Below are 72,089 nucleotides of genomic sequence, written 5' to 3' on the forward strand. Positions count from 1 at the left end.
TGAACTTCAACTCTACCTCTCCAGTACCAGCAATATCAGTTGAGTGCGAATCACCCAACAAGACCTTCCTTCCCTCAGCCACAGAATAGGTTTTGAAAAAGGAACGATCGTAGTAAACATAGCGAGAAGTGCCATTGTCCACCCACCATCCCTCGGATTCATCAACTACGTTGATTTCTGATATCATTGCAATCAGTTGCTCTTCAAAAAGATTTACCTGAGAAGCAGAGTTTTCCTTATAACGCATGGTAGATTGAATACATCTTAAAATTGTTGAGAACTGAAATAGAAAGGAACGAAGTTACCCGAAAAATGTAGAAGCCTTGATTGGTGAATGATTCTTGGGATAAGTCGTGGACTAAGTCGCTCTCTTTAAGACATTTCGCGGCTCTGCCCAAAATGTGCAAGCAGTTCACAAACACCATGTTGTCCCCAAGATAAAACAGCTCAGAATCTTCTTCTTCTGATAAGATTCTTCCTTGCACACCGGAAGAACCTTCGAACTCACACCTTTTCGAAATGTTGCTTTTAAAATCAATATATGTAAAACTTTTTTTTTCTTCTTTTACCCCTCTACTGTCGCATCACTTATATGTTTATATATATATATATATATATATTATATAAATAAAGAGACGTTGAGGGGGTAATTGGGGTTGCAAAACCGTAGCAAATCAAAACGGACAAATCATAAAAGCCACAACGGGAAAGAATCAAAACATAAGTAAATACAAATTGAAAAAGAAAAAATGCGGTTCGATTGCATGTTTCATATTTAGGGGAGATAACTCCTTAGGCCAAAATTAATTGACTTTTAATGTTGGTAATAAAACAAAACATAAATATATTTAAATAAAAACATAACTGCTCTAACATTGGCGTAGTTAAGCGTCTGGAAGAGGGAGTGAATCTGACTCGGGGAGTTGGCGTCGTTGAGAGTGCAAAAATGGCCAACATCATCATGATGTTAGATCCAACTCAGGCACAAGGTCAGGCAAGGATTGCCTGAAAAAGTAAAGTTTTGTGAAGTAGATGAATGAAAATGTGGTTTTCATATATCCCTCTTCACTTGTAATTAAAATGTCTTAAATTTGAATCATGTGGATGACGAATTCAATGTTAATTTATTTTCTCACTCGTTAACGTATCAAAAATGAAAAATTATTAAACACCCCAATAAGATGAAAGCATTGCTAAACGTTCTGAACTTCATAAACGTTTTTTTTTTTTTTTTAATTCAATGTCTTTCTTCTATGTCCAACCTTTTGTGTTTTGTTCTTTAATTTTTTTTCCCCACAACTGTAAATGCATGACAAGTAGTGAGGGATGGTTGCTGGAGTTAGAGCCGAAACGACACTATTTGGACGGTTTGGGTATGGGGCCTGTGGGCTGTGTTAGTGGGGCAACAAAATTTATATACTAGGAGCAATTCCACTGGAGGCTATAGCCCGGTGGACAGGCAACCCAAAAAACCCAATAGCCTCATTCCCTTGCTCCAGGCCGTGCGGATGATTGGGCTTGGGGGAGGCTCGGTGGACAGGCCAGGCGGGAACCCACAGCCTGAGGGCCAACTGATGCAAGGCTGACGTCAACCACGTTATAAAATTAATAAATAATAATAATAATAATAATAATAATAATAATAATAATAAATGTAAAAAATTAATAAAAAAAATTAATAAAAATTAATAAAAAATCAGAAAAAATTAAAAATTTTAAAAAAAGATTTAATTTTTCTATAAATATGTTATCATTATCTTCCAACTTACACCACAATTTTATATTTTCTCAAATACTTTGAGTTGTAATTTCTTATTTAATGACACATGGTACAACGAGACCGATTAAAAATTTTATCCAAAATTACAAATAAAATTATTTTTTATTATTTTATAAAATAAAAATACTAATATTTTATTGCTTATTGTCATGACTATTCAGTTTAGGGATGGAGATGCAAAAGGCAGTTACTGTTCACTGAGGGGATTCAATAGTAAGTTGCCCTAGGGGGCCTTTGATATGCTGGAGTTGCTCTAAGACCATGCAAAGTTGTCAAGCCATGCTAAAGTAGAATCTCCGTCTTCGGAATCTCTACCTCAGTATAGGCTTCTTGCATATCAAGTTTATTATAATTGTGATTATAAACACAAATTTCCTATGACAAATGAGACAAGAACATGTGTACAAAATAGATTTGTATTAATGAATTTGTAAGGTTACAATCTCCTTATAACTTGATCCTCTGATTCGATATCTGAAATGTGTAGATGCGTAGTGTTGTTGATCCAAGAGTCACAATGATTTGATCTTAGATGAACGAATGCCACAAGGTTTTGACTCTTGGCAATGGAGGAACCGGCACGTGTAAGGGTGTTTCGTAGTTCTTCATGGGATTTGATGAAGAACACGAAGGGTTTTCCGAGTCTTCTCAAGTGTTTGAGTGTTTAGGTGCTTGAGAGCTTCAAAGTTTCAAAGATTTAGTGTCTAGGCGTGAAATGATTTATTGACCTCTTTCTTTGTCTTAGAGCCTCATATTTATAGACTTTCCAAGCCTTGACTATGGATGGATTTGGCCTTGATTGTGAGCTTGATTACTTGATGAAAGAACTAAGCCTTGACTCCATCAATTAACATTTGATATAATTAAATTAAAATCAAATAATTCCTTTCCGCCAAGTGTTAACACGTGTCCTTCTTGATGACTCGTCCGATTTTGTTGAGTCACACGCCATGTGTACAATTTGGGTGACACATGGCGCATGCCACGTATGCCCTGGCCTGTCTAAAATTTAATGCATTGGTGAACATTTATTTCATCGAAATTTCAATGTCTACAGTGATTAATATAGAATTCATGCCCATAATAAATAAATAAACCAAATTTTACCCCATCTTGATCTGAGATTTAGAGCTTATTAAACTTTAAAACCTTAGAGTGGCTGGCAAGGAGTCCAACAGTAGAGCTACACCAACATTCAACAAAAAAAGACAATGTTTGGAGATCAATCTTCGTCATTCCCCTTTGGAGCGCCCTTATCGACCCCGGCCTTCAGTAAGCCATCTTCAACACCAACCTTAAGGATCCGTCTTCAACCCCAATCTTTGGGACCCCGTCGTCGACCCCTGCCTTCGAGCCGCCATCGTCAAACCCAGCCTTCAAACTGCCGTCTTGGAAAGCAGGCTTCAGGCCGCCGTCTTAGAACACAGGCTTCATGTCGCTGTCATAGAACCCAACCTTCAGCTTGCTATCTTGGAACTTAGCATTCGGGACACCATATTAGAACCTGGCCTTTGGAAATTGTTACTCAATCAACTTTCCAGCATCAACAACACCAGACGCTGTAGTTTCACTTTCAGCAGCCTCAATCTACTGACACCTTTGAATTTCAGAGTCTGTTTTGTATGCCTTTGGGTTAAGGAGTCTCTCCCCATCAAACCTTCTTTCAAAGAGGCTGTGGACACTGCGGATGTTAGTTTCCATAACCCTCAACAACTGAGACGTCAAGTGAATTTATAAGCCGAAAAAAGTGAGGAAATGCCTTATCACTGAGGCTCTTCCTCCTAAGTCAGTTAACAAGAAAACCATGGTTATATTTTCAAATGCTTTATACTTCAAAGGCCTTTAGAGCAACAAGTTCGATACATGGAAAACAAAAAGACGACTACTCTCACATTCTTAACAGTATTTCTATTAAAGTGCCGTTTATGGGAAGCTCTGAGAACCAATTTGTAGAAGCCTTTGATGGCTTCAAAGTCTTGAAGCTTCGTTATGCACAAGGTCAAGACAAGAAGCGACATTTTTCGATGAACTTGTTGCTTGCAAATGCAAGATATGGGCTACCAACTTTGGTCGAAAGAGTTTGTTCCGAGCCTGGATTCTTAGATCACCACCATCCGTTGAGGCGAGTGGAAGTTGGCGACTTCAAAATCCCAAGGTTTAAGTTTAGCTTTGTGTTTAAAGCATCCGACATCCTCAAGGATTTAGGACTGGTGTTGCTTTTCAATGCTGAATGTGATTTAACAGAAATGCTGGATCCATCTCCAATTAGTGCCAAAATTTATCATAAATCCTTGATTAAAGTTGATGAACAAGGCACAAAGGCTGCTGCAGCTCCAAGGATTAAAGAAAGCCAAAGTTAATAGCCAAGTGGTCATGCGGGCTCGTCTACCTTTGTAAGTAAGGCGTCCAGCTGACGATCCTATGGCTAACAACTTTGCAAAAGTTCTACACAAAAACCTACAACTATATAGGCTACGTGGGTTTGTTTACTTATAGAAAAGTAGCACACCTGCAACTGGTTTAAAAGTCAAAGGTTAGGTGTAAACAAAAGAAGCGAAGATAAAGAAAAACAGAGGAAGCAAGTTTATTAAATTTTCTAGCAAAATTGATAAACAAAAAGCAAAGGCCGATGGAGTTCAAGCAAAGCAAAAGAAATAAGGAAAAGAAAGAAAATCCTAAAGGCTACCTAGAAGACTACTCTTCAGCAGCTTGGACATCCCACGACTACTCGACCACCACACCTTCAACAATCACCACATTCTTAACAACAACATCATGCAGCGCTTCATTCTTGGTTGCCCCAGCCTAGGCACCAACTTCTTTGACTACTTCACCAATGAAAGCCTCAAAAGTTAAGGCAATCAAGTCTCCAGAGAAATAGAGGTCTTGAAGTCTTTCCTAGCAAACTCAAAGTCAGACAGCCTACCAAAGAGATGATCTACATAACCCAGCTTGTAGAAATCAGCCTAACACTGGACAAGTGAAGCCTCAACTCCAACCTTCTCACCCTTCAGCTGTTTGTTCTCCTTGAGAAGACCAACATGGACGCGCTGTAGCTCATCCATTTTCTTCTTCAGATTTTCGTTGGTCTTCAACACACCTTGGAGTTCCAACATTTGGCGTTCAAGACTACTAATGATCTTCTAGAAGTGGATCATTGGATTATAAGCAGCAATCAACTCTTCATCCTTTGCATAAACAATAAAACGAAGCTTAGAAACAACACACTCAAGATCTTGAATCTGAGGTATGTAACGACCAATCTCCTTCTACACTTTCATACTTAACTTGGATCGCGTTAAGCCTAGCCTTTAAGTCAACGATCTTCTGCCTATCAGTCTCAAGCAGCAGAGAAATGGGGGGCAAGGATATTGGACTTTTTCAAAGCAACGAGCTCAGACTCCAACTTTTTTATCTTCTCAGCAGAAGAATAAGCCTCAGCTGCCATAATCGTTGCCATCTCTTTGGTAGACTTGGTCAAGGATCATAGATTCAGTCGTCAGAATCGTCATTTTTTGCATCATGGCAAGTAGAGAAATCTTCCTATATTGGATTGTATGCTTCGCAAATGAACTTGGGCAAACAACCCCTCTAACACCATCAACAAGTTTGGCACAATCGTCTATGTCTTCAAGAAGATATGGCTTCAAAAACGCGCAGATCTCGACAGACTCTCCAGAAACAGGCTTGGTGGATTCTCATAACTGCCCACACAAGCAATCTTCTCTTTCTCAACAGGCGAACCAGTCTCAGCAGCAAGAGGAATAGGCCTTAGCACTACTTTAGTAATAGAGTCCACCATATCGCTTTTCATAGGTGCAAGACTTTTCAAGGGTGAACCAGACTTAGCTCCTAACGGACTTCTTGGTACAGACTTTGGCACTAGGGGCACGATAGAACCTCTACGCTGAGCAATCCTATCAGCAATCGTACTAGATATCTTGGGCATGGTAGGCGTCACAGACTCAGATTTAAAAGCCTCATCTTTCTTCCCTTTAGAAGAAGTCAAGTTAATCATACACCTTTCAACAGCGGGTGGACCCTCACGAGCAGTAGAAGAAGTCTTTAGTTTTATTCTCAACTGTTGTCTCTTGAGCAAGCGGGGAAGATCTTTTTGTTTTTTCACCATTCACAAAAGGCTCCATGACAGTGATCGGATGAGCCAATGCATCCACCTTGATCCGTTTTATCTCTTCTCTAGAGGCAGCCCACCTTTCTTCTGGCCAAGAGGACTAAACAGCCAACGCCATTCATGGTACTCAGTAAGGATACCTAAAACAATATGCATTTTCTTCATATATGGAAAAATCTTGGGAGTTGAGCCAAATTTTGAATCTATATAGACAAAGGAAAACAATCAGTACATTAGAGAGTAGCTCAGCAAAGTGGCCTAAAGACCAACCAGTCTACTTACTAGTGATGAAAATTGTCAGAACATGCAGCTAAAAGGAAGAACAAGGCTGGCACTCTCCACTTATCTCCAAAGTCTCATTGGCCTAATCATGATCTCCCTTGCTTGAATGATCGAAGAGCCTATGGAGGGATCCCAGTTGCCCAACTCCATCATTGTGGCCTATGTCAAAGAAGTACCAAAATTTGTTGACAGTTAGATCCAAGTCAAAAAATTGGCTCAGATTGAGGAATCCCACCATCACATAAACTGAATTTGGAGAACATTGAGTAGGGACACACTTCATGGAGCAAATCACTTCTTGGAAGAAACGTAGCATGGGAAAAATAAATCTCAGTGCGAAGTCATAGGGGTGAAACTTGATAGCTCTTGGAGCCCCACTACATAGCTCACAACAACTCCCCTCCTTGACACAATTCACACACACCCCAGACGGGATGACTTGGATTTCACCATTTTTTCCATCGAATCATCACCATCCATCACCTACAACCTCCTCCACAACTTCCCATCTACCATCTTCACCCAAATTCGAAGGGTTTAAGGTCCATTTCCATGTAAAACTCCATTGAAGCACCTGAGGTGCTCGACGGTGATTCCTTCGATCCGACGAGTTTCACCACCCACCACCACCCTTAATCAACTTCCCTTGGACCCAGAAACAAGACCCAACCAGTTGTAGGGGCGTCGGAGAACCGAGGAAGAAGAATCGAAGCTCGCCCATTCTAGGGTTTCCAACGGGCTTGAGTGAAATTGGAGCCTTTCCCCACCAAATTGGACTTGGCCACAGGTATAAAGTTTGCTCTACTCATTGAGATCTTCATTCTTGTAAAATTTGAGAATTTTTGGAAATAGTTGAATTTTCCGACAAGTCAGGGCGGCCGGCAACCACCGTGTGCAGCGGCGCATGGGCCGAGACTCTCCGAACCATCCTAGGCTAATTTTGATACCTCGATTCCATATTTGACATCTATTTAGTGAAATTTTGATGTTATAATATAGTTTCGTAGTTGATCACCTAGTTGGCCACTATGGGGTTATTATATGAATTGACGATCCAACCGTTGTATCGGCACCAAACTTCCCAAAATGGATTTTTTAAGTTTGGAAAACTAATTGTTGACCGCCACTTGAATTTGAGAATAGCGAAGATCCAATCGTCAAATCACAATGAACTTTTAGTATGTTATTCTAGAAGCATAATGTGGACCCTAGGATGTTACGGGTCCAAAATATGATGTAAGGTTCTTCCGGAATAAATTACTAGGGTGTGGACCCCACTATTGACTGAGAGTTGACTTTTGGTCAATAGTTCTTGAACCATTTGAATTACTAAAATTAGTATTACTAGAGACTCAGTGAGGTTTGCAGACTTGTCTCGGTGAGTGACTTTAATATATGTGATATGGTTATTACCCTATTTTTCTTATATTAGTATCCTTTGTGGATATGACTTGGTTTTATAAAAGTGTTTTTTGTAAAAATGTGATTTTATAGTTGTCCATCGATCTATTTTTATTAAATTTGATTTAATTCATTGACTGGAAATATTTGTGAAAAGGTGATTTGAAGTGCCTATTGAAATGTTTGTTAAACTGAGGGCTAGTAGGGGACCATTACCCTAGTGTCACGGGGTTAGGTAACACCGAGTCTGCACCATGTAGCAGTGGTACATGGATGGTCCTGCTTGGTTAATCCGCGATAGGGGACCATATTATTTATGGATCGCACTTTGTTAATCCGCGATGGGCAATAACTGCCTAACAGTTTTGTAGGTGTGACTCTACTTGATTAATTCGCGATGGGGGGTCACTACTTACTTGATTATCTTGACCTTGCTTGGTTAATTCACGATGGAGGACCATATTATTTATGGATCGTGCTTGGTTAATCCACAATGGGCGATCCTTATGGCCATATATACTTAGGGGTGATCATGCTTGGTTAATCCGTGATGAGTGATCACTGCCTAGCAAATTCGTAGAAGTGACTCTGCTTGGTTAATCCGCAATGGAGGGTCACTACCTACATGGTTACTCAGGGGTGGCTTTGCTTGGTTAATCCACTATGGGGGGCCACTTCTTATTTGGTTACTTATGTAGGCTTCTGTCGAACTGTGTCCCTCTAGCCCTAGATTTTAGTGTATTTATGAACGATCATTTTTGAGAATCTTTAGGGCTTGAGTTGGAAAAGCCATTGGATGTCTGGATGACTCTTTCAGAGTTTTTAGAGACTTTACTATGTTTTCATAATTACAAACTTATATTTGAGGTTTATGAATTGTGATCAATGGTCTTTCTTTTTATTAATTATCACGTACTTGTATTATTGTCATTCACCCGAGCTTCTCAACTTATCCAAGTTCTGGTTTGCTAGTGCACCATTCCCATGATGTAGACACTGATTTTACATGCGATAGATCTGGGTAGATTACGAGAAACCGCTTGATATTTTGGTTCCTTTGAGTGGTTCAGAACCCGATGTGGTCGAATTCCGTTGAGTGGTCCGGAATCCTTACTCTTGTACATTTCCAAAGGTTAGTCTAGAACCCTAGTTTCGAGTGAATGAGAATTATCCACAATAGACCTTGTGAAAATAAATTAGATTTACCATGTTGTTACTCATAATCAAAGTAGGAAATTATATAGAGTTCTTTAATTAAATTCGTGAAATGATATGTTATCACATTGGTTGATTAACGTAGTTAAATGCTAAAATCATGCATCTTTGAATCATGAATGGATTAATTGACGGGATTGTGGAATAATGTTGGATATGATTGTTATTATTATGATTATCTTAGTTTATCAATGTGGCTTAAGAATAATATTGTGCTTCGTTGGTTATTTGATATGATACATGCTGTGGTTGGAGATATCACATTGAAAACATAGTGATTTATATGATGGATGGAATGGAAACCTTGAATATCATGTGGGTTTGTTATGTAGCCCTAAACCTAGTAATTTCATGCTTGTTAAGTTCTAATAATTGATTGAGGAATGCTTTGCTTTTCGTTTTGAACGTACTGTGATAAACGTTGAAGTGTAATGAATGGTGAACTACGAATGGCCTGATCCCTATTGAGGGTACACAGGTAGTCTAATAAGGAGATTAGATGCAACCATAAAGTGTACGAAAAATTAATAAACAGTTAGATTGTGAGTTGTGCTTTGCTCATATCTCAGAGTCAAGGTATGTTAGATGTATATGTAATTGATGACGTCAAGTGTCAATCCTAGACGTATGTCAGGATCGGGCGTGACAACCTAATACCGCAAAAAACCAAACGCCATACTAGGCCTCATAATCTGGTTCCTTTCTTCTTAGCCCAATAAGCCTCTGGGCCCAGTTCATATGGAAGAGGGGCACACGCCCTCACGCCTTCCTCAATCTTTCTCTTGCACAGGCCAACCTAGTGGCCTCGAGGCCAAAGGCCTCTCATGCCTTTTTCTCTCCCAGCATCTTGGATCGAGCCCAGCTTAACGAGGCCATCACCCATGCGCCAAGTCACAGCCCATGCCATCAAGACCTCGGCCCGAGCTGAACCACACCTAGCCCAGCCAGCTGCTGCCACACTGAGCTAATAGCAGCAGCCCCACGGAAACAGCCATGCCATGGCTTTCCAGCCACCTCCTTGACCTCAATCGAGCCAAATTTCAAGCCCTGATGCTCCAAAAATTAAGAAGACAAGGACAATTAATTTTTTCTTACCTTGGCACGGCGTTATGATGAAGAAAGCAACGAAAGATGGTCATTTGCACAGGCAAGTGAAGAAGATTGCTAGGGCCAGAGGAACAAATATCCTCTAGCATTCCCTTTCTTGTAGGGTTGAATAAATTGCTCTTTGAAGTTAATTTAATCATCTACTTAAGGTAGACTTAAATAAACTTTGGAAGTGATTTATTTCCATTTCCTAGAAGGATCTAATTTTCAAATTAAATGGGAATCTACATCAAAATAGGAAACAATCTTTTGTTTCCAAAAGCAAGGGAAGATCTTTACACCTGTTTCCCTTTCCTGCGAGTAGCCTAACAAGTGTGGGGGCATTTGTGGAGTCAATTATAATCAAGAAAATTATGGAGGTGACATGTGAATTTTTGGGTAAAAAGAACAAAACTACCCTCTAGGCACACTAGGATTCCCACACGCATACAACGGACAATAACGGCTCAATCAAGGAAGAGTCAAAGGTGATCAAAATGGTATTTAACTTATCATTCCTCATCAAATCCTTATTCAAAAGGTAGCTCCAAAATTTCCTTTTTGATTTAGGATTAATTGTCATGTTAATTGCAATTATTCACCCAATTACACCATATATGGCTGGCCACTATTCTCCAAATAGGGTCAGCCACTCCACTATAAATAGCCCTATTATCCCACTAAAAAGCTAAGCCATTTGCAACCCACAAACCCCTCAACACATTCTTTTATGAATTTGAACTTTCGCATCGGAGATTCTTATGCCAAAGCCCCCCCCCCCAATTCATCGTGGGTGTGATGCAGTGTATTAAGGAGGTTGATTCAGTAGGAATCTTGATATTCGGGATGGTCCTTTAAGTCCCTGGTAATCAAATATTTAGAATATTGTGTTTTTTAGTTATGTGGTTTGGTTGGAACTTGGTGATTATTATTTCTTATGTTGTAGTGGACTAGGAAGTTGTGCTAGTGTTTAATTAGGTTGTTGCTAGGCCTATTAAAAGGCTAGAATTGTTAAGGAAGGGGCATTATGTATTTTGAATGATTTTATGTAAACAGATATTAGTTCTCTATATGTTCCTTGGGTCTAGTTGTGCTTGAGATTTCAATAATCCTCTCTTTATTTTCCTCCCTGCATTAGGGTGTGTAAGGCTTTTGGCCTTCATCTTAGGTGTTATTATTTTGCAGGACCATTTTCGTTAAAAGAGAAGGTGGCGGAAATTTGCATCCACACAAAATGATCACACTTTTACAAAGTGTAGCATATGCATAACAACTTAAACCAAAAGGTCAATATGAGTCGATCAAGAGTCTTTCATAAGCCTACTTCAACGTTGTTTTTAAAGAATTTTGGGCAATACGCAATGGCGAAGTTTTCATCTTTCTCAACTTAGACTCGGAAAAAATAAAGAAGACACATATGATTGTTACCAGGAAGATCGCGATCATACGATTAGCCATATAGCGGACAATAGTTCCGTAAATGCTTGAAATGGGACGAGCAACATAAGTTTCAAGAAAAGTAAGCATTAGACAACAATATGCAGTATAGTTGTAATAACCGAACGTACTGCACGAGTAAAGGCCGAACAAATGTAAAACTGATCTCTATTACTTACGATGTTTCATGAAGTTTTTTAAATATGCGTGGTAGTTGTTTTATTACGATTGTTCATTCGCCAATCATTTAGAAAATGCTTTACAACTCAAAGCAACAAAGTGAAGTCGTAATAAGGCATCAAACTAAACACATCGAAATTTTATTCTAACTCATGGAACATCCCACAAATTTGTTAGGCCTAGAGAAGTTCAATTCTCTATTTAAGATAGTGAAGAAGGAGATGGGATGGAAGTTGCAATTATACAACGATTAAATAATCGGTCAACCCTATCTTTAATGGCAGTTATGTTCCCAGTGTGTTCATAAGTAAAGGTGTTGTTCACAAAAACATTATGGCACGGTCTTCTCAACGCCACAAGGGTCCAACAACTAAAATCACCAATTTTCTTCCCTTTGAAAATATAGTTGTACACATCAAATGCATACTTTATGCAGAAATATTTTTTGCACTCAACCACCGCCGAGTCATCCAAATGCGCCAACTTTAGAAGTGCGCAACTCGCCAAAGGAAAAATGACCACAATAACCTAGCCATAATGATCCCTTAGATCCAGTTGAACTTTGACTCAAGGAGTTCTATACTTAGAACGGATGAGGCAAAGGTGCGAGTTATTCATAAAATGAAAAACGCATTTTTCTTTCAAACAACTTTAGCAACATATTTATTGATGTGATGTATCAAATACAAGAGTTTCTAATTTGGTATTTATTTTGGTACCATAAACGCAACCTACAAGCTCCCATAAATTGTTTTATTAATCTCAGCAATCACATAGCTATTTATTATTTCGCACAAAAAGTATTTGCTTGCAAATTAATACACTGACTAGTTTATTACAATAGAATTGCAAAAATCGTGAACTGAACTTGCATGTCATGTTAGTGACTATCGTTACATGAAAAAAAGACGGCAAGCAAGAAAAAGAACGCGACTAACCTTAATTGTTCTGCAGTAAATGGACAAATGTATTTCTTGGCATTATTATTCCTACTATATCAAAATCAAAATGGGACATAATAGATTAAATTTGTTAAGAAGTGAAGAACTGTTGAAGTACAATAGATTAAGTAAATGAGCACCCCTTTATTGGCAAACTCATTTTAGCACAAATATTATATCACACCCTATTGCGCATGGTACAGTACTCATGCCCTACATGCCCGAATATAACGTTAACGAGCTACTGTTGCATCAATGATAAGTTTCAAATCATTCAACAAGTATTCTAGTTTTGGTTATTCAGACCAAAGGCAAAAAGATTTAAAAAAAAAAAAAAAAGATACAGAGGTATGCAAAATGAACACACTTTTACAAAGTGTAGCATGTGCGAAACAACTAGAACCAAAAGGCCAATAGGAGTCGATCAAGAGTCTTTCATAAGCCTATCTCAAGGTCATTGTGTAAGAATTTTTGGCAATACGCCATGGCGAAGTTTTCATCTTTCTCAACTTGGACCCGGAAACAATGAAGAAGACACGTATGACTATTACCAGTAAGATCGCAATCATAGGAGTAGCCATATGGCGGACAATAGTTTCGTACAAGCTTGAAATGGGATGAGCAAAATATGTTTCTAGAAAAATAAGCATTACACATCCATATGCTATATAGCTGCAACAACCAAACGTAATGCACGGGTAAAGGCCAAACAAATGTAAAACTGATCTCTATTACTTACGATGTTTCACGAAGTTTTTAAATTGGTGGGGTAGTTGTTTTATTAGTATTGTTTATTCCCGAATCATTTAGAAAATGCTTTACAACTCAAACCAACAAAGTAAAGTCTTAACAAGGAATTAAAGCAAATACATCGAAATTTTATTCTAACTCATGGAACATCCCACAAATTTGTTAGCCCTAGAGAAGTTCAATTCTCTATTTAAGATAGTGAAGAAGGAGGTGGCACAGAATTTGCAATTATACAATGATTAAATACTCGGTCAGCCCTGGCTTGAATGACAGTTTTGTTCCCAGTGTGTTCGTAAGTAAAGGTGTTGTTCACAAAAACATTATGGCACGGTCTTCCCAACATCACAAGGGCCCGACAACTAAAGTCATCAATTTTCTTCCCTTTGAAAATATAGTTGTACACGTCGAATGCATACTTTATGCTGAAATGTTTTTTGCACTCAACCACGGCTGGCGAGTCATCTAAATGCGCCAACGTTCGAAGTGCGCAACTCGCCAAAAGTAAAATGACCACAATTGGAAACATGTTTAGTCCGCCCATATTGGTGGAAAGAATTAGTAACTTTTGATTTTCTTAGAAAATGATCCCTTAGATGCAGTTGAACTTTGATGCAAGGAGTTGTATACTTATAAGGGACGAGGCAAATGTGCTAGTCATTCGTATAATGAAAAACGCATTTTCCTTTAATACTACTTTAGCAACGTATTTACCAATGTGAGGTATCAAATACGAGAGTTTCTAATTTGGTTTTTATTTTGGTACCATAAGCGCAACTTACAAGTTCCCATAAATTGTTTAATTAATCTCAACAATCACGTAGCTATTTATTATTTCGCACAAATATAACTTTTTTGCAAATTAATACACTGAATAGTTTATTACAATAGAGTTGCGAAAACCACTGACCTAAACTTGCATATCATGTTAGTGACTGTCGTTGCATGAAAAAGAGTCAACAAGTAGGAAAAAGAACACGACTAGCCTCAATTGTTCTGCAGTAAATGGACAAACAAATTTCTCAAGCATTATTATTCATAATATATCAAAATGAAAATGTGATATAAGAGATTAAATTTATAAAGAAGCAAAGAATTGTTGAAGTACAATAGATTAAGTAAATGAGCACCCATTTCTTGATAAACTCATTTTAGCACAAATATTATATCACGCCCTATTGCGTATGGTACAATACTCATGCCTGACACACTCGAATATAATGTTAACAAGCTACAGTTGCGTCAATGATAAGTTTCAAATCATTCAACAAATATTTTAGTTTTTGTTATTCAAACCTAAGACAAGAAGATTTAAAAAAAAAAAAAAAAGATATGGAGGTGTGCAAAATGAACACACTTTTACAAAGTGTAGCATGTGCATACCAACATGAACCAAAAGGCCAACAGGAGTCGATCAAGAGTCTTTCATAAGCTTATTTGAACATTGTTTTGTAAGAATTTTGGGCGATATGCCATGGCGAAGTTTTCATCTTTCTTAACTTTGACCCGGAAACAATGAAGAAGACACGTATGACTGTTACAAGGATTTATTGTGGATATTAAGTGGATATTATTTATTTATGTTTGCCAAGTTCACTTGGTCCTATGTTTAATATGCCAGCTAAGATGACACGTGGTACTTGAGTGGGGTGATAGGTTGAGGTGGCAGAATATAGGGGTAAGGTGGCATAAATATTACATGCAGATAGGAGCTGTGGTTGATTCAGTGGTTAGATAATGGCTTGAGCAGTTGATTTGTCGGAGACAAATATCTAAAACTTAGAGATAAGGCTACCAGGTCGAACTAGCGACGCTAATCATCCAATCAGAGGCATTTAGTTACCGTCCTTTTTAACTATAAATAGGAGCCTCGCTCCATTGTTTTTGGAAAAGAGGCGGTATGCAGCATGCGAGCTCTCGTTGGAGAGAGAGATGGAGATAGCATGCAATGCATGCATTACGTAGAGATTGGTGTGTGTGTGTGTGTGTGTCTATATATATACATATATATATATGTAGTGCGTGTATATATGAAAGATATGGTGTATAGAGCAATCAAGAAGCTTCCTTAAATACGTGGAACTTAGCTATTTCGGTAGTGATATGGATAAGTTTGTGAAGCTTAACTATTCCAGTAGTGACGTGGATCTTCATTTTAGCTTTGGAATCCAAGTAGGGGAAATAAGGCTTACGGAAATTGATCTTATTAAATTTTGTGAAGTATTATAATATTCTTCATCTTTTTTGGTTGATTAATGTGGTTCGATATTAATTGGCTAATTGCTTCAGTTAAGTGTTTACTTGTTATTAGTTATAGACTTATTGTTGGAACGCAATTCATTGAGAAGATATTGTGATACATGCAAAAGATGAAATGACATTATTTGTGCATCACTCATGTTGTGGGTGATGTGGTTGGAACTTCAGTGTTGAGATTTAATTTGGGAAATGAAGATAGTTGGAAAGGATCTTTTGTGTAGTTGAATCTATTCATTGTGAAACCAGTTCCAGGCAAGCCCGGCGTGCACATTAGAATAGGATATCAACAGGAATTATCAGTGTGGGTGATTTGGGCTAGACATCAATGAATTAGATAAGATGACTAGCAAAAGGGGTTTATGAATTTAGGATATCGTGTGGGGGTTAGTTTCTATAATAGAACATCTAAACCACCACTGCAATGGTAAAATGTATGGTATGGAACGTGCAAGTCCGCGTGTTTTATTATAGAAATCAACGGGTGCAGCTGAAGAGGTTGGATTGCATACATGCATTATTATCAATAATGATTTGATATTTGGCTATATGATTTCATGACACTTAATTTAATATTGTCAATTTACTGTGATAAGGTTATGCCCCTACTGAGCTGTTGAAGCTCATCCCTCTTCTATTATGCAGGTTTACAAATTAAACATTTAAAAGGGTAGGTAGGATGATATCAGATTAGATTGGAGTAAAGAAAGTTTATTTATCTATTTACTGTAGGTTGTAAAGAATTCTTGATTTATTTAAGAATCATGAATTATTTTTATAAAAAGAATTTATTTTCCAACCCGTGCCAATTTCCTTTTATTTATTGAGCTTTTAACTCATGTTTCGGATTCAGGTGTGAGTTTTTATTACCGACCCCGGGTTCGGGCATGACACTCTATTACTTACGATGCATCACGAAGTTTTTTAAATTGGCATGGTAGTTGTTTTATTACTATTGTTCATTCCTCAATCATTTAGAAAATGCTTTACAACTCAAAGCAACAAAGTGAAGTCATAACAACACATCAAAGCAAATACATCGAAATTTTATTCTAACTCATGAAACATCCCACAAATTTGTTCGCTCTAGAGAAGTTCAATTCTCTATTTAAGATAGTGAAGAAGGAGGTGGGACGGAAGTTGCAATTATACAATGATTAAATACTCGGTCAGCCCTAGCTTGAATGGTAGTTCTATTCCCAGTGTGTTCATAAGTAAAGGTGTTGTTCACGAAAATATTATGGCACAGTCTTCCCAATGCCACAAGGGCCCGGCAACTAAAGTCACCAATTTTCTTCCCTTTGAAAATATAGTTGTACACGTCAAATGCATACTTTATGCTGAAATGTTTTTTGCACTCAACCACGGCCGGTGAGTCATCCAAATGCGCCAATGTTGGAAGTGCGCAATTCGCCAAAAGAAAAATGACCACAATTGGAAACATTTTTAGCCCGTGCATAATGGTGGAAAGAATGAGTAACTTTTGATTTTCTTAGAAAACTGATCCCTTAGATGTAGTTGAACTTCGACGCAAGGAGTTCTACACTTATAAGGGATGAGGCAAAGGTACGAGTCATTCGTAAAATGAAAAACGCATTTCCTTTAAAACTACTTCAGCAACGTATTTATTGATGTTGTCATTTTTCCGAGAGTTTCTAATTTGGTATTTATACTTCAGTAACGTATTTATTGATGTGAGGTATTAAATATGAGAGTTTCTATTTGGTATTATATTGGTACCATAAACACAACTTACAAGTTCCCATAAATTGTTTAATTAATCTCAACAATCACATATCTATTTATTATTTCGCACAAATATTACTTGTTTGCAAATTAATTCACTGACTAGGTTTATTACAATAGAATTGTGAAAACCGTGAACTGAACTTGCATGTCGTGTTAGTGACTATCATTGCGTGAAAAAGATATGACAAGCAGGAAAAAGAACGCGACTAGCTTTAATTGTTCTGCAGTACATGGACAAACGTATTTCTCAAGCATTATTATTCCTACTATATCAAAATAAAAATGTGACGTAAGAGATTAAATTTGTTAAGAAGCGAAGAATTTTTGGAGTACAATAGATTAAGTAAATGAGCACCCCTTTCTTGGTAAACTCATTTTAGCACAAATATTATATCACACCCTCTTAGTAAACTCATTTTAGTAAATACGTTAATGGCGAAGTTTTCAGCTTTCTCAACTTTAGCAACGTATTTACTAATATGAGGTATTAAATATGAGATTTTCTAAATTTGGTGTTTATTGGGTATGATAAAAGCAACTTACAAATTGCCATAAATTGTTTAAACCTCAACAAGCACCTAACTTTTTATTATTTCGCACAAATATTACTTCTTTGCAAATTATTTGATTGACTAGTTTATTACAATAGAGCTGCAAAAACCATGAACTAATCGTGTTTGTGACTATCATAGATGTCCAAATATCATTGTGTGAAAAAAAAGCGACAAGCGGAAAAAAATCGCGATTGGCCTTAATCGTTCTGCAGTAAATAGACAAACATATTTATCAAGCATTATTATTCTTATTATAACAAAATGAAAATGAAAATATCGTATTGTCTAATAATCGGAGTATAAAGTTTTGAAGTGTTTGAGAGAGAGTAGATTTGTTGCTCAATCTAAAAGAACGTCACTGTTTGAATAATTTCTACTGTACAAGGTACATCAACCATGTACTGAGATTATAAGATATTTGGATCAACATCTATTTGACTATATGCTGCTAATTTCTTCAACCCCATCTGTCTCATTTTATCACGAACCTTATTAGCCTCATCCCACCGTTCGTGAGTAGCGTATGTATTCGATACAAGAGCATAAGTTTCGATGCTTACTCCTCTACTCTTGAGGAGACCATTTCTGATCCTCTCAAACATCTTCTCATTCCCATGAATTTTGCATGCGTTAAGCAACGCTCCCCAAACAGTGCCGTCTGCTTCTGTTGCCATTTCCTTCATGAAACTCTCTGCTTCCTCCAAGAACCCCGCTTGACCATACATATCAACAAGGCAGGCGTAAAGCTGTGTTTGAGGGGCAATCCGATAAACATTTTTCATAGCATTGAAAAACATCAACCCTTGATCGACTAGACCTGCGTGACTGCATGCTGATAACAAGCCAAGGAAGGTTACTTCATCAGGAAGAATCCCATGGACTAGGATGAGCGAAAAGAGCTGCAACGCGTGTATACCATAACCATTCATGGCCATGCCGCTTATGATGGTACTCCATGAAATGTTATCCTTACAAACCAGGGTTTTAAAAACTGAAACTGCCATACCTACTCCACCACACTTTACATACATGTTTATTAATGCATTTCCCACAATGCCATTCAACAAGAGATGTGGCCGCGCACTTCTGTACGAATTCACCCGCTGGCCTAAACTCAATGCCCCAATCGAAGAACACGCTGACCAGACATTTACAATGGTAGCCTCATTAGGCTCAACTTCCTCTCCCTGAACCATCTCCTGAAAAAGCCTCACTGCCTCACTACAAAATCCTCTTTGTGCATAACCACCCACCATGCTAGTCCAAGAAAACACATCTCTCTTGGGCATATTTACAAACAGGTACCGTGCACTCACCAAAGACCCACATCTCATGTAAAAATCCAACACTGCATTCTCCAAAATAACATTCCTTACAGATAACTTCCTCATACAATATCCATGAACAGATTTACCAAACTTTAAAGCTCCTAAACTCGAACAAGAGGACATAACAATGACAAGAGTAGTAGAATTAGGCTGCACATCCATGGACATAAACTTAACAATTGCTTCCTCTACAAATACACACTCGTTAAGACCCGAAATCATCGAAGTCCACGAAACAACATCAGGGTTTGGTATGGAATCGAAAACCCGGGTAGCAGATACAATGTCAGCTAGAGTTACGTAGAAGTGGCAACGAGTTTTGGATGAAGGTATCGGAAAAGTGCCCGGTTTTTACGACGCGGGCGTGGGCTTCCCGGCCCTTGTTGTCATCATGGAGGAAGCAACATGCCTTGAGAGCGTAAGTGAAGGTGTAGTGGTTGTGGGAGGTTGGGTAGTGGAGCATTTGGTTGTAGAGGAAAAGGGCAGTTTGTGGGGCGGGGGAGTTTGTGAGATGTCCCAGTAGAGGGTTTAAGAGTTGGCGTTTAGGGTTTTTGATGATTTGGGCAAGGATGATTTGCTTTAATTGTCGTTTCATTGTACTTTTTGACGAGTTGGTGATATAGGGATTAAGAGTTGAGAATGAATGTACACGTGCTTTAACTAAAAGTGAGGAAGATTTGAAAATAGTAGTGTAATTATTGTTATGCGATGTTTTCAAAAAGACAATCATTTCACTTTTTGGTTTGTCACGAATGTGGCTCAATATAAAGTAATAACCCACACAATATGTACACCAAAAGAAACCAGCTCCGTGGGTTAACTACGACATGTATAATCAAAAAATATCCCTTGTATATTACGGTAACTCTGTAAAAGCTAAGAAAACCCATCCATGTTGTAGTTAAAGAAGCACCATAATCTAATGCAACCTACATCTTGCAAACTTCAAAACCCTTACTCCAGAGATTAGAAACCAGACTCTACTTACGCATGTGGAATTGGTTGAAATAGTTGCTCGTCATCAATCAAAATCCTTACACCCAAAAATTCCATATAAAACATCAGGCGAGACTAGTCTTTGTAAATGCAAGCATAGGTCCAAATAGAAGTGACTAGCACATTCTTCTTCCTACAAATAAACATGAATACCTAATTTTCGTACAAATTGAACGTCATTTCCATAAGTACCTGTGCGGAACTTCTATCTTCTGCTTCCGAAAAGAGAAAGCGCGAGGCTATGTTTTTGGTGGTAAGAAATGAAGAGGAGGGGGTGGCAGATGGAGGGGAAGAAGGGTGAGGAGGATGGATGGTTTGGTTGGGGTGGGCCCCACTCACTTTTTATTTAATTTTTATGGCATACAAATTTTTACTTTTAAATTGCTTTATTTATTTTTTAATTACGTGGCTTTCACGTGAAATGAACAAGAAAAATAAAAAATAAAAAATATTGATACTGCATTTGTCACGTTTTGTAATGTTTAAAGCATGAGATATAAGATCACAGTGCGATCCATAATTGAAGTAGTTTTGTATAATTTACCTAATAATCACTCTCTTTGCAGCATAATCACGACCAACCGGTAAGGCAATGGCTTTTGGACCATCACACAAGGCAAGAATTGGACTTGTTAACCCACTGAGTACCAGACTAGCAGTAGCAACATTGTAATGGATACACAAAGGCTCATCATACAATGAAGACCATGGTGGTGGAATTCGCACAATTAAGATTTAACAGCCAACACTTAATCAAGAAATATTCATCTGAACGAAATAATTAAATTCACAACACTGGAAATTTCATACACGGAAATAATGAGGAGCCAATAGACTCCCAAGTAGAAGCAGCATGGCATGGCAAACGAAGATATCAAATTTAGTTGATAGGAATGTCAGCTTACAAACACAGTATACAGAGAATACAATTGTGATTCAAAGTACCTATGAATCAATATCCAAGGTCGTTGGGATCACCAGTAAACTCGGCAATCTGCTCAAGACCCACATTGAGCAAGGCATGGGTATCAGAATCCTTGACAACACCGGTCTCTCTGTCAGAATCCTTCTCCACAAGACTACCATAGACCCCCTTATGCTTCCAGATAACACAAGAACCGGTCCGCCGCACCTTGGCAGGGCTGTCTCAAGAAAATCCTGAGAAACCCCCTGCACAAGCTCCCTACTTCCATCCATAGATATATCGCAAGTGTAGGGTCCAACAACATCCATCACCTCCCCTTTTCTCGAATACAATTTCCCACCTTTCAGGGCCTTGCTAATAACCCTGACCCGAATGTTCCTCGCAAGCCACGTCGAATGAGCCCTTCGCTCTTCTCGTCTCCGCCTGCTATCACTACCTACTTTCCTTTGTGTCTCATTCAATCTCCTCAAGCACTTGTCCTCTTCTTTTGAACCCAATTCCGCAACTTCATCCGCATTCACTTTTACAACCTCTTCATCTTGCTGTTTGCTCTTACTCAACAGCTTCAAAACCAGTTTCCCATTGCCCAATTTCTCCACAATCCTACCTCTCAAACCTACATAGTCTCGACCTGAAACGATCCTCACTTCCTTCCCCACATCCCCATCTTTCCTCTTCTCTTTCTCTTGTTCTTTTGAATTCTTTCTATCCTTCTCTTTCGAATTCGCAAGAAACCCTAACCCGTGCCTATCAGTACTCCTAGTATACTCCACAATCTTCACATCTTCCTTCGCATTCTTCCCAATTCCTCTACCCGGGTACCACCCGTACCCGGTTAGCAACGCCTCGCCGTAACCCTCCACCGGCATCTCTTCAAACTCCTCCAATCCCCTATGATCCGACAAGCGCTCCAAATCGTCTTTAAACTTCTGCAGCAGAGTATCCTCAACGCCTCTCAATCTCGGCCGCTCACCATTCCCCAACCCCTCCCGATTCTCCAATTCCGATTTCTCCCGGAGATTGAGACCGTACGAAATCTTGGCGTCGGGGTCGTCGGTGACGGAGAGCGTCTCGACCTCGAACTGGAGCTCGTGGCCGCCGGACTCGGTGATGGGGAGCTCGATGTTCTTCATCTTCTTGTGGGGCCGCCATTCGTTGGGGATCGGAGCGATCACGCGGGCTTTAGGATCGGCGGAGAGAGGCTTCGAGGCGTCGAATTCGCTAACGAAGTGTTTGGAAACGGCGTCGTTAGGGTGGTTGCCGGTGCCGTCGTTGAAGGTGGCGGTGGCGGTGGCGGAGGAGGGGTTGCGTTTAGGGTTTGATTTGGAGGAGGATTTGGGAGGGAGGGAGAAGGAGAGTTTCATGGTTTGGTTTTGGATTTTGCTGAGGGGAAGAATTTTCGGAAGGCCGCTGCTACCGGCCACGTTTAAGTTTGCGTGGGTTTTTAGTGTGGGCTTTATTTTGACCCGAGGGCCTTAATTTAACCCATTCCAATTAGGATTGGGCAAAATTCCCACCCCTAATGCCCATTCCGAGGTTGTCCCCCCTTCCCATGGCTTACATGCGGATGCGTTGCGCATCAACGTATTTGATCAAATGTCGGCCGTTCATTTTCATTTAAAAAAAAATAGAGTGTTGAGATTTAATTAAATATGCGGATGGGTTGCGCATCAACATATTTGATCAAGAGAGGGGATTTTTGGCGGAGAATGCTTCAATCACATTCGTTCATCGTATATTGTACGATCAGTTTTCATCCGATAATGTTTATATTTAATTTTAAATAAAAAAATTTACAATGATTTCTAATCTGATAATTTCTTGCACGATCTGTTAACCTGCACGAAAATAACAGTTTTCGAATGAATGGAATATACCCTACACTAAAGGGTGGGGAATAAATTATTTTCGAATTCGGCATTTACAAGATTCGAATCTTAGATATCTCGCTTACAAATAAAGAAGAATTTCTCTAGATCACAGTACTAAGTGACTAAAAACATTAGACCAGTATTAAAATTCCCCATACTGTTTCCAATATGCACAATGACAGGTTTATGGTAGGCATTAAGATCACAAAGAAGAATCATGAAAGGCATAAACGAATAATCATAGTCATAGTTCATGTAGATTTACATCAAAGTAACAAAACGTGCACATCAACTTAAATCTCTCTTTTGACAGATTAGTAAGAACATAACCAACAAGAAGAGCAAAAACTAACCAGCTCAGGACTATTTAAAATAGAGCTGAACAAGCTTCTTCAGAGTGTCGAATACGCTCGTAAAGGGGTCAAATTGAACAGATTTCTTCAGTTCGAGATCAGGAAATTCATTTGTTAAGGCCTGTTGCATCCCGGGCATTGACATCATTGCAGATAACCGCGTGTCCGTCATTTGCTCACAGTCTTGTGGTGTGTCCGTGATTTTGCTTGGGTTGTATCCGAAGTTGGCCAAGTAAGATTTGTACTTCTCTATGAACTCAGGACCGGGATTAGGCGTTCTCGAGTAAATCTGTAATATTAATGCCACAGATCGATTCCCACGTAATATTATGCGTCCTCAAATTGTAGGGATGCGAGTAAAAACTCGCGCAACGTCAAACAAGAGTATAAAATGTTCAAAGTAGTAAACACGAATACTTCTATCTAACATTCCTATGAATTAAAAGGCAGTTTATGAGTGAGTACCTGTATAAAACCAGTGTCCTTCGCTCCCGAAACTAGAGCGTAATTGTCATAATCAGTTGCAATCACATCATATGGCAGCTTAGGGATGAATGGCAATGATGGAAAACGGAGGAAACACTTCTCTTTGATCATCTCCTGCTTTTCTAGATCTGTTTCTTTTTTCTCCAAATCTTGGTCCGAAAGGCATTGAACATTTCCCCGTATTCCAGTGATATATCCATCAGGGCTCCCGTGAACACAGAAGGTATCAACCTGGATGGCCCGTTTCGCCAAGTCAAATGTATACACACCCTGCAATTTAATAAGGTGATATATGGTTTTGCAGTCAGAAAATAGGTGGTGAACAGTGTGACAGAAAGAGCCTGTTATCCATAAGCAATGAGAAGCAAATCATCACAAGAAAGCTGATCTTGCTTTCAGGATGATTTCGACCACCTGCTACTTGGAAGGGCTATTGATAAACAACTAGGTAGCTAAACAACGATTGATGAGTAGGTTCAACAGTTCAGATCTGCACTCTTGTCAAATACAACAGAAAGGGGAGAATATATTTTCCTCTCAAATCTACACTATTTCCCGAACCAAGAGTCAAACTAAACGTCGCAGTTTTTTACAACTACACGTACCCTTTGTGTTTACCTGGGTGCAGTGGCAGTCTTCCTGACCTTGCCCAGCAAATCCACGTTTAAGCGAAGCAACTTCAAACCACCTTCCAGAATATCTAACAGGGTCAAAGTTATTTGCTGTCATGCCTCTCATCATCATTAGCCTCTCATCTCCTTCATCGGATCCCTTATCAAGCGGAAGAGTAACTGTCTCCTCCGTAGCATTTGCAGACTCATATATATTTCTTTGATGGGAAACATCTGATGCAACCGCCTGCCCAAAAGCAGTAAAGGGCATCATGTATCCTCTACCTGCTGCAATAACATAAGAGTACCTAAATCTTTTTTTGTTATTACAACCACAAGGCAACCTAGTTTCGGACTAAATTCCCTATTAAACTTTCAAACACATAAAAGTCCGGCTAAGTCTATTCGAAATCCTAATCTTATTTAAACCGGTTATATAGAGTGAAGCACTAAAGGAAGTGAAACTGAAAACTCAGTGTTTAACGAGGTCTCATATACAACATCAAGAACACCAAGCTCAAACATCTCAGCCAGAAATGCTCTGACAATCCCGATATATGAAAGAACTCGAACAAATATTGATCTAAAGGGTTTAACTTCTGTCCATTAGCTTAGACAACGTCGAGCAAGGAAATGATTGGTCCAAAATCTATGTTCTTTTATGTAATCTGATGAGTCAGTTTAGCAACTAGCAATATAAATCTTCTGCTAGTATTCAATTCCAGCATCCTATAACAATACAAAAGACTAAATCTGCTAACCTGATTTATTTGAGAGATAAACACTAATGTTGCGGCAAACCCGGATAAAACATGACGGGACAGTTGCTTGCTGCCGCTGATCGATTGCTCCAAACAGCAATTCATCATGATTTTACCAGGCATTCCCCTGTAAATCAGGAGAACAAAAATGTCACTCTTTGCATCCAGCAAAGACCAGAAAAACAACAACACTAGCTTGGAAAATGTGGTTGAAATTGAAAATAAAAAACCGTATGTAATTGGTATAGTTTCTTATGAAATCCAAGAACATAGAGGCATATATGCATTTGCAATTACTCAATTTTACATTACTTTCCACTGCATTTTGAGCACAACAATTAGAAACACAAAAAATCCAAGAAAACCAAACCATCTTTTTTTATTTTATTACAAGCGATATTTCTACTCTAACAGGAGGATGGAGAGGGTTTGAACCAGGATGCAGTGGAAGGCCCTAACCTCAGGGCAATCCACCACATGCAAAAACAAACCATTTATGAGTAATTACAGCAAGATTATGAGCAAAAATACAAAACAAATGGGAAAATGTAAGCAAATAAAGCAAAAAAAGGCCCCATAATAATAAGATGATAGACTGGGAAGCGGAAGTGAGTGAGATTTTTGTACCTGCAGGGAGAGACATTTCGAGGAGGAGGAGGAGGAGGAAGAAGAAGAAGAGAGCATTGAAGCACAAGTACCATTTCTATGCTTTTACTCTCAAAGGCTTCAAGAGTACTCCACTAGTAAAATCTCCCCTCCCTCCTATAATCCCATCTAAACGTCACCGTCTTGATGTCTTGAGTGAAACCGTTAGGCCCCCCAAATAATCCAAAACAAACCTCAACCAAGACCTTGTCATGCAAGTCTCGTCCTTTTAAGGAAACTGAGCACAATATGTACTGCATTTGTTTATAAAAATCAAAATCAAAAGAGAAAGAAGAAAAAGAAATTTAGAAAATTAAATGAAAAATGGCTTTTATAATGATTCTACAATATCTGAGTGCTGGACTAACTAATCTAAAAAAAAGTTATAAACTTATAAGAGTGATATAATAAGTCTATAAGAGCGTCTGATCAATTTGAATGTTAAAATTTCTAATCATTTTACTTGTGATGAGGCGTTCTTATATATGTTGAGCAGGTCAGTTTGATTTAACGAGTAAGATCAAAGTCACCATGTGCTTGGGAGTTGGGAGTAAAATATAGAGTACTGACAGTTGGATTCAAAGTTGCTCGCATTATTGTACTCGCTTCGACCAAAAATTAGCTAACGTGGATATGATTGGATTTTATTTGTTGAATGAAGTGGAGCCATTGAAGTGAAGAAAGAAAAATATCGACTTTGGGCACAATGTGTGGATGAGAAAGCCCTGCAACTATTCAAGACTTCCACATGACCAAAGTCCTTAGCATTTTTGTTCAATTTTGTCGGCTATATAAAACAAAAATCAGATTTCAGTGAACCACGTTTAACACATTTTCCAATTGTCCAACTTTTTACTCCGACTTAAAAGAGTCAAGACATCATAATTGTCAGTAAGTACCTTGTATTCAGTTAGTTAAGAACATTTATTTTTGTATTTGATATCCCGTTTTCGACATCTCCTCTCCGTAGATTAATGTAGATACTCTATCCTTTGTTAAATAAATAAAAAACACCACGGTTGTCTTACGTACCCATAGACACAAAGGAAAATGTCGAGAGAGAGACCCTTGTTAAAGACGTACGACAATATTATTGGGGCAAAGAGGAGATAAAATGACCGTGTTGCATTGTAAACCTAATAGAATAGGTTCTTAATAATTCTGTTTAATTAGGGTAATCATGATTTCACTCATGATCTATGAGACTACTCTCTACATTTCCACTAGAAAGCAAACTGAATGATGTATCTTCCTTGGTATTGCTATTGATGTCAGTTTATTTAGAAGGGATTTCAGTTGTATTCGACTGTGAAGGTGTTTTGACTTGTATAAATGCCACTTTAACCGGTCCAGACTTCAGTTTTGATGCATCGGAACTGAAGACGAGCTCGTGCCTGTTTGCAAGCAACCTTCTTCGGAAAACTTCATGCTCGGAGTCTCTCCAACGGTTGAACCATCTTCGCAATGCTCAACCAGCTGCCTGTTATCACCGTCATTGGACAGACCTGACATCAAATTGATCTTATCCTCCTTGACCTCGACTGGACCTTTTTCAGCGCTGCGGTTTGCATCTGCCGTTTCGCGAATAGATTCATCATCTGGCACAAACCAAAGTTTAAGAAGACTCAACAAGTAAATTGTATTTCCATAATCACATTAAACTACAGGAAACCAAGGTCTAAACGAAGAACAAACTTTTCGTCGAGGAGAAAACAAAACTTAGACAAAGCTACTATGAACGACTTTAATCCTTGGATATAAACCAAGTAGATAATTGTAAAACTCAGTTCAACAAAGTTTGCTAGGACTTCATGTAGACTTTTCAAACACTTAAACGGTTGAACCTGAATGAACCTTAGGAGAAAATTAGTTACTCGTACAGCTAGAATTACATCATACTGGAAGATGTGTTCGGAAACATGAGATGTATTCGTATCGCTCAACGACAGATGCATAAGCACAACTGATGAAATGTTGACTCTGCTCTACCTCCCCCCAAAAAAATGCAACATAGGATGCAAATTGAAATTTCATGTTTTACCTTTGTAATAGATGCAACTTTTGCTTAGGTCTGTTCCCAGTAATACTTTGAAAACAGCAACCAAAAAGTTCCTCCAGTTTAGTTGATTGTAAAAGCCTCAAGTCCCTCCTTACCTGACATAAACAAAAGTGAGGCAAACTACGTAAACGCATACAAAACAGCAAAGTAAAACACATAATAGATGATCAAATTTTAAAACTTCAACCCCATTAAGCTAGGCAGACTAAAACTTCACCCCCATTAATGCAATACCGAAACTTTTCTTCTTCTTCCATTAATTTTCAAGGCAATCAAACAAAAAAGTAAGAAGCTTACAACTGCAAAAACAGCTAACTTCAAAATTTGAAACCCATAAAAAAAGATTATGCAACAAAAACCCGCCATTCAAATTAGTCAGTTAAACCATTCACTGCAATCAAATCATGATACAAGTTAAAGTATACTTAATTTTCCTTCTCTTTCATGAATTTTCTGAGGAACCAAACAAATAGGCAAAAGCATTATGATCATACACAAGGTGGGAAAACCGTAAACCTTCGTAAGGTGCTGGAAGTAGGAGCCGCGCCTGTGCTGGTTCTTGCTTTTGTACGCCATTCTTTCTAGAATGGCAGCCTCTGCTTGGAGCTGACCAAGCAAAGATGCCAACTTCTCCTCCAGAGCTTCTGCGTTCGAATCCATTGAGTCACTGCAGATTATCATTGTTGGAGAAATTATGATTGAAAATATATATCATACTTACAGGCATTTAAGCAAATAGTTTGTATGCAATGGGAGCTGAATTTTTGTAGTCATTCTGTAAGGATTTGGACCTCAATCTCTGAACACCAATTTCTCTGAATACCTTTAAAGGGGAGCTCAGGCCGCGGGCCACGGTGAAGGAGGTAGGTTGAAGGATTGCAGTGGCAACTTCCTCTTCTTGTTCTTTATTATTATTATTCAATTTTTATTTAAATTTCTCTTAAATTGGAGTGGGTTTAAATGTATCTGGGATGGGATATTGGGTCTGGTTCTTTGGGCCAAACATCAAACATGGCTTCGAAGACGAGCTTCTTCATTCTCTGGCCTGTTGCATAATAAGCTCCACAAAATTTGGGAAGGAATTCTTCCTCAAAAGTCAAAACATTTTGTGGTTCATTTACGAAACGTTATCTTTATAATTAAAATCATTTATATTATAGGGTAAATATCAGTTTACTACTCTCATATTTCGTGGTTTTCAACATTTAGTAAATCAAGTTTTTTTTGTCCCTGAGTCATACCTAAAGTTTTAATTTTGGAACAGTCTCATACATTCGTTAATCCAACGAAACACCTCTATCTTAGATCTCACAAGTCACAACCATCTTTGAGTCTCTATCTTTTTCATAAAATCAGAGATGTATGAGCGTCCATTCCTTAAATTCCCAGTCTATATAGTCCAACGGAGCCTTGGATCTGCAATCAAGGCGAGCCACTGTCATCTGACCTAGGTCGAGGTTACTGCCATGCATGATTGACGGGGTTCCTTTCGTCTACTCGAAACGCGGCTACCACCAGTGGAATCGAGGGACCCAAACTGTCATCCCCACTCAACCCGAGAGACGTTGGTGGTGAAAACTAGCCGGAGGCATTTCTTTGAAACTACCGCATATCATCCATTGCCTGGAAGAAACCCACGAAGAAGATAAGACCTTTATATTTTTCTCAAATTGAGGATGGTGGAGTGAGGGGTTCACAATGGTGGTTATGAGGATTTCACAGGGATGGAGGGGTGGAAGGCATGGAGAGACGTCGGGTGGGGAAGACGAAGGGCGAGTGAGGGAGACGGGGGTTGTGGTGGTTTGAGTTCAACATCGTCTTTCAGTTTGAATTTTATGAAACTTTGAAACTAATTAAATTGGGGTTTTCCTTTTGATCTGAAAGAAGTGAACTTTAGGGTTTAAGAATGGGGGATTGAATTGAAAGATTGGGTTTTGGGGATGTTTTGATCGGAATATTTTGTTGTTTTGATTTGCAGAGAAGGGGGTTCTGGGTTTTTTTTCTTGTTCTTTTTTATTTTATTTTTATATATCTATAGTTTTTTAATTAATTATTTTAATATTTTAATACTTTTAATGACACATGGCGTCCAGTCATTGTCCACATCGGCGCCACATCATCAGTTAACGATAGACGTAACAGTTTGACTAACGGATGTATGAGACTGTCCCAAAATTAACACTTTAGGTATGACTCTGGGACAAAAAAAAACATGATATATTAAATGTTGAAAACCACAAAACATAAGGGTAGTAAACTGATATTTACCCTATATTATAATTACTATATAATGGGAGAGGGCAATTTTGGGGTTATGAATGTTTCATATATAGATTATGCATTATGTAAACTTTAGATTTAGTGTAGGATGTACACTTCGGTCTTACTCTGAGGCTTTCTATCTTTTGATATATATTTATATGTACACTTTCTATTTTTCAGTAACAATCTTGTAGATCTAGTAACGGGAGCTAAATTTGCTTGAATTTGTAGTTGAAATATGCGTTTGCTATTGGAAGTAGAAGATTCGAAAAAATATATATAATTTTGGATAAAACCGTAAGCCAGCATGAATCGAATCGGAACCGACGTGAACTAAATCGTACAATTTTCATAATAATAAATTTTTGCGAAATTGCATTGAAATGAACTGTTAATATTTTCAGGTTCCGATTTCGATTTTAGGTTCGTGGAATCGGGCCGAACCGGACCGTGCCTACCTCTAATTTTGATCATAAACGTGAAATTATGTGAATCAACAAAAAAGTATTTTGAGGGAGAATTGCTTTATAGTTTGTGGAGCCAAGCATTGTTCTCTTTTGATGCACTACTACAATATTAGCTTTAGGTGTTGGATGATGGTGGCGGTTTAGTAAGCCATTATGTCGGATAAAATATATCCGACACATCATACAGTTAGTGTCAGATAGCAATGAAATCCTGTCGGTTATATCCGACGTAAATTCCTGGCGGATATTTAGTGTCGGATGCAACCGCCATAAAATTATTATAACCGCAAGTATTTTTGAATTCTTTTTTTTTTTATAAATATTTTTAACATATTCCGGCAGTTTTTAAGTTAATGGTGGCGGTTATAACAGATAGAAATTATATATTTTATTATTTTACTTTATGGCGGTTATTATTTTAGTATTCTGGCGGTTATAATCGACACGAACAAAGCAAAACCCTAGCAGCTACTCCCATTCTCATTTTAGCTTTCGATGACCTCGAGCCTAGAGCCCACATGGCTCTTTCCTTCTGCGAATGTCCACACATGTCGTGCATCAGGAAAAGGATCTCCCTGGGATTCCAAATGAAAAGCCATAGGTTTCTCTCATTGCTTTCATTTCTTAGTGTAATTAGAAACCCTAGGTCATTCTCTCTCTAGAAACCGAAAGAGGTCTTCTCATTTCTCTCAGCCCTTTCTCAAATCAACACAAACCTTAGGTAGAAGCCATAGCCACTCCTCTATCAACTATGAGAAATGTCTTCATAACTCTCGACACAAAATCTAGTCTTCATTGTTGTTCAACACAAACCCTTCGCCTCCATTTCTCTCGATTTGAAATTGTAATCCATGCTGCCATGATTCTTGGTCCGGTTCATGGAAGCCATCATCTGCACTGGATCTTAGTAGCGAAACCCCTAAGTCAAAGGTAAAAATCTCATTTTGCTGCCATAGAGTTCCATTGAGTTTATTGTCATGGAAAAATCAAAGAACTAACACATCCATGTAACATTTTTTTTTCTTTTTTGTGAGAGTACACGGATCTACAACAAGGGAGGCGCACCAACGCCCAAAAGTTCCAGATCCATGGTGGATCGTCCAAGACTCCCCCATCTTTAGGTAAAAACGCAATCACCCCCAAACTTCTCTTTTGACGTTATTTTAAAAGTTTTTTTGTGCTGTAATTTTTACACTCATCTATGTTCTGATGTATGCATAAGAGCGGACTCCAAAGCTTGGATACAACATTACACAAGAGAGACAAAACACAGATCAAAATCCAAATTAAAGATTCATGCCCTCAGTTGACTGTGTTGGTTTTGCATGTCAAAGATCTGTTGATTTGCAAGAATGATAAAGTTTGGGGGTAGTTTGCGTAGGGTTCTCACGGATTCGTTCACTGGTTGTTTTGTTGCACGAATACTTGAGATTTGTTCGCTGGAAAATGCAATGAATGTAGGGAGGCCAACTTGAAAGGGAAAGAAATGGTTCAAAAGGTGGTTTATATTTTTTTATTATTAATATATTTTCTATCGATTTTATCTGACAGATAATACTTTTCGTAGTAGTGATGTCTTTTCTCCTTTTTTGCGAGCTGATTCTTCTTCTTTGTTGCAAGGGTAATTTCCTCTTTCTACAATCACAAGTGAATGGTATTGTTTTTTTTTTTATTATTATTCCCTACAATCACAAACACCCTTACTTTCCACTAATCACAAGTGAAAGAGACGTTACAGTAAGAATTTTCAAATGATTTTTCTTTTCTAGAACACGTGTTGATGTGTAGTAGTAGAAACCACTGTTATTTGGGTCCCATAAACCCAACAGGATCATCTCCAGATTTTTTTGGTGAGGATCTGTAAATTGTGTCTGTTCATCGTATATAGTGCGATCAGTTTTGTTAGGTACTGTTTGTATTTAATTTTAAATAAAAATATTTAAAATAATTTCTGACCATACGATATACGATAAACGGATATGATTCACAAATTTCTAGGATCCTCACAAAGAGAATCCAGATTCCCCATAAACCAATGACTCAATTTAAAAAATTATTTTGAAAATTCAATTTAAAGAATAAGCACCATCGTTCAGCTCATCTTTTCATTCTCTTGTAATGTGCCACCACGTGTGTTGCTCGAGCATGGCACGGAAATTCGAGTGTACCTAATCATTACTTCTTTTCTAGTTTTGCTTTTTCCTCTTTATATTTTCCTGTGTTTGGTTTGGTGGTGTTAGATCTTATCATATCCAGTTTGTTGAATACGATGTTGAATTGTAAACAACATTTGCACAATGATTTTATTCCAGAAAGCTGATATCCCTTGTTGTCAGTAATCGTTTTAGTCCAACAGATCATCATGATTGATATAACAACGGAAATATCATGATTTATATTCCGAAAGTTTTATCGACCTACCACAATTTGTTAAGCATACCTCCAACACCTCTCTCAAATTTTTTGCTCTGACATGGAGATGGTGTTCTGAAGTTTAGAAGTTCAAATGATAATTTGATGAATAATGCAAGTGATAATTTGCGTTGTTAGTTTAGGGCTTTTTTCCTTTAATTTATTGTGTTTCTAGTTCAAATCCTTATCATTTCCTCAGTGTACAGTATTACTTGTAATCAAGGATAATTTTATGAATATTATATGAAAAACGGTACAACATGACACATTAACATTATTTAGCATGTGAATTACAAGAGAGGAAAATATTACATTATAATCATCAAAGTTTACAATTCAATAATAGTGGTAATTAAGGTTATATTTAATAATTAACCTTAATAACACATAATGACACCCATCATGAGGTGGCTATGTGGTTGGGAACAAATTTCAGACCCATATTTCACACGACTTGAGTTTGATTACAAGAGAGGAAAATATTACATTATAATCATCAAAGTTTACAATTCAATAATAGTGGTAATTAAGGTTATATTTAATAATTAACCTTAATAACACATAATGACACCCATCATGAGGTGGCTATGTGGTTGGGAACAAATTTCAGACCCGTATTTCACACGACTTGAGTTTGATTCCTGACGCTGGAGAATTGCACAATGGTGGTCAAGTGGAGGCTGAAATGCCTCTGTGAGCCTTTCTGGCCCTTGAAATGGTAGAATATCGTGGCGAAGCCACCAACTGATCTCTTTTTTTTTTTTTAAAAGAAAAATAACACATAATGACATTGTTATTACTAGAACAAAATTGGTGTTTACATTGTAAACGTACCATTATACTATCAATATAGAATGCTATGTGCGAACCTAATTTCGTTACAAAATTATCGTTCAAACTAAATAGTACCAATAACTTTTTTTCATTAAAAGATAGCGTAGGCTATCCCATAAAAATATAAATTATACATTCGCCGAAAGAGTAAAGAATATTTCATTTAAAAGAAAAATGAAGAAAGAGTAAAGAAGAAGGACCACTACCATTATACCAACCACTGAATGAGAAAAAAAAAAACACTTATTTTTATTACTTTCACCACTGAAATGGAAAAAGCAGTTATTTATTTATTTTTTTTAATTTTGAAATTAAGAGAAATGCTAAGAAGACTTTTAAAGTAAAATTTTTTATAGACTATCTGACATCTTTTAGCACAATATTTTATATTATTAGCACGAAAATTGTACAAAAAAGCATTATATGACGGAGAATCTATAAAAAGTTCTACTTTTAAGAAAGTTTCCTTAGCATTTCTCTTAAAATTAATGGTGAAAAAAAAAAGAATGAGCAAAGAGTTGGGGGCTGAAGTGGGGTTTTGTTTGTGTCATCGCGGTGGGGTTCAAAGTTTTCTCCTTTATTCGGAAAAGTCTGAAATTCCCTTTGATCGATCTATAGATCCACAAACCCAAACAACACAGATGCCTAGTTCTCTTTGTTTATGTCAGGAAGGAATCATGCCATCTAAGTTACGATCTATCATTTAATTAATTAATTAGCTTTAAGGAGGAAAATGTTACAGTACAGCACCGTTACTCTTAACGAATTAAGCTATAAATTCTTTGCATAAAAAAAAAAAAAAAAAAAAAAAAAAAGTTGCAATAAGGCTTCCGATTTGAAGTCAGGTTTAAGATACTTCTCAAAAGAGGGTCAGGTTTTGACTTGTATGCAAATGTTTTTAACAATTATATGCAGACAGATTATTAGTCATTGATGTATGTAAATGTATTTTACTAATTTACTAAAAATATCAATAATTAACAAAGGTGGTGTTATCCACCCACCTTTTTTTTACCTTTTACACTCTCTTTTTAATTTTTGAACGTCGGATCGAATGAATTTCAAATGATAAAAATTAACAAGAAGTGTGTGGAAAGTAAAATAAGTGTGTAAATAACACCGCCGCTTAACAATTTGTAGTAACATGCTTGACCACTTGTTTGAAAACACACATGCTCCAAAGAGTAGTTTCAAAGAATATATTGAAACGGCTTACCATATGTTTGCACTCCATTTTCGATTTCTCATTTTTGTTTTTTATTTTTTGGGAGAACGGAAAATTTTGGAGTTTCCAATAAGCATGCTAAATTGCATCACATCAATCAAACAAATTAATCGTTTGTCACGAAGATATTATTTATAGCCATAATATCCGATTTGTTTCAACATATATGAATGACTAAATAATTACCAAATTAAACGAGTTTTTGTTTAGAAGATAATAAAAAAAATGATCGAATGAGTTTTCTTAGAAATAATCTTTAATCAAGAATAAAAAATAACGATTTTGATAATAACGTTTATACAATAAAATAATATCATGTCGTAAGCAAAGTATTGTCCTTTTTGTGGAGTACTAACTTCAAACCCAAGACTAGTTACACACAAAACATTATTTAATATTAAAAGGTCGAGTTCTTCATCTGAGAAGTACGAAATAGACTCTCTCAAAAGTGGAACTCTCATATTTTTTGCATAAAAATATTAACACAAGAATTGACGTTAAACTGAAATACGACAAAGAGTCCAAAATCTCACTTTAAAAGAGTTCATTTTCTTATCCAGACTACATTACAATAAGCTTACTTGTGCTGTGTGCATGTCCACGAAGTTTTATTCCTATTATAAAAACGTTTAATTTAATTTATCTCCCCCACCCAAAACACTTTGTCCTTTCCCACGGATATGACTATAACACCCATCGCAACCGCACACAATATTTTATACCGTAGACCCAAATTTACCAAAACACAAACAAAAACCCGTCAAGAAGCCGGCAATTTGGACTGTTTTGAGAATCCACGATAAAATACCCGTCAACTGTCCATCATCGCCCTCCGTAGGCTGCTACTCAGTCGCCTTCCGACCTTCCTACCATTTGTATTTGTTTGTCAAAAAGATCATCACGTACGTTTTATACTTTCTACCAAATCACCAAACACAAAAAATCATGACAAATTCCAAATTCCATGGTCACAGTTATTCGTGAAGATTACCACAAAAGATGACACAGCTTTGTCGAAAAATTGTTCACGTTAATTTTAGGTGGTGCATAGTCGACCGGGTTCCGGTTATCCGGGAGTTTTTCAGATTCATCTGGGACAGGTTTCTTGTTTGTTCGATAGGGAAGCCGGCGGTTAGGTACCAGAGATTGCCCCTCGGAGCTTTCTCGCCGCCACCGGAAGTTTTGGAGGGTGCTTTGGTGGTGGACAACCCCACAAGTAGTAGCCTTAACGTCTATGAGACGGATGCGGATTTGGTGAGCTTGAAGATCAGTTTGCTGGGTGATTGCCAGATTGGAAAGACAAGTTTTATGGTAAAGTATATAAGTAATTTATGGTTTAACGACTCGTTAATTTGGTTCTTGGGTAGAGTGTTATGCTACTAATGATGAATTATATTAATTTTTTCTCCTTTTTCTTTTTGTTCTTGAAGAGCAAATATGTTGGGCATGAGCAAGAACATAGCTATCTGCAGATGGCAGGAGTAAATTTAATGGATAAAACATTGATTGTTCAAGGCGCTCGGATTTCGTTTAGCATGTGGGATGTGGGAGGTATGCACATAAACACGCGAAAAATGTTCTATTACCAAACAGTCTGACGGTATGATGTATTTAATTTGTTGTTAAACGTTCTTTGTAGGCAACCAGAGTTCGTTAGATCATGTTCCAATCGCCTGTAAAGATGCAGTAGCAATTTTGTTCATGTTTGATCTTACTAGTAGGCGCACGCTAAACAGGTCAGCTCATAATCTGCTGATATGTAACATTTTAACCCAAATTGTTTAGCAATTAGCACTATGGTTAATAATACTAATAGAAACTGGTGCTTTTTGTGTTCTTGTAGTGTTATTGGATGGTACAGTCAAGCAAGAAAATGGAACCAGGTACTATATACAGTTTATCTTTTACATATCATAATTGAGTAATTAAAATTAGAGACATCCATAGTTAATTAGCCAATAATTATATTTATTTATGTAATTAATAATCAAGTTCCTACTGTGTGTTTGTTAACGTGCAGACAGCAATTCCCGTACTAATTGGGACTAAATTTGATGATTTTGTGAGACTTCCCCCAGACCTGCAATGGACAATTGTAACCCAGGTATACAAATTTCCTGCAAATTTTGATTAAAACTAATACTGCCTAGAGGGAAAGACAAAACTGATATAGTGAATAGGTTAGTCTTAATAATTAGAGAGTTTTAATGAAAAGTCACGTACTGTTCACTTTAACGAAAAACCATATTTTTACACTAAAAAGTCAATCATGGTACTATTCACTTTACCCTTTATTTTGTCATTATCATTAAAACTCAAAGTTTTCAATCATTTTTCATTAATTTTCCTTAATAATTACTAATCTGCGATTAGAGGCGGAGCCATCTTTGGATTAGGATGAACTGTGATCCGATGTAAATATTTACGATTTTCATCACATCAAGTAGAAATGAGCCGATCTCACCCAATTACGTCTCGGTGTCGGGGTCCACTTCTTTTAAAATTTCTGGTTCTGCTTACAGAGTACTTATCATCTTGACTAGATTTTTTTTTTTTTTTTTTTTTGAACTGCTTATGAGTGTATCTCTTTCTAACGTTTGGAAAGGTCCAAGTTCGAATCCTTCATTTCAGTCCAATTATATAAAACATCATTTCACCGAAAAAGAAAACATCACAATTGGCCGTATCCCAAAGAAAGGAACCCAAGTCCTAGATATTGCCTTGACGATTACGGTAGCTGAAAATTTAGTTTTCGGAGTGTGTCATGTGAAGGAGAAGAATGCTTTGGATAATAAATAGTAACGAAGACTTGGGGGGCCTTCTGCTGTAACTTCCGAGACTCGACATCTGTCGAAGTCATGCTTTTCTTTCCGCGTCGAGATCGAATTCTGTTTACTCACTTTATTGAGTATCCATTTTCCTTCTTTTCTTGTTAGGATTGGAATCCTATATTTTACGGAAATTGTTATTGACACATCAAAAATTTCATTCCATATCTCAAACTTTCTATATTTGAAAAGAAAAATACACTTATGAGGATTGTAGAATGAGATTTTTGGAATGCCAATAACACTTTCCTATTTTACATATCCATACATGGAAGGATTTTTCGATATTAAGATAAAAGGGTAGGTATATTTTTTTTGCAGGCCAGGGCTTATGCAAAGGCTATAAAGGCGACCCTTTTCTTCTCAAGTGCAACCCACAACATCAATGTGAACAAGGTCTTCAAATTTATCTTGGCCAAGCTTTTTAACTTGCCTTGGAAAATACAGAGAAATTTGAATATTGGCGAGCCAATCATCGATTATTAAATTTTCGAAATGTATTCTTTTACTTCACTCATTTTGTGTACATATTTTTTAGGGGGAAAAAAAAGATGCGGAATGATAACTAATCATTTTTCTCTTTTTACACAACTTGGTTTGATTTTGTTTGTTGTTTTTGATTTGATTAATTCACTATGGTGGATCAAAATAGAAAGAGGTGTGTGAGAGGAGACAAATTGGATGTTGTTTTGGGTTTAGGGTGCACCCCTATCTACCATGTTATTTGGTGATTAGTCACATAATGATATTTGGTTTACCTTCCTCACTCATTGTTTACCACGTGGATTTTGTCTTCACGTAAAAATGAGTGTTAAATGTGTTTAAAATTATACTCTGTTTGCGGATAATCAAGCCTAGTGTGGCTGAGTTGATTGTAATTTTGGGAATAATTGACGTTTGTATTCTTTTGTGCAGAACGTTCTTTTTTCTTTAAACCGAGTTGAAATCCCCGGCAAGGATTTTATCGAGGCCTATTATGCATATCGTATCTTTTCCTCAAAAATTTACAATTTCCTTTCCATTTGTACACCTAATTAATCGAATCTAGCCCGTTATTTACTCTTTCTCGTTTATTTATTTATTTATTGTCAAAGGTTACTTTATTAGCAAGTTACAACATAATTACAAAATAGAGGCCCAAATACAATATCTACACAATCAAAAGAATGGACCCCTAGAGCAACCTTTAGGCCCAAAACAGAGAAATAGAGAAAACTTAAAAAGCAAACCCTATCTACTTCCTTTCAACGTCGTCGCCGAAAGCACCGCTATGACACCCCACAATGATTACAATCCGCCACCTCCAACTATTTTTAGGAACCAGTACCTCAGATATGGAAAGATAATGGACTTCGTCTTCCGTCAAATAACATCTCGCTGATCGCAGCCACCAAGTAAGACAAACCAAAGAAGCATGTGGGATTACTACAAATGACCTTGAGCAAAAAAGGCAGACATAGAGAAGGGGTTGGTGTGGCTACCTAAGCTGGTTTGAACAATGGAACTCTATGCACCTTCCCAGTTAAGGACATCAACAATTTGCGGTAAAAAATGATTGCAGATCGAAATGAAGATGGAATCGGTGGGAGCCATATGAAGGACATGAAGATGGATGAGTGATGAATGAATCTAGGGGCAGGAAGATAAGTGATAGTTGGAGTGGAAAGGTTAGGGAAAAAAGGAAGGAAATTAGGGAAAATCAACAAAAAGAAAAGAAAGAGGGAGCATAGATGATGAAGAAGGGGTTGCCATCGACCAAATCAGAATTAGTGTCGGTGGCTAAAAAAAATTCTGGGCTTTGTTGCCGCTCTCACTCACGGAGAGAAAAATCTGTCACTCTCAGAGAGAAGATCTTTCACACACGGAGAGAAAATTATTTGAGCAGAATAAATGTGATAAAATTTAGAATAAATGTCAAAAAATCAAAATAAATGTGATAAAAAGTTCGAGAACTGCAAGTGGTAGATTGCTCTGGTGGTAAAAGCATTATATTTAACTCACTACATCTCGAGTTTAAACCCTTCTCCTTCCCTTAGACCATCTCCAACAATGGGCTAAAACCTAAAATTTCCCTTTTTTCCCTCCCAAAATCCACTCCAACCCATGACCCAAAATTAACCTAAAACCTAAAACTCATATGGGGGTCAAATACCGGCCCAATTTTAGGCCCCAAAGCAAAATGGGCCCCATCAACTAAGACTGAAACGGGGGTTGTGAAGCCCACTGCCCATCCCCTACTCGCTACGCACTGCACGTGCTAGGCCCTTTCAGAAATCCAACAAACCCACGTGGGATTTTTTCCCCAGGTGTCAGATCATCAAGTAGCCCAACGGCTCGATTTAAATGGGCCGTTGGTTAATCCAACGGTCCAGGTTCAAATTTTTTTTTTTTAGTTTCATATTTATATATTTATTGAATCCAATGGTTTAGATCGAATATGATCAAATCTAACGGTAAAAAAAGAAAAAAAATCTAACGGTCCAAATTTAAATCCAACGGCTAAAATAATTTAAAAAAAAATTTAATTTAAAAATCAACCTAAAACTCTATAAATACCTATGTATTTGTTCAAACATCCACACAAAACTCAGTTTTCTCCTACAATTCATCCAATTTTTCTTTCTACCATTTCTTCTCATTTCCAAAATTTTCAAGATGGCAAAAGAGCATGTTAGAGGTCGTAATCGGACCTTTGACGAAGATATTGCTTTATTTTTGGCATGGATTTGTGTTAGCGAAGGTGGTGCCGTTGGCACGAATCAAAATAGAAAGGTTTTGTGGGGTAAAATCGTTGATAATTCCATGAAAACTCCAACGCTGGTCGAAGTGAAGTTGGTGGTGTTTATAATCGGTGGAAGATTGTCAACAAATCATGCACTTTGTGGAAAGGAAGCTTGGAGAGAGCTATAGTTGAAATGCCTAGTGGAAGGAGCAACTCAGAAATTGTGAGTTTCTTTGTTGATATTTTAATTGTCATGTACATAATAGTATTTTGCAACTAATTATTTTTATGTATTTGTTGCATAGGGTGACAAAGCAATGACAATTTACAAGACAAGAACTACACCAAAAAATCAAGATTTTAAGTTGCATCATACTTGGAACATTCTTAAGGATTGTCCGAGGTGGGGAACCAATGAGAACCAACAATATGGAAGATTATTTCATAGTGAAGCCCTACCCCCAAATGATGTCAATGAAGGTGTGAATTTTACCGACAATGAAGGTGTTGAACAAATGACCCCAACTTCTTTTTTTGCAAGGCCCCCGAGTAGAGATAAGCAAAAGGAAGCAAAGAGAGAAGGGAAGTCCCAAGATCCGATACGTCCACGATTTGCTAGCAAAATGGCAAGAATGAACGAAAACCAGTGCTGTCGGCAAGAAGAATCGGCCCAAATGCGTTTGGCCATGAAGGAAGAAGGGGATAGGGAGCAAGAAAGGTTCGAAATTAATTAGATTATGGAGGACCTCGACAAGTACACTCTAGAGAGGAAGAAGTACTTACGTGGTAAGCAAAATGACATTTTACGAAGGAATGCCACAAGGAGTATATTTCAAGATGATGATTCATCTCAAGACTATCACCCATGTCCATCACCAAGTCAAGATGGTGGATATCATTATTAAGTTTATGAAGTTTATGAGTTTTCGATTGTATTAAGTTTATGTGGTTTATTAGTTGTCATTTGTATTAAGTTTATGTGGTTTATTAAATATCTTTTGTATTAAGTTTATGTGGTTTATCATGATTTTCATGTATTGATTTAGTGATTTTTCAAAATTTATTAGAATTTAAATATTTTTAGGTTAAAATGTTCATAAAATTAATTTAGGATAGTCTATATAATTTTTTTTTTTTAAATTAGCCTTAATTCATTCTTTCTTTGATAATCTTAGGCTAAAATTTTAGGCCATAAGAGTTGGAAGAAAAGTTGTTTCTGAGCTAAAACCTAAATTTTCTAGGCTAAATATTTTTAGGTTTTAGGTTATGGTTGGAGATGGTCTTGAAGTATGATAGTGTAGAACATCGTTTGACACAAACAAATAATTTCCATATTCCTACACTCAAGTTTTGCAAAAATACACTTTACTACACTTGACAAAAGACTAGGTATAAAAGTGGCAGTAAAATCAAACTTTAAGTATGAAATGGGATGAAAAGCAAATGTAGTAAAGTGCAATTTTTGCAAACTTGAGAGTAGTAAAGTGAATTACTCTAAAAAAGTTCTAGAATATTTATTTTCTTTTCAATGGTGAAAATTGTAGAGAGATTTATTTTTAATTAAATGGCTTATGTAACTAGCATTATGGTCTAATGATATTACTCTTCACTAACAAGTTGAAGTTTGAATTTTGACTTACTTAGATGACAATTTTAATTCCTAATTGTTATTCTTGGCACATTGTGGTTTAGTCAAAATATCTTCAACCCTTAGACTAAAATATCATTGTGTATATACATATATATGCTAGGGAGACCAAATTTTCTAAACCAAATGAGGTGGATAATGAGTTGGCTATGACATGCCACAAACCCAAATTTTAAAAACTCTTAATTACTTATAAAAAACAAAAAAAAATTAATGATAGTTCTAAATACCCGTGTGCATGTTTAACTATGTAGGACTCTTATTCTTCCTCCTCTCTTTCTCTCCCTTTTTACTTCATCATATCTCCTTCTACGTTCTTGATCTTCCATTTCAAACAACTCATTTTCTCACTCTGGGGATCGAACAATTCATTCTCTCACTCTGGAGATCAAACAATTCATACACTATGAAAAAAGATTCGGAGTGATTTTGATTTTGGTGGGTGAGTATAGGTTGGATCTAGCATTTATATGGAGAAAAAAGAAAGGTTGAGGTGGTAGATAATGCCACGCAGCATCCTGTGATTGATTGAAAATCTATCCACAAGGGTTATGTACATATAGTGATAGGAGCCCCACGAGAATGGTTAAAAATTGGGTTAATCTCAGTTTACTATCCTGAAATTTCTTGGTTTTCAATATTTGGCATATCAAGTTTTTTTCATCCCAGAGTGATATCTAAAGTCATAATTTTTGGATAGTTTCATACATCCTTTAAGGTTGTTAAATCAACCTTTAATTGCTGACGTGGCACCCACGTGTAAGCGATCAAGGCCCAAATTTGGAGGAACCGAACACGACCCGTTTTAAAATGAAACGGGGCGGGCCGGGACGAGTATAGTAATTCTAATTCTTGGAACTGAACCTAACCTGGCATGTTTGAAATGGGCCGGTTTGGGGTCGGGTCCACGGTCCAATCATTTTTCTTTTTTTTTTTCAACAACAGATTATTGCTTTGGTTTCATTTATTCAGGAATCAGGGAATAACATTCCTCCTTTGTAAAACCTTGCCGAGCATAATAGCAATAATTTGATTTTCTCGTTCTATCTCAAGCAAACTACCTCACCTAACATACAAAGAGAATCAAATAAGTCAGCTAATAATAAAGACTAGACTTTTCAAGCAGGCAAAACAATAAATTGCTTAACTACATTGGTAAACTCAAAGGGTTGGATTGCAACAATATCCTGGCTTTGGAAATGCAACAAATTGATTTCTCTAGAGTTGCACAAAATGGAAAGAGATTCAGTAACCTAATCATTTGGTAGTCTACCTACCCATCATTCCTAATCGAGTGCTTACAAACCCTTTGAAAACTTACAAAAGATTGTTGTAATCTATCTACCCGTTTGTTCCTAATCGAGTGCATATTATAGTTATTGGTCATTAAAACTCCCCAGTTTATTGAGCCTGCAAATGCAAAAACCCAGGCCACATACCCAGATTACAATATTAATTAACCAAAATAATTAAAAATCCCTAATCTAGAAAAACCCAAATTCTTTCAATCCCTCAAGGCTAAATTGAATACCATTTTTTTGAAGATTTGGTTTCGAGCTAGACTGGCAAGGACCGTGAGGTAGTGGTCGAAGTTGAGATGAGCGGATGGTGGTGGTCAGAGACTCAGAGTCGACTTTAGAGAGGCTAAGGGAAAGAGCTCATCTATTGAGATTCGAGAAGGATGAGAGTCATTCTGGACTCTGGGATAGAGAGATTGAGATGAAGGAAAGTGAAAATCGAATCAATGATCGAGATGCGAGAGGGAGGACTGAAGAGAGGAGATTCATTTGAGTCTGGGAGAGTCTTCGAGAAAGTTTGAAAGTGAACTACAGACTCTGAGACCCTTGTGAGTGTGAGATGTTTGAACTTTGAACGGTATAGATTTAATCTCCAGTATTGGATGGTGGATACGATTTGGGCTGAGGGCTCGTGTCTTTAGAAAATCAGACCCTGCCCACTCGCTGTTTACTAGGAACCACCCTTACCCTGCTCCGTTTTGAGTTTAGAAAAATATGGACCCGCCCCGAACTTGCCTTGAATCGTTAGTACCTGCCACTACCTGTGGGTCTAAGACTCGTTTACCCAGACCTACCCACGTGGACAATGACTGGATGTCACATGTCACTCCTGACCCCCTAACCCTCTATCCCTTCTTCCCTCTGTAGTGTATTTCCCCACCCAAATCAATCCCCTAAAACCCTAATTCCCCAAACCCTCCAAAAACTTGAGAGCTCACTGGCTTCGTCGACGACCAGTTCATCGCGCCATAAAGCTCAGACTTCCGACGAAGTATGTATAGTGAGAACCTGGACTGGAGGGATTAGCCCGAGCCGCAAAATAAGAACTCGAACAGAGCTGATACAATGTCAAAGGTCAAATGATCGGATGAAGACGATAGCAGCAGCCTTTTTTTTTTTTTTGAATTTTTTAATATCCACATAAGCCCCATATTGACACATGGTGCCCAATCATTGTTCATGTAGGCACCACGCTAGTAGTCAGTTACTGATTTAACACCAATCTTAACAGATGTATGAAAGTGTCTCAAAATTATGACTAGGTACCACTTAGGGATAAAAAAAAAAAAAAAAAAACTTGATGTACCAAATGTTGAAAACTAAAAAACTTCAGAGTAGTAAACTGAGATTAGCCCTTAAATTTTTTATTGAAAATCTATCCACAAAAATCTTTCAGAATCATGACATGTGACCTTATGGGATTGGTTAAAAGTTTAATCGAAATTCTATCTACAAAAATTGTAATTTCTGATAACGACAAGTGACGTGACAGAATTAGTTAAAAATTATATTTAAAATTAGTTATAAAATAATAATGGGTTTACTATTTTTAATAATTAATAATTTTTTATGCCAATTATCTAGGCAATTCATTTACGGAGTGAAGATGCACTCGGCCACCAACTATTCATTAAGGCAATAATTTGCCTTTACCCAATTGTCTGATTAGTAATTGTCTTAGTGGGGGTGAACTTACTCATAAAAAAAACCTCTATTTCACCAAAGAAAAAACATCACAATGCCAATATGTTGACTTAATTCTGAATCCCCACTTGACTTAATTTTGCTTAATGGATCATAATTTATATATTTTTAGGAGGCCAAGGTTTAGGTAAAGGCTATGAAGGCTACCCGTTCTTCTCAAGTGCAACCCACAATATCAACGTGAACAAAGTTTCTTCAAGCAAAGTTTTTCTTTAATAAGAGGATATTCTAGAACAATGTTTGCTACCCGTTCTTCTGAATCCCCACTTGGTGATTAAGTTGTTGACAGAACCATGTTTGCTTCAACATATGAAATCAAACTTCGAACTTAGACATGGATGTTGGACGACTCTAGCAATTATTTGTTTCCTCCTTTTATCTAGGACTCAAACGAGTACTTGATCTAATATACGATTATACAAACAAAGATATGAGAAGAAAACTATTCACACGAACTGAATCAAAAGAGCAACTGCACATGTATTGATTTGTTAGTTGTTACAGACTTATAGTTGTCTTTGAATTAGACAACTTCCATGATTCCAATTTCAACTGCACATGAAACTAACATTATATCACCGGAAGCGTAAACTCTTTAAGCTAGACCCGACTCAAAATGAACATTCCATCTTCAACTGTATGCACACAAAAACCAATTGTATCGCTGGAAGCAAGCACATGCAGCAGACTTAATCGGTTACTTACTTACAGAACTGTTATTTCCAGATTTGGATTTTGTGAGGCTGCTTCGACTTGATGCAAGAACTCTTGAGCTTTGAGTCTGAATTCTTCTGGGTTTCCACCATTAACTTCCTCATCACTTGATGTAATGACAGTAAGCTGTTCCATGCAACGGCCATGTGTGAGAAGATAGCTGAGCAGGTCAAGTTCATGTTGTGACCCCATATAACCTTTTACTTCAACCATTCTCAGCGTTCGGGTTATGCACTCGTAGACTTCTACATTTCCCTTCCACATCTCTTGAGGCTTCAGTACAGAAGGAGTTGCGTAATACTGACCAAGAGATAACAAAAATAGTATTAAACATAAATTAATTAGATATCATATGCTATAAATATGCTACGGCATAGTTAATAATTATGAGTACCTCAAGAATTTCCTCAGGTCACCGTTCAATTGTAAAGAGTCTCCAAATTAGGACAACAATTCAAGAAAAACTTGATGCCGAATTGTTCATTTTCATGCATTGTCGTTTTCAATGTTAAATGTCCCACTGTCAAACGAGGACTCGGAATAATTGGTTCCTCTTTTGTATTGTTGATTATAACCTGCAAACAAATAACACAGATAAAAAGATTAAGAAGAGGTCTAGCTTATCAACAAAAGATTAAGAAGAGGTGTAGCTTATCAACTAACGTGAGAGTTGATTTGCACAGTTGTTTTCCGCAATCACTCTGATTTGCACAAGTAGCTTACCAGCTGATTTTGGTAGAGTTTGAGTGCCGGTTGGAGCTAAATTCTTAGTCCTGTTTTACGAAATTTAAATTTGGGGCTTTTAGGAGATGTTCTGAGTCACGGTTTAAGCAAGGAATAGAGATATTCTAGAGCCCTTCTTATGTCGGGGATCGCCTCATTTGTCACCTATAATCTTATGAATGCGTAAGTTTTGTCAGTGCCTCTCAAGTACAACCATTTCTAATCCAATGACATTATTCGTGCAAAAAATGAGAATTTGAAGAGAGAAATGAGTACCCGAAGTGTGTAAGAGCAAACTGTCAACGCCCTTGCGGGATGAAGCGTAGCCAGTATAGAATTGGGACTAGCAGAGCTATGAAATTCTTTCACTAGGCTCAAGTCGAGATCCAACTCTTCGAAGAAATTGAATTCGCTACCCTCGTCTGCAGTCAATTCCGGCACAGCCCCACCAACAAATTTCAAATACCTCAACTTTGGTGCTTCAAGGTAAAAGAAATGAGGGTAACGAATCCTGCACCTATCAACCACCAAAGTTTTGAGCTTTAACGTGAAGTTCTTCCCACGAATATCGAGGTAGTTCATGCTCCGACATTTCTTCAGACTCAGGCTCTCAAGAAACCTACATTGTGCTAACAAAGTTTCTTGAACTAAAACCGGCAGCTTAATCCAACCCAATGAAATGTGCTTCAGCAGACCAAAATTCACAAACAAGACGCATTAAAATTGCAAGAAAACAGAGCCAGGGACTCAAGTTCTCGCTGAGTATACACATCCAAAGGCAAATCAAAATAGGCCTGGGTTCCATACCCAGCGTCGTCCCACCTGGGGTCAGAAAAATCGAGCGCCAAGTGTTTGACATAGTGCTCCAGAGAAAATCTGATGCAATGCTGCACGAATTCTTCTGAATTTTCAGGCTCCGAAATTGTGACCGCAATCTTACCCACTTGATTTTCTTGGTTGTTTTCCATCCAGTGCAGCACAAAATCGATGAAAGTTCGCCTCTGAATCGCTCTGTCCACCGCTGCTGCATCAGTGTTCACAAAGAAACGCTCGTTGAACTCGACGTTTTGGGTCGAACGCCAGAGGCGAAGCCATGTCTCGGAGAGAATGGAGTTTCTTGCGGCTTCTTTGAAGGGCAAGTGGGAGATGATGATCGGAAGGAGAGGTTCGGGTAACTGTGAGAATCTGTCCATGTTGTTATGTTGATGAAGTTTGTTGCATTATATGAGAGAAGTTGCAGGAGTGATCGACGAAGAAGAAGGTAAGTGAAGAGAAGAAGAGATTTCTTGCGGCACAATTTTGGGGTTGGCGAAATGTTAAAGCACCTCTTCTGTTTTTGCATATACGAGGGAAGAGGCGGTTATAGGCGAGTATTTATCAAATGTATTGGCAAATATTTCAGATTTAAGGTTTCACTTTTCATCATTAACTACTATCTATTTCAAAAATATGAAAACTAAAAATTAAAAACCTAAAAACAAAGGGAACATTTTTTCTTACCACTATAAACTATGATGTATGCTCATCATACACTTAATTAATTGACACGTATCTTTTTACTTAACCTTGGTTAATTTTTTTTTCAAAATTGAAAAAGTAACATTTAATATGAAAGTTAACTAGAATTAGGTAAAATAACACGTGTCAATTGATTAAATGTATGGTGAGCATACATCATAATTATGATAGTGAGCAAAAATGGTCCCTAAAACGAAATAGGCTATCTAATGGCACATACACTTTAATTTACACCAGTCCAAATTTAGAGTAATATTCAAAACGAGCTATGGGTATTAAGTTAATGAGTCATACAATGAAACTCTGTGAGAGAGTTGTTAAGCATAGATTGAGGCAAGAGACACATGTCTCAGACAACCAATTCGGATTCATGCCAGGGTGCTCAACCATGGAGGCAATCTATCTCTTGCGAAGATTGATGGAAAGATATAGAGATATGAAAAAGGATTTGCACATGGTCTTTATAGATTTAGAAAAAGCGTATGATAGGGTCCCAAGAGACATTCTTTGGAGGATTTTAGAGAAGAAAGGAGTACGAGTAGCATATATCCAAGCTATAAAGGATATGTATGATGGAGCAAGTACTGCCGTAAAAACTCATGAAAGATAAACCAAAAGCTTCCCCATAACTGTAGGGTTACATCAAGGCTCATCTTTAAGTCCTTACCTTTTTACATTGGTAATGGATGAGTTAACGGGACATATTCAAGATGATATTCCTTGATGTATGCTTTTCGCAAACAATACAGTGTTGATAGATGAAACTTAGGAAGGAGTAAATGCGAAGCTTAACCTTTGGAAAGAAGTGTTGGAATTTAAAGGTCTTCGCCTAAGTCGGTCAAAGAAAGAGTATATGGAGTGCATGTTCTCCAAAGAGCAACCACTTTCACTACCTAGATCTATTTTGCAAAAGAACGGAAAGTTGGATGGAAACCTTAGCCATAGAATACAAGCTGGATGGATGAAGTGGAAGAGTGCATCCAGCGTATTGTGTGATCGTCGTATGCCACTGAAGCTCAAGGGAAAATTTTATAGGACAACAATAAGGCCGACAATGCTTTATAGCACAGAGTGTTGGGCGGTGAAGCATCAACACGTACATAAAATGGGTGTAGCGGAGATGAGAATGCTTCGTTGGATGTATGGGCACACGAGAAAGGATAAGATTAGGAATGAAGATATCCGAGGTAAAGTAGGAGTAGCCGAAATTAAAGGAAAGATGAGAGAAAATTGGTTACAGTGGTTTGGACATGTGAAATGAAGGCCTACTGATGCTTATGTTAAAAGATGCGATTACGGGACAGAGGTTCAGGGCCGAAGGGGTAAGAGGAAGACCTAGAAGAACTTTGGAAGAGACTCTAAGAAAAGGCTTTGTTGTTGTTGTTTTTGTAGTCTGTTGGCCATCTTATACTTCCTTATATTGCAGATAGCAAGTCTAGTTAGGACATATTTATAAGTTAGTGTGCAAGGCAGGCTTACTTTACATGAACAAACAACTCATCATGGAGATTCAGCTTTTCATAAGTCGATGCTTTGTATCCTTGACGACAATCAATTGCACAATTTTGATCTAAAATTTACAAGCATGGCTGTACATTATCGCATATAGAATCCCCATATGGTATATCATCAAATGAACAAATGATTGTACGTAAACTAATGCTCTAAAAGACGCTAGGCACTAGTCGGGGGGTAGGCTGAGACCTAGCGCCTAGGCGGCTAGGCAAGGTCCAGGCGGGCACCTAGGTGGACTAGGCGGATTTAATTAAATCTATTATATTTCGTGTAAATAAGTATCTGTTTATACTTAAAATATATATGATTTCATCATAAACTACAAATGGAATGACATATATATTATGAGCTATTGGACCATAATGAAAACAACGGGAACAAGTATATAATGTGTGTTCCTTTAAGTATTCAACAAGTCTCTTACAATTTATTGAAAAAATAAAATGCAAAATGAAAGTTATTTATTTTCTGTCTATGTGAGTCACAACCTAGGCAGGTGTCTAAACGGATCTGGGCGGTCTAGGCAGGCGCCTCAGTAGGTCTAGGCTTCCTTTCTTAATTTTCAAACGTCTAGGCATTAATCGGGACAGTGGTCAATCGCCTAGCACCTAGGCGAAGATGTTTAGAACAATGATGTAAACAGACAATAAACTTATAGTCAAAGAGTGATTTGGTCTCCGTAGCATTACTTATAGTCAAAATTAGCACAATGAAAACTGAAATGGCTAAAGTGAAAAGACTAAATTTGACCTTATTTGTTTGTGTGCACAACTATATAATAGAACAAAAAAAAAAAAAAAACAAAGATAGATGAAAATTAAAGAAGAAAGAGATACAAACGCAAAATATAAGATTAATTATATACTTTTCGACTTTTTTTTTTTTAACAAAAGAAATATTATCTACACTAAAAAGGTATAAGAGTGAACTAAGCTTCACACTGGGCTAGCCATAATAATGTGGTTCAAATTCGTCTTTAGTGAGAATCGAACCTAAGATCTCTCACTTACAGTACCTGAATTGAGAATGATAATGTAAAGTTTGACTCTGAACCTCCTTGTTTTGATTCCCATGTCCATGACGTATGCATGAAAATTTTGTTATGTGCTTCAACTGGATTGCTCTTTAGTTGGCTTAGAATCGACTCAATTGGTTTTGTGATGGACAATGGTCAGTGGCATTACTGCATGATCACCAATTTCACAATCAAATTATGATTGTTTTCTACTCCCAAGTTCTTTAAAAGAGGGTATATTTGCCACTTTCATGATGAAGTATTTTTGACCTGCAAGCTAGTCTGATTACTTGTCCACCATTTTTTGTAGCTGGAAAGAGAATCTGTTTTCTAACTTTACTATGTTTTCGGAGGTCAGCTGTTCTTGGCTGGGTAGAATTGATAACTGGAGGCTTGTTTTCGTAGGCTAGGTGATATGTCTCTATGACGTATGATCATGTCATGAGTAAGAATGTTGGTCAACTGAAAAGAAAAACTGACATGTCTTGTAGTAACAGATCATTCTTGAATTTTTTTCCCACATAAAGTGGCAGTCTATCTCTATATGTCAAGTCTTCAGGAAAAACAGGATTAGCCATAATGTGCAAAGCTGCTTTATTATCACAATATAACAAAACTGGTTTCAGGCTATGCCATTCGTAAATCCTTGAGAAGATATCTAAGCCATGACAACTCCTGACAAGTATTCTCCGTAGCCCTTTATTCGGCTTATGCTGAAGACAATGAAACAGTCTTTTGTCTCTTTCGATTTCTAAGTAATTAATGAAGAACCCTAAAAAATACAATAGCTGATAATGGATCTTCTAGTAATTGGGCAACCTGCCCAGTCAGAGTCATACATACTCAAGGTAAGATCACTTTTTGAAGAAAAGAAAATACCTTTTCCTAGTGTGCTCTTGATATAAAGTAAGATACGTAATACTGCCTCTATGTGAGGTTTCCTAGGTTCATGCATAAATCTGCTCAAAATGTGCACTGAATAGGTGATGTTAGGCCTTATAATAGTAAGATAGATCAAGCGACCGACCAATCCCCTATATTGTGAGGGATCTTTAAGCAAGTCACCTTTGTTTGAAAGTTTGAGACCTCATTCCATAGGATATTCAATGGAAGCTGGGCCTAACAAGCCACTGTCTTTGAGAATTTCCAAAGCATATTTCCTTTAGGAAAGCAAAATACCTTTATGTGAACGAGCAACCTCGATACCTAGAAAGAACTTTAAATCACCAAGATCCTTGATCCGGAACTGACTATGCAGAATTCGTTTTAGTGCTGCAATTGCCACAAGGTCATTACCTGTGATTACAATGTCGTCCACATATATTAAGACTGCTATAAAAGACTCACCGTGATGACGTGTAAAGAGAGAATAATTAGCCTTGGATTGAGTGTAACCGGTTGATTGTATGGCCACGGAGAACTTAGCAAACCATTGTCGTGACACTTACTTCAAACCAAATAGGGACTTATGAAGGTGACATACAAGATTCTCCACCTGTTGCCGAAGACCAAGAGGAGGGGACATGTAAATTTCTCAAGTAAATCACCATGAAGAAACGCATTATTAACATCAAGCTGATGCAAAGACCAATTAAAAATAGTAGCAAGAGCCAATAATTTATCAGTGGTTGTACAAGCAAGAAGCACGGCAATTCCGTAGGAAAGCTTCAAATTTCTTCAAGAGGGCAATTTTCAATTAACATGTACTTGTTCGAAAACTCGAATTTCCATTCCCCACTTAAATTTTGATTTGTTAAGTGCACATCTAAATTTTGATCGATTTGTACTTCTCTATCTACACACACAGAATATGGCTGCATATCTTATAAGGCTACTATAACTTGATAAACAATACATATTGTTATTAGCTTAATTTCTTGAAAACTAAAGTAACCTTTATGTGAGATTAATTAACGCAGTGAGGGTCTTACAATACATATTGTAAGCCTTTTATAACTTGATAAAAAATTTCCTGTTAAATATCCGTTTTTGTTCTAGCATTTGAAATAATCCCCACTTAAGAACGCATCAATTATTTGCGTTCACCGCCTCAATATCATATAGGATCGAAGGAGTTGGAGGATGATGAAGAGGAAGACAAAAGAAGAGCTATGCGTTAGGGTATTCTTGACCCAAAGAGCAGCTTCAGCGGGGCTTGTAGCCCGATGGACTGCATATGAAACAGGGCCTAAACCCCCGAGCAAGGAGGTCTAGCGTTTGCTGGCGATTGAGCCCGAGCGGGCTCAAGGGAGAGGTCTGGCACAAGTAGCCAGCCCGAGAACCCGAAGGCTAGGTGACGAAAACTGACTTTAGGACGGCGTCAGCCACGTTTTATCTCTTTTTTGCGTCAGGTGCGTGTGCTTCAAGCAAGCGTGGGTGCGCGTCGTCTGACAAGGTTTCAGACGTGGGGCTCACAGCGCATTTCTGAAAACTTACCGTTGGGGAAGCCACTAGCTTCCCCACGTCCGTTGAATTTCAACGACAACATTTTATGGATCGTTGGATTTCTAACGGTAAATTTTTTTTTAAAACCTTATTTATTTTTAGCCGTTCGATCTGATCAATGGTCCACGCTCTTCGCCTTTATAAATTTAAAAAAAAAAAAATTTAAATTCTGAAATCTTACCAGTTGTGCCACGTGGCACAATCTGGAGTGTTGGAATTCAAATTTTTTTAATCCAACGCCAGAGATTAATTATGTGAATAAAAAATTTTAAAAAATGTAAAAAATTAATAAAAATCAGAAAAAAAATATTTGAAAAATTAAAAAAAAAATGATTTTACTTTTCTATAAATATCTTCTCATTATCTTCTACCTTACATCACAATTTCATATTTTGTCAACTAGTTTCAACCACATTCCTATCTTTCTCTTGAAGTTTTAATCCAATTTTTTTTTTCCAACAAAATGACTAATGATACAGGTACAAATTGGACAATTATTGAATTACGTTGTGTACTAGCTGGGTTGAAGTCACTCATGATTCGATTACGGGTAATGAGATGTAGTTGTGAGAAATGTGGAGTCTTATTCATGCCAATTATATTGAGAAAATTGGTGGGAAAAGAACCAAAGAATCAATGTCCAGTCGTTGGAGAATACTCAGCCAATCGTTTAGTATGTGGAGAGACGCCTTGGCACAAGCTAATAGTAATCTTCGAAGTGGGGAAAATTTAGCGGATCAAGTAACAATATATTATTTATTTGTTTGTACTATACCCAAATTTACATTAGCTACTTTGATTCTAATTATTTCTTCTCCCGCATTGTGTAGACACTTCAAGCACAAACTTGGTATAATGCCAAATCCAAAAACCAAAAGCAATCATTCATGCGGTGGGAATGTTGGAATATTGTCAAAGATGGTCCTAAATTCAGAGTTGTGCTTGTCGGTCCAAAAGTTTTCATGAACAGCACCCCTCTACACTCTACGCCTGATCATGCCTCACGTGTTCATGAAGATGACGTAGAAGAAGTGCCCGAAACACCCCCCTTGAACAAACGTCAGGGTTGACCCGTTATCCAATTAGGTCTCAAGGTAAGAAGGCTTCAAAGAGAAAAGGGAGTGCTTCCAAGAATTATTATGCAAAGTATATGGAAGAACTTCCTCGCCAAGGTGAATTGACTTTGGTACAGGAAATGGCTAAATTTGAGGCTAATAAGGCTAGAGAGGAGGCAAAAGCTGCAGCTGTTGAAAGAGAATTTCAAGCCAATGAGAGAGAAAGAGAGCTACTTAGGCAAGAAAGGGAACATGTTAGAGAAGAAAGAATAGCTCAACGAGATCAGTGACATTATGAACACGCCTTTAGAAGGGAAGTCTCTAAATTCTAAATATTTTTGGAAGTCGAAGAAAGTGGACGTGGTGCGAAGGAGGCGTGCAAGAGAAGCAAGAGTAAGAAGAGATGGTCCTAGCATGACAAGAGAAGATCATCCTAGCACCACAAATTGGTTAGGTGATGATGATCCATTCACAAGCCTATAATTTTCCAATCACTTTGTTTGTAATCGGAGCCCATAATTTTCCAATCACTTTGGGTTGTAATTTATTATTTATTGAATAGAGTACTTTATGTTGTTTCCAATTTATTGAATTTAGTACTTTATTTAAAGTAGGAGTAAATTTATTTATACTAAGAGAATCTTTATTCAAAAGACATAAACACACCAAATAATAAAAAACTCACTAAATGAACTAAAAAAAACACACCAAATAAAATTAAATAAACTGCACCAAATAAAAACAAACACACTAAATGAACTTAAGTATCTTGAGCTTGTTTCAATTCCCACTGGTGCTCAATCAAGTCAATTTGCTGGGCATTGTGCATATATGGCCTTTGAAGTGCAGTATATCGTTGAATGAGCCTTTCATTGTAACGTCCATTCCTTTCTAATGGCTCATGTTGCACGGGTTCTTCAGTGGCGTCATGAACACAATATATTTGTGTTTTGGAATTGTTCATCGTGTCTGGCTCACATTCATCAACAGCATCATAATTATACTCATCTTCCACAATCATGTTGTGAAGAATGATGCATGTCAGCATGATGGATCGAAGCAACTCTAAATCAAACATTCTGGCAGCACCCCTGACAATCACCCAGCGAGCTTGGAGGATACCAAAACAATGCTCTACATCTTTCATGCACCCTTCTTGACAGCTTGCAAAGTGTTTTTCCTTTGCACTTCGTGGACGTGGCACTATTTTGACAAACGATGACCACCTTAGGTAAATACTGTTTGCTAGGTAGTATGACCCGTTGTACTTATGTTCGTTGACCCAGTACGTGACTTTTGGTGCCTTTCCTTGCCGGACAATCTTTGAACACTAGGGATTGGGCAAGGACATTAAGGTCATTTTGAGCTCCCGGAACCCTAAAAAAGGTGTGCCAAATCTATGTATCAAAAGATGCCACTGCCTCCAAAATTATACTTTTTGCTCATTTTCTGTCCCCATAAGCGCCTTGCCATAGCACTTAGATAGTTTTTCTAGGTCCTGTGCATACAGTCAATGCTTCCAATCATCCCAGGAAAACCTCGCATCTCAGTAGATCTCCAGAGGTACTTTGCGGTGTAGATAGATTCGATTGCTTCGTAAAACCTCATCAGGGACTCAAGAATGGTTGATTTCTCCACCCTCACTATCTCATCTACTTGGTCTGCAGATGCTTCATATGCAAGCATCCATCAGGCAGTAGTAATTTTTTGCTCAAGAAGAAGACCCATAACATCAAAAGCATCATTCTTTTGCACAAAGTAAGAATCATGGTTGCAAACAACAATCATGATTTTGTTGAATAAATGTCGTTCCATTCTAAAATGACGTCTAAAGTACGTATCAGGGAATGCACTATTATGGACAAAATAATCGTCCAATAGATTCGTACCTCGTCGTTGCCTGCTTCTATCAAGGTTTGCAGAACGGCTGCGCCTGCAGATCTAAGCCATTGCTTGGATGACTCAACGGGATTGTGAGGCTCTGGCCATTCTTGCTTCGTCATCTTTCTTTCTACACTCCTCATCCTCTTCCATCTCATTTTGGGCCACCTGAAGATTAAACATTCCTTCTAATTGGTTAAACAATTCTTCCTCTTGCTGATCGATTTCCCACATCATCCTTGAAGAAGAAGACATTGTAAGAAGGAAACATAAACTATGAATAATAATACAAATTTTGATTTTGGTGAAGAAGGAAGCAGAAACTATGAATAATGATAGAGGATCTTAAGAAAATTGGTGTGAGATTTATGAGGATGGATGATGGATTATATGGAAGATTCAGAAAGGATTAGGTTGTAGATAATACCACATGGCATACCGTCATTCGTTAAAAATCTAATCGAAATCTATCTTCAAAGATTATAAACAGATTGTGACACGTGGTGCGACGTAATTTAGTTAAAAATCTTATCAGAAATCTATCCTTAACGATTTTGAAAAGGTAACGACACGTGGCACGACGACATTGGATAAAAATCTTATCGAAATCCGTCACCAATAATTGTCTTTTCGAATAATGACACGTGACGTAAGGATAACGATTTAAAATCTTATCCGAAATTACAAATAAAATTATTTTGTATTATTTTATAAATAAATAAAATACTAATATTTTATTGTCTATTATCAGGACTATTCAGTGTAGAGGTGGAGATGCAAAAGGCAGTTATTGTTCACTGAGTTGATTAAATATTGAATAGCTCTAGGGGTACCTTAGCAACGGATGAGTTGCTCTAATGCTGGGCAGCTGGGGCAGCTAAGAGCATTAGACTCAGTGGGTGCAGCTCCAATTGGCCCAATTTTTAGTGATTCTTCTTTTCCAGGCCAGAGGAGAGGTATACTCAAGGACATGGTGGTCGTTATTCAGCTTATCAACATCAACAACATCCTCCTATGCACGTGCAGAGACAGGCGATGAACCAAGGTCAAAATCACCACAACTTTCAACAATGCACGACGAACAATTGCCAGAGTTAGGATAATTCTCAAGGGAAAGATCATACAATTGATTCTTTGAAGGTTCAATTCCGTTTGTATCTGCTATCGTGTGAGGTTGTCATTTCCTGTTTGTAATCTATCGATGATTTACCAGGCTAATCCATCCTTTGACTTCTTGCTTGCAAGTTTTAAGGTTTTCTGGGGCTTCTTGCACAATATGAAGTTTACATGGATAATGTGATTTTATAGAGCCAGATAGATCGATGAATAAAGATTACATCATCTCCCATTGAAGCAATATACAGCAACAGTGAGAGATCTTCAAATATTTTATGATGGGCTTTTTGTCACAACTTTTGAATCAATTCCAGGTTGGAGAGGGTTATATAATTCCAACAACACAACAATACAAAAGTTGTTCAGGAAGTTTCAAACTTGGCGTTTAAACGTGCAATCTTTGTGCATGTCTTCAAATCTAAATTCCCTCAGTTATAAAGAAAAACACTATGGAAAAATGAACAATGAATTAAATAGATTGAAGTTAAATCTTTATTTCCTTAGAAAATTGTTATCTGCAGATATTGTGAGGCAGGGACTGCATCTATATACTTGTTCAGCTATACTTTCATATACCTATTGGTTTCCATGGTTTGCTCACTTCCCATGAAGTAATCACAGTAAGCTTTTCCAGAATACGACCGCGGTGGACTAGATAGACCAGCACATAGCTCAAGTACTGTACCCTGGAAGCCTTTGATCCGAACCTCTTTCAAAGTTTGGTTGGTTTCCAAGGTATTGACTTGTGTTTGAGTAATTTAATTAGAAGACTAGCTAATGACTGATTAATTATGAGTTATACTGATAACCGTATGAAGAAATTGAAGTAAATTCATGAAGAACTAGAGAGAGAGAAAAGGAAATGTGAGAACGAAGAGAAGGAAAGAAGATATTTTCTATTTCTGAGAGAAATAACAGAAGTGATTACATACACTGCAGCTCTTTTGTTATTATACTACTAACAAACTAACCACTCTGTAACAACCAGCCTAACTTAGTTACTGACTTTTTAACTTCAGCTGAGCTGGAATTACTTTTACTGAGATGCTGACATAGCACTTTCTAACTTTAGTTGAGCTGGAAAAGTTGTGGCGTGGCGGCATCATGTTTCGATCGTCAGATTCTCCAATCACATTTTGTTCGTACGTTGTTGTGCGCATTGCATTTTAAGGTCAAGTTTGTGACACTAAAATAAGGAGGGTACAAATTGGTTCTACTCCTTGGTAATAACCTGCAAAATAATAAACACATAACTAATAAAGAAAAATAACTTTATGTCTCATATATATTAATTTAAACACATGGGCTAACTAAAATTAATTAAATACCTGAAGCATGTATGAGCAAACTCTGAATGCCCTAACGGGGTAAATTGCGACTGAGAATTGAGAATTGAGAATTGTATCCATGTTCTTTAAAAAAAAAAAAAAAGAATTGTATCCAAACTTGGTAGAGATTGAGACTTTCGGACCTCAACCATTCTCACTATCTCCATCAACGTGGCACTGATATCCTCAAATTTCCTCGTATACTCGATCTCACTTAGTATTTTTGTGTTGTTTTCTATGTCAATTTGCCAAAGAGGCTCTCCAGCCAAAGCCAGTTTTCGCAGCTCTTCCATTGCTTGAGAAGCTAGCTCAATGGTTTTGATTCTGTTCATTTCAACAACTAGTGAGACTGAAATGAGTAGGTCACTGGCTCTTTGAACAGTGTTGCTTGCAAGATGCATTTGTGAACCGAAATTTGAGAGGTGATCAGCTTGCGTGGATGAGTCTTGAGGGGGCGCCAGCACAGTGAGTTGAGGTAAATCCATATGATCATCTAAATCAAGTCGTGGATTGCTATCTATCTGAAAATTAGCCAAAAGGTTGAAGACTTAGTATAATAAGAAAAATTAAAATGGAACATTGTGCTAAGTTAACATGAGAACATTGTAATTATGTTCAACTTACAGAGCCCCATTCGTTTCTCTTTGGTAAATTTCACTTCTAATTAAAATACTCTAATCTAAGAGAGACCAAATTAACTAGTCTAACTCATATCTGCTTTAGTAAATTTTATTTAATTACCTTCAAATCAACCCACAGCTTTAGCATCGATTTGCAGTAAGCCTCGGTTTTTGTAATCTTACTACCTGAAGCTGCACACACTTCTTCAACGGATCTGAAGAAAACACAAAGCCTAAAGTGATTAGAATCATGATGATGACAAAACCTCAAAAAAAAAAAAAAAAAAACCCTAAAAAAGTGAATACCAAGCACTGCATGTCTATATATTTGCATTTAATTACACACATGTCTAGCTTATTTCAAGGAACTAACTTAACGGGTTGAAGCTGTGCATTGTTTGAAGATGACAATAGTGAGTAGCTCTATCTCTGCCCTTTCAACGATTCTATCGAGACCTAACTTAAGTGGCAAAGTATAATTAATTTTTTTCGAGAAAAGTACATTGAATGTCAAAAAGTGATCGATTCATATAACAAATTTCAAAGCTTTATTTAAATAGTTATGGTGCACTACTCTTTATTTATAGAAATATAAAAGAAAATAAATGCATGATGATTGTTTGGAAGTACTAAAGAACAATTATGCTTTGATATATATATAAGAAGTGTTATTGGCACTCTAAAAATTTCATTCTACACTCCTCAAAAGTGTATTTTTCTTTCTAAATATAAAAAGTTTGGAGTGTAGAATAAGAAATTTGAAATGTTAATAACAATTCTCATATATATCTCTAATAGCTTACGTAAATATAGCATATGTAAAATCTGACTATAAAGCTTATACATAAAATAACATTGTTTTACACGAATTAGTTAATTAGAGGAGACAAAAACCTTCCAAGAAAATGCATGGGAAGATCCACTCAAATACAGGAGGAGAAGGCCAGGAATACAAGGGGTTGCGTTTTCAAGAACTAGTTTCTCAATTTCAGAGATACAACAGTGTAAACTTTATTTGGTAGTATATTTTGCAAAATGAATTTTGAAAATGAAAAACATATGAAACAAAAAGAAAAAAAATTAAGTAGATGTTTTATAAATTGTCAAATTGATGTTTCTCATTTTTTTTTTCATTCGGTTTGAAGGAAGAACCCTTGGAACCGCAAGGGAATTTTGGGTCCATTTCTAATAATAGAAGGTGAAAATTAAGAGTAACCACTCACTTCCAATATCCTAAAAGGATCACATATACCTCTGGTAAATCATGGATACGATGAAACAATTGAGAGCCGGCTAGGTCTTCACTAAAGTCTCCATCATCACCTTCATCCAGGGTTAGTGATGCGACTTTTACCATCTCTTAATTGGTTCCTTCTCCTCTGGAGCTTTTGATTGTGCAATAAACACCTTAGTATGTTAGGCTAATTATAGAGTGGAAGGATGCTTCAAGAAGGCCAAAAAAAGTAGTGTCTTTCCTAGAAACAGTAGGCGGACGGACTATTTGAGAAGGCCAAAAGGGTAGTGGGTTTCTCATAAACAGTGGGCGGATAGATGTTTCGAGAAAGGGTAGTGGTTTTCCTATAAACGGTGTGCGTGTGGATTCTTCAAGAAGGCCAAAAACGTAGTGGGTTTCTTAGAAGCAGTGAGCATGGCGGACGTTTCAAAAAGGTTAGAAGAGTAGTGGTTTTCCTAGAAATAGTGGATAGACGTTTCTGAACGTGGTTCTGCAGCTACAATCTTCAAGCTTTTCTCGTGAATTTGGCAAGTGTATCTACAAAATTTGGTTCACCAATTTTGGAAATTTATTGTTAATACCTATGCTAAACATGTAAACCAACAATGTAATAAATGTTATGGCTTATTTTATCTGACAGAGGACAAAGGGGGCGCAAAACAGAGAGTAGGGAGAGAGATGTGTTTATAGGGTTGTGTAGAGGATGTGTTATTCCCCCTACGCAGTACCTTTATTTATAGTAATAAGGAAGGGAAAAACCCTTCTCCTCCAAGGAATACAAGTCCTAATAGGGAAGAATAACTAGTATAAAATCTAATCTAGGATTTACATAATCACACTTAAATACAACGTTTATAACACTCTCCCTTGAGTGTGTAAATACTTAAGTAAATTCGGCATCATGTAGAGTTGAGAAAGTCAACTCATTGATATTGATTCTGGGAACACGCTAGTCTCAAAGTAAAGTAGGAACTTGCATAAGGAACTAAGTCACACAAAAAGCCCAATGGCTATGGTAAAACCCAAGTAGGGACAAAAACTCATAGTCTAAGGAAAAATACGTGAGAGAATACAAAGTTAAATGAAACGTCTACAGGACGTCATCAGGGATATGATCAACCCAAGGTGGGTGCCTCGTCAAAACCTCGTTAGGTAATAAAAAGCCAGTGGGAAAAATGCTCCTAATCGTAGGGAAAAAGATTACAATAAGATAAAGCAAGTATACTTCAGGATACTCTCCTTGAGTTCGACATAATTCCAAAGAGAACTAACAATGTTACAACTCAGAAAGTTTACGAATACATATTCCTTGAACAAGCTTCTGAAATGTCGCATGCCGTAGTGATTTGGTGAAGAAGCGGCCAAATTGTCTTGTGAATGGATTTGCATGACTTCGATCTTCTGATGTTATTACTGTTAATGTGAGAAGAAGAACTTTGGTGCAATGTGCTTGGTGTTGTCTCTTTTGATATAACCCTTCTTGTGCTATACGATGCATGCTGCATTATCTTTATAGATCATCGTGGAGACGTCAACAACGGAGTAAAGATCACAAGAGCTTTGAATATGGTCCCACAACTTCTTTCAACTAGAAGCATTCCCGAGTTGCTTCATGTAAGGTGAGAATTTCAGCATGGTTAGACAAAGTGGCAACTAAGGTCTGTTTAGTTAACCTCCAAGATATTGTGGTGCTTCCAACGGTAAAGACATAACCTGTTTAAGAACATGACTTGTGTGGGTCAGATAAGTAACCTGCGTTGGCATAACCAACAAGGCGGGGATCGGTGTGCATATGAGTTTCTCATAAACAATGGGTGGACGGATGTTTCGAGAAGGGGTAGTGGTTTTCCTATAAACGGTGTGCGTGTGGATTATTCGAGAAGGCCAAAAGCGTAGTGGGTTTCTTAGAAGCAGTGAGCTGGGCAGATGTTTCGAAAAGGTTAGAAGAGTAGCGGTTTTCCTAGAAATAGTGGATAGACGTTTCTGAACGTTGTTCTGCAGTTACAGTTTTCAAGCTTTTCTCGTGAATTTGGCAAGTGTATATGCATTATTTGGTAGACCAATTTTGGAAATTTATTGTTAATACCTATGCTAAACATGTAAACCAACAAGGTAATAAAAGCCTTTTTTTAAATGAAAATAGTCTAATGCATAGGGAAATTTTTCAAACCCCCAACAGCAGGAAAAAAAATCAGTTTTAAAGTATTTCAGCAATATTTGATTTCTATGTTCACAAACTTTTTATCGCTTTATTATTGACATTAGATATAATATTTAATTCTGATCACTTCAATGATTATGCTTTGATATAAAAAATGGGTAAATTACATAAAATTACCTCAACTACTGGGCCAATCACAGTTTCATACCCCATCTTTAAAACATTTCAATGTCATACTTCATCTTCAAATTTGTTGCAATGTCATATCTTCCGTCAGTTTTTCTGTTAATTCCTTCGTTAAATGCTGACGTGGCTTGAGGCGAGGGCCCACTCCCTATTAAAAAATAAATAAATATAAAAAAAATAAATATTAAAAACTAAAAAATTAAATTATTTAATAACTTTTTAAATGGGGGACCCATCCCTACAAACCCATTACTTCTTCTTCGGTTCTTCTCCATCCACCCGTGTCCCCTAACCTTCCTTCACCACAAAAACCAGAACCCCACCGCCGCCCTCTCTTCCTCCATCTCCACCTCCTTCCTAAACCTTCTTTCCCCCTCCTCCTCATCCACCACATTCCTCTCTAATCCTTATTGTTGAACCCTCACTGTCCTCAAGGACGAGATTGCCCACGTTAAAATCCAAGAAATTTCACAGTTCGATCAGCCATGAAATTTCAACCAAAAAAAAAAATCCCAGAAATTTCACAGTTCGATCCACCATGAACGGCAGGCAAGTAGCATAAACTATGGGTGGGTCCTATTTGTGGCACCGAGAGCAGTGAAACAGTGGTGGCGGAGACGATCCTTGTCGCTGGAGTTCGCCATAAACTCACCTAAAAGAAGAAGACCAACAATGCCAAGCCTCTCCGTCTTAGTCACCGTCCTCACACTCATCTTCTTCCTCTGCTTTTTATTCTCTCCGGAATCCCCAACCCACCGCCGCCTTCTGGTACTCCTTGACGACCACTTTCTCCAATTCTCTCACTTCATCTTCTTCCATTCCCACATCTCCTGCAACTTCAATCTCGACTTCAAGCTCGCCGAATACTCCAAGCTATCGCTCTAGCACTATGGCCAGTACTTAGATGACGACCTCGTTCTCTTCTCCCCTCCGCCCACCGTAAGTTCATTGATTAGAAATCAGAATCACCACATTTTGCTTAATTTCTTGATTTGCGTTATAATGTGATTTGATTTGGTTGGGATTTAAGGTTTTGGATGAGCTTTGGATGTGCAGTCTGTGCTCGATTTCGTTGACGTTGGGCATGACTTGATCTTGGCGACTAATGCCTCTACATCTGATTTGGGTTTGCAAAGATGGAGAGAGAGAAACGCCTTGGGATAGAGGTGGAGATGGAGGAAGAGAAGACAGTGGTGAGGTTCTGGTTTTGGTGCTGAAGGAAAGTTTGGGGGGGGGGGACATGGGTGGATAGGGAAGAACCGAAGAAGGGGTGATGGGTTGTAAGGGTGGGTACCCCATTTAAAAAAATTATTAAATAATTTTATTTTTTAGTTTTTAATATTTAATTAATTTTTTAATAGGAAGTGGGCCCCACCTCAAGTCACATCAGCATTTAACGGAAGAATTGACAAACAAATTGACGAAAGGTATGACATTGCAACAAATTCGAAGATAAGGTATAACATTGAAATGTTTTAAAGATAGGGTATGAAACTGTGATCGGTCCAATAGTTGAGATAGTTTTGTGTAATTTACCCATAAAAATTCTTCTAAGTAAAGGGGTATTTGCTGATTGGATTTGAAGTCTTTGTGTTAGACCATCGCCAAAGAAGATATCAAATTTTAAACCTAAACTTTAAATCTGAAGGCTTACGTGGCACTTTGATATCTTTTAAAGTTTTCCTTTCCATCCTGTATGTCAAATTTTAAACATAAAATAAAAATTCATATTTATTTTCTTTGCATTGGGAATGAAAGAAAATGAATTAAAAGGTATAAAGATATTTAAATATTGCATTGGTAATGAAAATAAACAAAAAGGCAAGCAAGTGGTCATTTACCATCAGTGGTAAAAATGTATTGAACCCTTACATTATGTCGTGAGTTCAAAACTTGACGGTGGCTAACCTAACATTTAGTCTAACATAATCAACAATTTGACACAAAAAACAAAAACAAAAAGGCAATGCTTTAACCAATTAAAAAATTAATAAAAAGCATTTAATAATTAAGGGTAAATTACACTTTCATACCTCAAGTTTGGGGTCTATTTCAATTTCTTACAACATCTTCAAAACATTTCACTTTCATACCTCACATACTATTTTATTTCAAAATAATACTTTCATTACATTTTTCATCCATTGGTCCGTTAAATGCTGACGTGGTATTAGTGGACCCCGTTACACGTTAGCCCACTCCCTCGAAAACTTGCACACATGGAATTTTTTAGTCCACGTGGAGCCATGTGGACTAACAACATGGGAATTTTAAAATGAAAAAAAAATTCTTGAATCTTTAACCCATTATTCCCATCCCAGTAACCAACATAACCCCACTATCATCAAGCACACCATTCCCAAACCCAAAATCGAGAAGGTTGAAGTTTCTGGTAACCCTAGCCCCGCCAATGAAACCCTAGTTCCATCATGAAACCCTTAACCCTTAATCCGTGACCTGCAACCTACAATCCATAACCCAGAACCAACTCCCGATGCAGCGATAATCAAGTGATTCGAAGTCGAAGGTTGAAAATAGGCTGAGAAAGGAGGGAGGATCCATTTGATCCATTTCCAACATACGATTAGTGCTTTTTTGTTTCTTTATTTTGTGTTGTTCGATAATGCTTGCACTGACACACCCAGACCGAAATTAAGGCGTGACGGCTAGCACGCCTTGATTTTGGTCGGGTTCTTGTGTGAGTTCCCAAAAATAAAACCGTGAGGGTGTGGTCGAAGCCCAAAGCAGACAATATCGTGCTACGGTGGAGTCAAGCCCAGGATGTGGTAGGGGTCCGGGCCGGGATGTGACATGGACTCTTTGAAAATGGTTAGAATGTTCGAAAATGTTGGTGACCTGAAATTGTTTGTACTTTGTAATTTTGGATCTATATTTCCTATTTTTAAATTGCTTTGTTCGAAAATGGTGGGGAACTAAAAATTGTTTGGTGTTGTCAGTTAATGGAGGACTTTTGTCTTTGTTTAATCATGTTGGAAAAAAGCTTGTGGGTTATGTATGTTTGGCAGTGCTTTGTTTATGCTTTATATGTGCCTTTTGTGTATGATGCTTTGTTTATGCCTTTATCAATGTCTTTAGGCCTTTATCTAGGACACCACATTGTCATTTGTGGTGTGCCTTTATCTATGAATTGTTTTGTGGTCCTGGGTCCTAAATTTTAGGTTTCATCACTTTAAAATAGGAATTTTATATGCTGAAATTTGCGTTCCATCAGTTTATAATAGGGTTTTTTATGCTGCAATTTCAGGGAACAATGAACTATTCACAATCCAAATGTATCACGGTGAACAACTCAGTGAAACTTCTATGTTGGAGGGAATGTGGATTTCTTTGACTTATGTGACAAAGATTTCATGTCAATGCTTGAGGTTGACAATATGGTTAAGGAACTGGGATATGGAAATGTGTTCATAAGTTACCAGTGTAGGATCCCAAGGATGGAAATTCAAAATGGGTTGAAGCCTTTGATGACAAATTCGGATGTTATCAACATGTGCAAATTTGTGCCAGACCACACTGTGATTGATGTGTATATTGAGAAGATAACACCTGAAGAATGTGTCTCTCAAGAGATGAAGTTTATTAAGTCATTTGAACCGGTTGCTTAGAGTAGTATGGTTATTGAAAAACTTGATAGTGATGAGGATGACCAGTGCAAGAGGATAGAGGAACACAAGTGCAAATGAATAGAGGAAATGCCAAGCTAGCCATAGAATATCCAGTCAGTGGCCTTGGTGGTGAATGTAGTGTGCCTTCACAATGTGTGACTCAAATTGTTGAATAAGTGCCTGATGAAAGGGGTGATGGAGTAGTGGGTGAAAGAGTGGCTGATGAAGGGGTGGTTGATGAAGGAGTAGCTGATATGGGTGATGAAGAAGATGATGAGAATGACAATGACTTCATAGAAGAAGAATTTTCTGCTGATGAAGATCACTTACAGTTTATGAAGTTTGTAGATGATCATGTGGATACACAAGATGATGCAGTGTTGGCTGACATTAGGGAACAAAATAACCCTCAATCAGGGGAAGGATCTCAACAACAAAGGGAAAGATTTGAAGAAGAGATTGATGTAGATATTGTTAGTGTGCCGGATTACAATTCGGATGGCCTTCACATTGTGCATAAAGATGAAGACGGTGGTGGTAGCAAAAGTGAGCATTATCCTGAGTTTAATGAGAAGATTGACATGAAGAACCCACACTTGTCGTTGGGGTTGATATTAGGGATGTTACACAGTTAAGAAAGGAAGTAGTTATGCACTCTATAATAAATGGGTATGGGGATGTCTATTTTCCCCGAAATGAGAAGTTCAAGGTTGATGCAACTTGCAAAGAATGTTGTATGTGGCTTGTCAAGTGCGGGAAGATGTGCAATTCAAACAATATACAGATAAAGAAGATTTTGGATCATAACACGTGGTAGATTATGGATGAATAGGAATATGAAACAGTCTTGGCTTACTGAGGAATACTTGGAAAGGATCCAACTTAATCCAACATGGCATGTTAAGTCATTTGTGGACATCATTGAAGCTGAATGGAATCACGGTTGCCCTAAGATGAAAACTTATAAGGCTATGGTTGCTGCTATGAAGATTATTGAGGGTAAGCATGCTAATCAATACACAAGATTATGGGATTTTGCTGGAAATTAATAAAACAAACATGGGGAGCACTGTGAAGATTAAGTTGGATGAATGAAGGTTTCAAAGGATATATGTGTGTTTGTGTGCATGCAAGGAAGGTTTCAAGCATGGCTGCAGACCCTTGATTGGTTTAGATGGTTGTCATTTGAAGTCTCAGCATGGGGGTCAATTATTGGTTGTTGTGGGGATAAATCCCAATGATGAAACTTGGGTGACAACTTATGCAGTTATCGAGATGGAGAACAAAGATTCCTAGATTTGGTTCTTGGAGTTTCTGGCCGAGGATATTGGGATTGTAGATCAGCATGGTTGGACATTCATTAGTGATAGAAGGGTTATTCATGCATTCTTGGCGGTTTTTCCCGATTGTCACCACAAGTTTTTTGTTGGCCAAATGTACACAAACTATAGAGAACAATTTAAGGGTAAGGCATTGAATGATGCTTTATGGGCTGTTGCCAAGACCACTACAATTCCACACTTTAGAAGAGCCCTGGAGGAGCTTAGATTGTTAAACGAAAAAGCATATAATTGGTTCATGAAGAGGCCTACCATTCATTGGAGTAGGTCTCATTTTCAAACGCAAACCAAGTGTGAAATGTTGCTAAACAACTTGTGTAAAAGTTTGAATGCCGTGATAATGAAGGCAAGGTTCACGCCAATTATAAACATGCTTCAGACCATTCATACCATGTTGATGAGAAGGATTCAAATAAGAAGAGACATTATGGTGAGACAACCTGGAGATTTGTGCCCCAAGATTAAGAAGAAGTTGGAGGATGCAAAAATGGAGAGTGGTCAATGCATTGCTCAATGGTCTGGTAGGATTAAATTCCAAATGAATGCTGGAAGAGTGACCAATATGTTGTTGACTTCACTAAACGTACATGTTCATGTCGGAGATATAACCTCACCGGTATTCCATGTAACCATACCATTACTACCATTAATTACAAGAGGGAGAAGCCAAAAGACTATATGGATGTTTGTTATTCCAAGGTCATGTACTTCTAAATATATGGACACTTGATCCAGCCTATGAATAGGATGTCGATTTGGAAGGTCACTAAAAATCCACCTATCTAGCTTTCTCTATATACTAGACAACCTGGAAGACCTAAGAAGAAGAGAAACAAAGAGGCTGCATAAATGGAGAAATAAGCTAATCCTAGACAAAGTGAAGCCACTAACAGAAGTGAAGATATTCCACAGCCACAACAACTCTCAAGGAAAGGCCAAGGGACCCTTAAATGTGGAATTTGTAAAAAAGAGGGTCAAAATACCAAGACTCATCATATGCATCTTCCTACAGGACAAGAGGTGACATATAACCTTGTACAAAGGTATATAATTTCTAAGTTGATTTAAGACTTTGTTAATCCTGAAATCCTTTAATTTCTTTCAGGCATCAAGTTATGCGCATGGAGCATCTAGTAATCTAGGTGGTGTACCAAGGAAGAGGGGAAGGAAACCCAAGGTAAGCACTGTTTCACTTGTTTTATTGAGTTAGGGTTTGTAAATGAATTTGTGGCCTATATTGTGATAACTTAGGGATTCTTTTGTATGCATTGGATGTGGGTATTCTTTTGTGATAATTTATGGCCTATATTGCTGTTGATTTGGATATTGGATGTAGGCATCAAACACAACTAGATGAGATAATTCAGAGGTTCAAACAGATGGAGGAGTGAACAAGAGAAAGATAAGGCAACTAAGACAGTGAAAAGTGTTGCTATACAAGAACAAACTGGGTTTTTAGATGATCGAATTTTTTGCTAGTGGCTGAAATTTTTTGTGAATGATGGCAGCAGCTAGGAACTGTTTTTTTGCTTAGCTAGGAACTGTTATTTTGCTCCCAATTGGATTTGTAGCTTATTAGGAACTGTTATTTTGCTACTGGCTGGATATCCTTTTGGGAACATGCTAGCTTGTTAGGGTTCCGAATTCTTATTTCCAGTTGAACTTCTAGATGTTAGCTTTGGTTGCCAATATATGGAACATGCTTGTTATTTTCAGTTGAACTCTTGTGAAATATATTGCTAATTTAGTTGCCTATTTGGATATTGGAATGCATTTTTTCCTATTCATTGATTACCAGGTTCAATTCAATGTACATTTTCGATTGCATCTGATGCAATTGTTCATAATTATAAATATAAAAAAATACAAAAAAAAAAAAGGCAGGAAATTTTGAAATTTGAATTTTTGGCCATGTGGCGCTTTTTTCTGAGTTGGCATGTCGTGGCAGATGGATATCCACGTGTGCAAGTTTTGGTAGGGAGTGGGCTGACGTGTAGCAGGTCCACTAATGCCACGTTAGCATTTAACAGACCAATTGATGGAAAATGTAATTGAGGTATTATTTTGAAATAAAATAGTACGTGAGGTATGAAAGTGAAATGTTTTGAAGATGGTATAAGAAATTGACATAGACCCCCAATCTGAGGTATGAAAGTGTAATTTACCCAATAATCAATTAAAAAAAAATGAAGGTGCTATCAAATTTGGCAGTAAGAGGGAGAGGTGTCATTCCATACCATATCACATCAGATTTGGCTTCTCGGTTGAAAAACATTACTGTTGTCTTTTTTTTACCGTTATTGCTAATTTGGACATTTTGACATCTCCTTTGGGAGAAAAACTTGTGTAGGCTTGACTTGCCACTGGATTTTACTGAGCGGTACTACAAGCTAATAAAAACTTGCCATGTAGTAAGTCTTAAGTATAATATTGGATTAAGTACGTACTATCCCCCAACCTTTTAGTGTCATTTTAAATTGATCTCAACTTTTTTAAACATTCTAAATAAGTACCCAACCTATTAAAAATGTCGCATCCATTAAACCACAATTAATTGTTTAAACATGGATTCTATTCAAAATCCACCAACTGGGTATATCATGGACATTATAAATATTAGTGGCCTCAAAATCTAAATTTCAAACATATATTATAATATGAAACCCAATGATCAAAAGGTATTGACTTGAATCGAAAATGGACCCAAATTAAAATTTCATCAGGAGGGCAATCTCTTAATAGATAAGAGGGTTAAGAATTCAGATAGGGTTTCAAGGAATTTGTTTTTGTTCGCCAATTCTCAGTTTGTAAAGCTACCAGTTCTTCTTTGTGGGTGGTGAAGATGGTGGTGTCCACAACATGATAGTCCATACCATTTCAGCATCTCCATGACCTTCTTCTTGATGTTAGCCGCTTGAGGTGTAGGGTGGAGTTGGTGGTTTTGTGTTTGGTTTGGAAGTGATTGCATGATGAGGGTGGTGGTAACCGTTAGTTGGTGTAAGCTACACTTTCATGACCTTTTATTGATTTTGGAGACAAAGAAAACCTAGTTAATTTAACAGATTTTAACTGGGGTTTAACGGATGTGGCATTTTCAACAGGTTGGGTAATTGTTTGGAATGTTTAAAAAGGTCGAGACCAATTTGAAATGACACTAAAATGTTGAGAATTTTAAGTACTTAATCCTATAATATTTTATCATCTTTTATTATTTAAAACTCTCATAATTATTTTTCTTACTAATTAAGATTAATTTAATCGTTCAACTTTTTCTCTTCTCCTTTCCCTCTTTTTTTTCTTCCCAAATTTTCTCTTGTCTCCAAAACTTCAGAATTGAGGATATACAAAACCATGTTTTACTTTTACATAAGTCCTTCTTATAGTCGTTATACGGATTTGTCTTCAGTAATGTAGCTTATTAAGTGGTCCTGTGCATTGATAATTTAATGCTGGTTTTTTCTTTGCGATTGGAACTAAAATATAAAGATTTCATTTTATATTAAATATTCCTTTTTTCCAATTTTTTTTTTTTTTTTTTAAATTGGGTGACATGAAATGTACACGGAAGTTTTTGATAAAATGGTTGTTCTACCAAGGAAGTTATGCATGTAGACATGCTTAAGTGTATTTCATCCGGATTCGAAACTTCACAAAGCAACTTCATGTTATTGCAATGTTACTGGAATCTAAGTCTCAGTGTGACATATATTTTGATGTCAAATTGAGTGGTGTATTTTTTGGTTAGAGTGGTGCATTTTTGGAATGGAACATAAAAAAGCACAGAACTAAGCAGTCACATTTTAATTCTTTCCATCTAATTTTTTGTGTTTTTTGACAATGTTTGAGATAGTCGTTATTTACTTAACTGTTTAATGATATGGAACTTTCAATTATAAGATTCTAGTTTCTCTGCCAATATATTTTTACTGGCCTTCATGCACGTGCTCACGCGCTTCCAAAAGATATTTTTTGAATTACAACGTGCTACACGCGACTTCCACGTTTTAAATGTATTTATATGCGTGAAATTGCTTCAATAATTTTTTTTATGACAAAAAGAAAGTCAAATATTTGAAGTAAATGACTAATATTAGACCATGCTAGAAGAAACCCCTCATAAACCAATCAAAGCAGTTGAATTCACATAATAAAATCGGTCTTTCAATTTCCATCCACATTTTATTGAATTTAAAACATTAAGAATAGAAAAAATAATAGTTAATAAACAACTGATTAAATCACATTATTGTTATGCCATTGTGAGGCTAAGCCCACCCCCTCCCTCTTAGTGTAGATAACATCGTTTGTTCAAAATAAACATCATTCAACAACTAATTGAATCACATTATTATGCGTGTGCGAAATGCCTTTTTTATAACTGGCACTACGCGCCTCTTAAATGTTTAAAAATAGAGAA

The 72,089-nt window shown here is 37.3% G+C and overlaps 3 protein-coding genes, 2 long non-coding RNA genes and 1 pseudogene across 7 annotated transcripts; 2 read left to right on the top strand and 4 right to left on the bottom strand.

Moving 5' to 3' along the window:
- Positions 1 to 18,014: 18,014 nt before the first annotated feature.
- Positions 18,015 to 20,265, bottom strand: LOC103934574 (annotated as a pseudogene).
- A 568-nt stretch (positions 20,266 to 20,833) lies between these two features.
- On the bottom strand, positions 20,834 to 22,406 carry LOC103948789 (protein MOS2-like). Its single transcript, XM_009359858.3, is given in 2 exon segments — positions 20,834 to 21,185; positions 21,188 to 22,406. Coding segments are annotated over 2 exon segments (1,335 nt in total). The 5' UTR covers positions 22,374 to 22,406; the 3' UTR covers positions 20,834 to 21,036.
- Positions 22,407 to 23,115: 709 nt separating this feature from the next.
- LOC103934575 (chloroplastic lipocalin-like) lies at positions 23,116 to 25,983 on the bottom strand. Of its 2 annotated transcripts, XM_009344326.3 has the most exons (5): positions 25,719 to 25,983; positions 25,092 to 25,218; positions 24,338 to 24,577; positions 23,699 to 23,989; positions 23,116 to 23,522 (listed from the first exon to the last, which is right to left on the bottom strand). In XM_009344326.3, exons 1-5 carry the CDS (start codon positions 25,790 to 25,792, stop codon positions 23,244 to 23,246), a joined length of 1,011 nt encoding a protein of 336 aa, XP_009342601.2. In that variant the 5' UTR covers positions 25,793 to 25,983; the 3' UTR covers positions 23,116 to 23,243. The 2 variants fall into 2 exon arrangements, with proteins under 2 accessions (XP_009342601.2, XP_048443379.1); XM_048587422.1 differs by lacking the exon at positions 25,719 to 25,983 and having other exon boundaries at positions 24,338 to 24,618; positions 25,092 to 25,221.
- A 5,114-nt stretch (positions 25,984 to 31,097) lies between these two features.
- Positions 31,098 to 32,097, top strand: LOC125478817. Its single transcript, XR_007259619.1, has 2 exons — positions 31,098 to 31,645; positions 31,747 to 32,097. It is a non-coding gene; the product is annotated as an uncharacterized LOC125478817 (long non-coding RNA).
- Positions 32,098 to 35,702: 3,605 nt separating this feature from the next.
- Positions 35,703 to 38,740, top strand: LOC103948786 (septum-promoting GTP-binding protein 1-like). 2 transcript variants are annotated; one of them, XM_048587455.1, is made up of 6 exons: positions 35,703 to 36,306; positions 36,426 to 36,546; positions 36,635 to 36,731; positions 36,839 to 36,878; positions 37,016 to 37,099; positions 38,128 to 38,414. In XM_048587455.1, exons 1-6 carry the CDS (start codon positions 35,995 to 35,997, stop codon positions 38,167 to 38,169), a joined length of 696 nt encoding a protein of 231 aa, XP_048443412.1. In that variant the 5' UTR covers positions 35,703 to 35,994; the 3' UTR covers positions 38,170 to 38,414. The 2 variants fall into 2 exon arrangements, with proteins under 2 accessions (XP_048443412.1, XP_009358130.1); XM_009359855.3 differs by having other exon boundaries at positions 35,704 to 36,306; positions 38,145 to 38,740.
- A 6,907-nt stretch (positions 38,741 to 45,647) lies between these two features.
- LOC103948803 lies at positions 45,648 to 60,505 on the bottom strand. Its single transcript, XR_007259608.1, has 7 exons — positions 60,378 to 60,505; positions 59,499 to 59,581; positions 59,247 to 59,340; positions 58,506 to 59,026; positions 58,212 to 58,430; positions 46,304 to 46,484; positions 45,648 to 46,209 (listed from the first exon to the last, which is right to left on the bottom strand). It is a non-coding gene; the product is annotated as an uncharacterized LOC103948803 (long non-coding RNA).
- Between the last annotated feature and the right edge of the window lie 11,584 nt (positions 60,506 to 72,089).

The sequence above is a fragment of a genome, unplaced genomic scaffold (genome assembly GCF_019419815.1).
Source record: "Pyrus x bretschneideri cultivar Hongxiangsu unplaced genomic scaffold, Pyrus_bretschneideri_v1 Contig267, whole genome shotgun sequence".
NCBI classification, from domain to species: domain Eukaryota; kingdom Viridiplantae; phylum Streptophyta; class Magnoliopsida; order Rosales; family Rosaceae; genus Pyrus; species Pyrus x bretschneideri.

Excerpts from the sequence above, each read along its gene's own strand:
- LOC103948786 (XM_009359855.3), top strand. The coding sequence starts at position 35,995 with ATGACACAGCTTTGTCGAAAAATTGTTCACGTTAATTTTAGGTGGTGC. Across the intron at positions 36,732-36,838 it reads AGTAGGCGCACGCTAAACAG|TGTTATTGGATGGTACAGTC; the intron begins GTCAGCTCATAA and ends GTGTTCTTGTAG. Across the intron at positions 36,879-37,015 it reads AAGCAAGAAAATGGAACCAG|ACAGCAATTCCCGTACTAAT; the intron begins GTACTATATACA and ends GTTAACGTGCAG.
- LOC103934575 (XM_009344326.3), bottom strand. The coding sequence starts at position 25,792 with ATGGTACTTGTGCTTCAATGCTCTCTTCTTCTTCTTCCTCCTCCTCCT. Across the intron at positions 24,578-25,091 it reads TTATCTCTCAAATAAATCAG|GCGGTTGCATCAGATGTTTC; the intron begins GTTAGCAGATTT and ends GCTTTTGGGCAG. Across the intron at positions 23,990-24,337 it reads AAGACTGCCACTGCACCCAG|GGTGTGTATACATTTGACTT; the intron begins GTAAACACAAAG and ends ATTAAATTGCAG.